At 45.7% G+C, this 60,948-nt stretch overlaps 4 protein-coding genes across 6 annotated transcripts in view; all 4 read left to right on the top strand.

Annotated features, from left to right (window-relative positions):
* LOC120896190 overlaps positions 1–2,773 on the top strand; it is a 2,973-nt gene extending 200 nt beyond the window's left edge. Inside the window, exons 1-4 of one of the 2 annotated variants that reach the window (XR_005738405.1) lie at positions 1–81; positions 168–1,073; positions 1,137–2,036; positions 2,108–2,773. The exon at positions 1–81 is cut by the window's left edge and continues 200 nt beyond it. Coding sequence is in view for 1 of the 2 variants with exons in the window: in XM_040300153.1 (XP_040156087.1) it covers positions 1–81; positions 168–1,073; positions 1,137–1,392 (1,243 nt within the window). In the remaining variant the exon portion in view is untranslated. Of the gene's footprint in view, positions 82–167; positions 1,074–1,136 lie in introns of both variants that reach the window. The other variant, XM_040300153.1, reaches the window with a different exon arrangement.
* Positions 2,774–38,932: 36,159 nt separating this feature from the next.
* Positions 38,933–53,329, top strand: LOC120893485 (dynein heavy chain 3, axonemal). 2 transcript variants are annotated; one of them, XM_040295407.1, is made up of 17 exons: positions 38,933–39,147; positions 39,206–39,756; positions 39,829–39,926; positions 39,986–40,709; positions 40,769–41,730; positions 41,800–41,984; positions 42,072–42,337; positions 42,406–43,626; positions 43,695–44,984; positions 45,052–45,605; positions 45,666–45,870; positions 45,936–48,669; positions 48,734–48,863; positions 48,930–51,461; positions 51,525–51,864; positions 51,937–52,560; positions 52,879–53,181. In XM_040295407.1, exons 1-17 carry the CDS (start codon positions 39,018–39,020, stop codon positions 53,179–53,181), a joined length of 12,849 nt encoding a protein of 4,282 aa, XP_040151341.1. In that variant the 5' UTR covers positions 38,933–39,017. The 2 variants fall into 2 exon arrangements, with proteins under 2 accessions (XP_040151341.1, XP_040151340.1); XM_040295406.1 differs by having other exon boundaries at positions 41,800–42,337; positions 52,879–53,329.
* Positions 53,330–53,512: 183 nt separating this feature from the next.
* On the top strand, positions 53,513–54,866 carry LOC120893487. Its single transcript, XM_040295409.1, has 3 exons — positions 53,513–53,768; positions 54,348–54,431; positions 54,507–54,866. Exons 1-3 carry the CDS (start codon positions 53,723–53,725, stop codon positions 54,668–54,670), a joined length of 294 nt encoding a protein of 97 aa, XP_040151343.1. The 5' UTR covers positions 53,513–53,722; the 3' UTR covers positions 54,671–54,866.
* A 1,352-nt stretch (positions 54,867–56,218) lies between these two features.
* Positions 56,219–58,982, top strand: LOC120893486 (ammonium transporter Rh type A). The gene is made up of 5 exons (XM_040295408.1): positions 56,219–56,399; positions 56,478–57,265; positions 57,830–58,048; positions 58,115–58,208; positions 58,742–58,982. Exons 1-5 carry the CDS (start codon positions 56,219–56,221, stop codon positions 58,870–58,872), a joined length of 1,413 nt encoding a protein of 470 aa, XP_040151342.1. The 3' UTR covers positions 58,873–58,982.
* Positions 58,983–60,948: the final 1,966 nt, after the last annotated feature.

Here is a 60,948-nt window from a genome sequence, read left to right on the forward strand (position 1 = left end):
ACTTACCACACCCCAAGGTTTGGATGGGTTTATGTCGGTCATACACCGGTTGACGTTAAAACTCACCCACCAACGCAGCGGGTAAGCATCGCACAGTGTGATAAGCAGCGGCCAGATTCACACTGGTATCAACTGTTATATCTACCATTTTACAATCCCACCGCCAGTGCTACGAAATATCTGACCGTGATGGTGAAGGTAATGAAAGGTGATGATAACTTTCGCCAGAAATCGCTCGGACTCGTACTCTTCCCGAACGAGATCAACGTTTACTCGGCTGTAATTCCGGCGTTCGAGCAGCTGGTGCGTGAAGCTGGCGCTACGCTCGATCTTCGCACGCTCGCACCCCGGATCTATCTGGCCGAGGCGGGCGTTCGCTATCCCGCCTACAGCGACCAGGAGGAAACGTTTCTCGTAATGGAAGATGTGTCAGTGGCGGGCTTTGTCCCAGGGCCCCGGTTGAACCTTGATCAAACCCATCTAGAGCTTATGGCACGCAAGATAGCCCAGTTCCACGCCTGCTCCTACGCTCTGCGTGTTGGTGGACAGTCGGAAACACTGCGCCGGCTGGTCAAACAGATCATTCCCCTTAACTTCCTGCAGGATGGTAAAATCTTCTTCGAAAGCTACGATATCGTGTTCAAGGTCGTTTTTGAGCGACTCTTCCGTTACTTCGACGAGAAGCCGGCACTGCTTGAGCAGGCCAATATAGGGGACCGTGTCAAGGCGTTGCGGAGCAAGTATGATACAACTCCCTCCGAACTGATGCAACGTTGTCTCGAGCGGGACGAGCAGTACTCGGTGATTCTCCACGGAGACTACAACCGGAACAATGTGCTGTTTCGCTACGAGGGGAAAGTGCCTCAGGATGTAATGCTGATCGATTTCCAGGAGAATCGGTGCGGCTCCCCGGCCCTTGATCTGTCGTTCTTCATGTACATGAACATGCCACCGGAAGCGTGGGCAAACGGGGGCTGGGATCAGCTGCTCGCCGTGTACCATCGGGAGTTGATGCGATGTCTTTGTGACATCGTCAAACTGCAGCCAGACGATGAGGCACTACAACCGTACAGGTATGGGATAATGTGTGTTTACCAAACATGGATCGGATTTAAATTGTTCCTGTTTCTTCATAGGTTCGACGCAATGAAGGAGCATTTGCAGAAGCACTTTATTTACGGTGCGATCATAGCGATCAAGTTTCTACCCTGCATGTTGGCCAACGAGCAGGAGGTACAGGAGATTGTGCATCACTTCCACACGGACGTTACGGCGGATGCTTTCCGTCAGATCTATCTCATTGCGGGAGGAGAAATCGTGAACGAACGAATCTCCAAAGTGATGGTACATGCCGCTCAGCAAGGTTATCTGGATATGGTGGAGAAGGAATAACGAATCTCTTACTACTATTCAGAGGATGAGATGGATTTGAGCAACCTATTATCTAGAGGTCTAGCATTATTCTTTTAAACCAAAACAATCATAAACTACCTAAAACATAGAAAAACATACTTTTAGCCGAAGACATCAAGGGTATGAAAACAGATACACGATAGAAAGCACCATGCAATCTCACCATGATAAATACGCTTCCGTGTCGCATCGGATTTAGTGTAACAAATTTTGTCCGAATTGCAAGCATCCCGGAACATCCAGCGGCAGTTCTGCTAGGCGACTCGAAAGAATAGTTTTATCACACATTTGCTGCTCCCAAAAATACGTGCTCCCTTGCTAACGCTTCTGGTTGTGTATTGGATACCTATTGGGCACGGCATCGGTAACCGAGGCAATGCCCGCAATGCTATGACCATAAGCAATGGCCACCCATAATCATGTTTATCTCCCTGACCAAACCGTGCGAAGGGACCATTTGTCTGGATGGAAAATCTGCGCTCAGCAGCATCGAATCTTTCACGGTACTACGGAAGCAACCAATGAAATCCAACGCCGGTGCTGACGCCGTTCTGCGTGACTGTCTTGCGTGTTTGGAGATATGGTGCAACAGTGATAAACCTGCACTGTACATTCGATTAGCGGTAAGACAAACAGTGGAAGCAAACTATTTTATAAAACCCGCTTAAAGCTATTTCTTAACCATAAACTTTAGCATGTTTTATCATTTCCTGGGGAATTCTATGGCTGTCTTTCTACGCCTTGACTTGCACTGCGCCAGCGCAACCATCCTATCAATGCAACCGAGAGCTAAGTCTAAAAGTTTGGCCCGTGCTCTATATTTCACGCCACATTCTTCGTCACATTCTTTGTGCCGTTTTGTGCGGCACTTAAACAAATGTGCGCTATAAAACGATTATAAAGTCAGACACAGGACCGCAACCAGTACACAGCTGCACCATTCAAAGGCCGGCGTGGAAGTTTTGCCCACCCCACCGTGGAGGGGATCGGGAAATGGAAAATAGCTGCACAGTTGTTGGACATTTATGTTTCCCATCGTGAGTCGGACCACGGCCCCCGAGCCGTCTCTCCGGGATCGATGCCGGACTCCAGTGAACGGTCCCACAAAGGAAGAGTGATAATTTGTCACAATCAAACCCACCATCACCAACCCGATCTGTTTGAAGGCAAAAAACAACAACGCGCACCAACCGACATAATGTATAATGTTCACAGCAGCGGCAGCGAACGAAAGAGACAGATTATTTATGCACATTGAAAGGTCCTTTCCGTTTCGGTGTGTTTGATTTTCTTGCTCATGGCACACACAATAAAAACGCTCCTACCCCTGACGACGCTTCTTGAACGGGGGAATTTCCAACCGGTACGAGAACGTAAATGTGTGACAAAAAACACACACACACAAATGAGACATTCAAGTGCACCGAGTGCAACTGTAGCGTATGAAGGTGGAATGGAAAGGAACACTCCGGTACGCCTAGCTCGATGATGACGATGAAACACACTCACCCAATTTTCGAATGAATTACAGCAATGATGTTTCCGGTGCCAGTGGGATAATATGCATTCGGGCTGCATAATGGGAACGTTTTCCGTGGACATTTTTCTCCCTGGATGGCTGAATCAAACACACACAAAGGCATGCCCGGGTACGACACACAGAGCGACACGTACAGGCTGAAATCTCGAATGGCTTTAACTGAATTAAAATCTCCATACTTATGGTATGGTAGGGGTGTTGGGTGGATTTTCGTGCCTCTTTTTTTGCTCTTTCTGTCCCCACCCTCTTCACGATGCAAGTGGCGGTTGACCGAAAAAAGCTCTCCATAATCGACCAAATGGTGGAGGCCACAAAAGTGTGGTGACATTTTTTATTCGACCGCTTATGTTTCACCCGTTTTTGCCCACGACTTCAATTTGTGCCTGTTGCCTACTTATTTCATCGCTGTTAAGCGATTCATGTTTTGACTCTTGGTACTGAGCAGCAACGTGGCCATCTGCCAGATGTTGGCCGTGGTGGAAGAAAAAAAAAACACAGTGCAACACCGAAACACAGTATTGCTGGAAAACAGCTTCGGAAGATTAAAACTGAATGCAAAAAAATAGGGGTTCGTAACGATATAGCAAGAGAAAATTGTATAAATCACTGTGAGTGCTTCCTTTTCGCCACCTCAAGAGTGCAGCATCAAAAGGGTGGATGGTTGAAAATTGCTCAAAGTCAGAGATAAATTAACCATTAATATAATTCAGCATCAAAGCCATACCAATGACGATTGCTTCACTAATAGACTTGCCCGGATTGTGGAGCATGGAAGTGCGCGCGTTCGCATTTACCTTTACAGGGAATTATTGATTCACGGGAATTGTAAAGGCAATCTGTATTTTCATAGAAACGAGCAAGAGTTTTGACGTAAAGTGGTATTGAAAAGCATTCTTTCCCTCCCACATTGTGACTTCTTTTAACTGATAAAGCACCGGTATGAGCTACGAGGGTGGGGAATGGTTTGCAAAACAACAGTTTAATCTTGACGGACTAGAAAAATTGCCACTTTGAACAGAGCCACAAGCGCGGAAACTTGATCTGCATTTATCCAACGTCAATTTTCTCGCCTCGTTCTGTCACTAGCTGCGGGGAATGATTTCCTCCGTACTCAATCATAATCACGGTGGTCTTGTGACCAAGAGCGGTCAATTACGATGACGTTCGTAGAATGGCACAATGGCTGATAGAAGAATGAAATTAAAAGAGAGAGATAGAGAAAATAACCACCAACGCCACCACTTAGCCACTTCATCCGTTCACCATGGCCGGGTACGAAGTGCATTGAGCAAAACTTAATTCCACCGTCATCGATCGTAGCCCGCGGGCAAGTCAGCTGGTCGTGTTAAAAATGATCCATTTCTGCTCAAACTTGCCAAACGATTGAATGATTGAACTAATATTGTGTTAGACCGACTCTGATAGTGCCCGCCGGCGAAGCTTTCATTACGGAGACGGCGAAATTGGCGAAAGAAAAGGAATCAATCAAGCTAATCGGTTTAAAATATTTTCACCCTTGCTCGCGCTGCGATAGCGATTGGCCTGGAGGGGGGTTTATTGCCGTGTGGAACAAAGGGTCGACCCTGCCCCGCGGTAGAGCGAACGGCAAAGATCAACAATTAACAATTTAAAATTGATTATGCAAAATCTTTACTCCAACAACAGCCAGCACCGAACCATCTTGAGCGGTTTGGTTGATGAGTTTGGATCAGAACTGCTGATGATGGAATTGTTCTGCTGGATGGAGAAATAATGGAGCTATTTTCAGAGTATTTTACAATTCATTTAATAGTTTAATTTTTATTTGGAGCTTTGCTTTTCTTCTTTTACCATATTTATCTGATATTATCACATTTGTTTTGGTATTTTATTATTCATTTAAATTAAAGTATATCTCCCTACCATCTTTGAGTCAAAATATTTATTCTACGTACGTGATGGCACTATTTGGGACAAATTTACGCTCGAAAACAGTCCCCCCGAGAAAAGGTCAACCGGATAGTTTTCTCCGCAAAACAAACTGTCTCTCCTTTCTTGGCCCCATGATAGATGTGAAAGCAAAATCGTTTCCCAGTTTCCAAGTCACGCTTCTTTGGCTGCTTACCTTTGTTTCAGCTGTGGGGAGCTACGTTCAAGGCGTTATCTCCACAATCCACTAGCAAAGCGAAGGTGTTTAAATGAAGCCAAGCGAACGAAATCACAAAACTGTCCCCATTGAGAAGGGTTTTCCGTGCCAAAAGTTATGGGCAAAAGTTGTTTTCTGCGTTGCTCACGATGGTGAAAAGCAGAACGGAACTCGTTGGTTAAATGTGACATCGGTAAATTGACATTAAAATGTTGCGTACCAAGCTGATCCGCCGGTACCGGTCGGAGAACGAGAATCGGTGGGCTATTAGCGAAATAGGCCGAGTTTAATTTTTAATCACTTCATTAGGGGATTGCGATAACCCCTTTCGTGTATGCATGGGCTAAGGAATAAGATCAGATGGTGTAAGTTTGATAAGGTTTGAAATTTGTTACGTTGAATAATGTTTTGCTGTTATTTGCCATGTATTTTATATGCCAGCAATAAACATTTTCATAGCAATAAATTGATTTTTTAGATATTTTTATATGTTCATTTATTTTCTGATTTACCTTTTTGTCTTACCATTTTGAAACTAGGATTGTCTTATCTCATTTTTCTTTTGCTTTATCAATGTCAATTGATATTAAAGCATTGTCTGTTATTAGAGTTCAAATATTCTTGTTGAACTTAAATTTTACTTTAGTAATGTGTAATAGCTATTTCTGCTTCAAATTTAACCAAAATAAACACAGCGCACAGCGAACTAATTTATGTTCAAAATAGGTTTGTAATTTTAAAAATTATGTTTTTTCTCAATATTAAACTGTCCCTTTTTATTGAGATTTTTAGCTTATTGTAATTCATCTTTTTTCCACACAAACAGTAAATAACTATTTTTATCAATCATATTGCATACCTTCAGGCGCCATACTAGGCGCCACTCATCATTTATCCAGACAAGCAACGAATAACAATTTTTACAATACATGTTGCTTACATTCAGACGCCATACTAGGACGAGAGAATCTTACCAAAATGTTTTATATTATACTCCTAACAATACTTTTTGCAATCCCACGTAAAACTTTCGAAACATGTAATTCATTTTCCCGTCCACTGCAGTGCAACATTAGTTTTAGCCCGCTCGACACACACCAGACGACAAGAGGCAATGCACCGGACGTGTTGATTTGATAATTTCCTGTAACCTGTTACTGTTAAACAAAATGAGCATTTGTGCGACGTCACACAACCCCACTCGCACCCGCGCTCTACCTTCGCTCCCATCTTTCCATCCCAAACTCCCCCCATAACTCGCACTACCCGCAACGTAATGGTGCTAATTTGCATACGGAAAAGGCGACCGAACGACAAATTGCAAAAGTTAAACCATCTCAAAGCTCTGTACGTGCGCGCGAGTGTGTATGTGTGTTTTTGTGTGAGCCAGTTTTTTCCTCCTGCTTCCTTCATTACGCTTAAACACCCCCACGCTTCCGTCATTCGCATTCATTTCGAATGCGATAAATTCAAAGCGTATTCATTCGAGTGTGGTTCACTTCAGCATTCGACCGCACCGGGAGCGTGTGCTGCCCGTTCCGGACGTTTGCGAGCAGGTTCCGACCGGCGGTGGTTCATTGGGTGGAAAATTTCCCTTAATTACCTACCCGCCATTGCACCCGCCCTGTTACCAGCAAAACCGAGCCCTGGGAGCGTGTGCTTGTATGTTTGCCTCCCCCCTTTTTTCCCCCCATTCAAAGGATCCCAGTCAGAAGTGGAGTTGTTTTTGTTTTTTTTTCTTCTGCTTCCATCCCGTTCAACTCGGTTCTCAACTCTGCCCCTCTGCCACATCGGCTACATCGTGCGTCCACTACGAAATTGATGCTTGGAGTTTCATAGAAAACACACTGTTTGCAAACAAAACAAATTAAGCCAGCGCAACACACACACACACACATATGGCGCCAATTTCATTTCGTGCCACGTGCAGCCCGCTCCGCATCGCTTTTCCCCATCTTTCCCAGCGATCAATCGTTTCCTGGTCCACCGGGCACCGGGGTTGAGGTGCCTTGCGGTGCCAGAATCAAATGCAGGCGGAATTACACCGCCTGGATACCTAATGAGTGCCTTTTTGTTTCTGCCCTGTTTTTTCCCAACTCCTTTTCAGCTTGGAGGTACTTTTTTCATTGCAATTCTTTTCCCAATCGTATCACTAACTCCTGTGCTAAAAGGGCTTAAGCCACGTGGGGAGTTTTTATTGCCTTTCGGCCCACTCTCTCCAACCTACCGCAGCTCAATGTCATTTGCAGCGACGGAGTACTAATGGGCAGCGAACTGCACTGCAGCGCGTAAGAAAGCAGCATGTGCGAATAGCGGTGGGAACCATAGGGGGCACAAAACAGACATCTCGAAAACGAAATGGCCAGTAAATGGAGCGGGGCGTATGTGGTTGCACTTTACGCCGCACCCGAACCCCTCGGCACACGGTAATTGCCCCTTTGGTGAGTTCCCGGTACACACGTAAATTGGGAAGGGAAGCGTGAATGCACATCGCACAGCACATCGTTGGAGTGCTTTAGAGTGGGATGGAAATGGAAAGAATATGGGATTTAAAAAAAAAGCCACCCCCTTTTCGAACCGGATTTTACATACACGCAATTTGCATGCGGCATATGTTATTAAGTATTATACCTGTGTCAGCTTTGTAGCGTAATGAGAGTGGAACCTTTCATCCAATTGCATGCCAAATGAGTTAATTTCGCAATGAAATATGTCAAACATTAACGATAGAAATTGCTTGCTTGGCATTTAGAAGAAGTCTTCTGAGTATTAAGCTACGCGCGTTAAAAACGCCTAGAAGTATGCAATACCCATAACAAAGCCATACCAGTAAGAACAATTGTTTGTCGATTAAGCAATTATTTCAATACCATCAGTACGGAAAAGGCTTAGTATTTGTATATCTTTCCATACTAACAACAGCTAATAAAAGAATAAAAATCCCATTTTGGTTTGCTTATGTTAGCATGCTTTTATCACAACCTGAACCCCGCTCAGCGGTATGCATACAGCACTTCTCCCCGAAGCTCTTCAACGACCCAAACAAAAATGCTCTAACCATGCCCGATACACCAGCAAACTCATCCTGACAGAAAGGTTTTTTTCCCGGCAGGCAGTTGCAATCCATTTGCCAGCACGCTTCGCACGCTTGTTTATGCTGCAAAATAAACACACCATACATCATCGTAATGTGGAAAATCATTCACCACTCGTCCCGGCCCAGCTAAGCTGGCGGAACCAGCCTGCTCGTTCCACTGTCGAGAAACGGCACCGCACAAAACACGAGCAAAACAACAACTACAAATAAAAATCACCCCAGCACATCCAGCGGAAAAGCACTCACAGATTTCGCCCCGAAAGCTCGATACAAGGGAAACCCATCGAGTGCTGCGTAAATGGATCTAAACGATAGCATCGAACTGAACATGTGGACGCATTTCCTGTCCAGCGCCCGGTGGCAGCGCCCTCCCTGTTGCGAACGTATCAATAAAAGCGATGGAAATGGAACTCCCGCACCAAGCGCGCCAACCGGATGCGGGAAAACCGGATGGTTTCGTTTTCACTAAATTAATAACGCACTCTCTCCAGCACCAGCACCGGGTGGACGACTGCCAATGGTGAGCTAAATCACTGCACGATCGGTGCGAGGTTGTTGTTCACTCCGATCGTTCCGAATCTGCACCTGGAAGCCACTCAGAACGGGGCGGGACAGGAAACCATCTGCACCCTTGGGTTTTTCCCGTTCGGTTCCATCCCTACAAAACCCATGTCGTGGGCATGATTTACAGACCCATAAAGCGATATATTTCTTGCTACTTTTATGGAGTTTATTATGTTGATATGATGAGCTTTTTATGACACTTTCTATCACCCTACCACGGAGTGGAAGCTGATAGAGCACTCGGCATGCCGGGGCGTCATTTTCACAGGTGGCGAACCTTGTCGACATCGGGCCGGCACGTACACGCTTGCATTCGCTCAGCTCACTGTTCTCGCACGACCTTCATGGCTAGCTGAGCAGCCGCAACCACCACCACCAGCGCAGAAAAGGGGTTAAATCCTTCACTTTCCGTTCAGCTTTCCGTTGACGGGTGGGTGAACAGACAAAAGCAGACAAATAGATCACGCTTCACCGTCTCAACCATCTCGGGCTGCAATGCTCGGTGGGTAACCTACCCGTTGGGTAGGTCGCACCGGGTCACCATGTAAGGTTGTATTGGTTCAACGTTTTGAAAAAAACCCTCCTCCATGGCTGTTGTTTTGCTGCTGCTGCTGCTGCTACTGCTACTGCTGATGGTCGTAAAATTGGGTGACCATAAAAATCGTGTCTACGGTTTCGATTTTCCACCCACCGAGCAGCGCTTTGCCCGGGTACTTTCGGGTGAGTGGAAGCGATGCAGCGATATGTTTGGGTCTGAAAAATGGCCTCACAAACAGCACATCATAGCGTTTCGAATTCGTCCTTTCCTCTGTCAAGCTTTCGGGTGGTGAACGAGGTGAATACCAGGACAGTGTGCCCCTTGCTTGTTCCTCTTACTTGTGTCACATTTCACCAGCCAAGTTACTTCATACATGACACAGAAGTATCTAGGTCAGGGGTTGTTAAGCTGGTTGCGTAGAGAATGTTTCGGTGCGAATTTTACTCCTAGAAAAAGACGAAGAAAATGGTTGATGGTAATATACAAATCATGTTTCCAAATCGATTGTAATTTAACACTTTCATCCTCTTATGAAAATTCCGTAGGATATAGTACGCCTAAATGTATTGAAAAACACTTTTGCTTAGTTGGTATAAAAGTCTTATTTTCTAAAATTCGTCAACTGCTGCCACTTCCAAGACTTTCATTTAACTACAAACAGTGAGTCCAAAAATTAAAAGTCTAGCTGATTATTTTGCAGAAAAAAACGAATTAAGGCCGCTATAGGCATGGGTCGGCAATATAAATGAAGAAGTCCAAAGAGAGGAAGAATTAATCGAAATCTTTAAATCTTTAATCTTTAAATCTTTAAAACAATTATGATGAAACTAGTATAGTAGGAAATGGTAATCAGCGAAACAACAAAGCCTTTTTAGAAACAAACCAAACTAGATCGTTCTAAAAACGATGTTTTTCGGAAGTATTAATGAAAAGTCTAAAACAATCCCTCACTTTTTCAATAACGACAACAGTAGTGAACTACACCTATCTTCCCGATACTAATAATGAAAACTGTTTTCGTCAATGCCCTTTCCATCAGCACTGATTAGCGGTTCTGAAACCGATGATTTCACTTTTCATACAATTCCTCCCGCATAACGAGTTTTTCCTATAACGAGTGAGTCACTGGAACGGATTAAACTCGTTATGAGGGGCTCCACTGTTTAGCTTTGAACAAATACAGACATTGCATACATTTAGGCGCTTAGGAAAATCCTTCAAAAGGGAACAATACAAATGATTCTACAAAATAAAACATCCACTACAACCGGCGAACCGCAAGTTGCTAGGCTCTGCCTTTTCCCTCTTTTCTAGCTTTTCCAACTTCCTCCGAAGCTCAGCAGCCCATGCAGCATGGACAAACACACCATGTGAGGACCTTCGCCTGCCAACACGCGAGCAAAAACGCGACTCAAAAGGTGTGCTTGTGGACGCCTTCACCTACTTTTACGGGCGGGAGCCGCCCTCGATGTCCTATGCTGTCCTTCCGTCCTTTGCCGAGCTTCTATTTCCTTTCCCACCCTCTAAGCGGACACACATTGCCTCAAAACAAACCCAAGACACCAAAAAGCTTAGTCGAGAGGGCGGGGCTGGCAGCAACGTACCGTGGGGGAGAACAGTGGTGTTCATGTTTTATTTGCCGCCCTGCATGCCGTCACCCGCTGCCCCGCTTGTTGTCGGGATGAATGACAAACTGGCCTCCTTTATGGAATCATATTTTATTCACTAGCAACGCCCTCCACCCCTATTCCCCACTCCCCACTCGCTGCTTCTTTCTTCCGGCACAAATGGGGAAGACTATTTGTGGGTCTGCGCTGAAAACATTGAAAGCATGGGAACATAACTTTGCATCGTTAAATTGATGAAACTTTATTAGGCTCCTTCAGGTACGGGGTGGAAACAGTGGTGCAGCTCCCGCCCATTCCCTTTCATTTGCTTTGGACATTCTTCCAAACCCGCCTCCCCTTCTCTCCACCTACATTCAAAACGATCGAGAAAGAAGAGAACGGGTTGCTACTGCTTTTTCTGTGCTGTTCCGTGTTTGTTCGCGGAGCCGAGGGGATGCCGCGGTAATGGGCACGGTGGCGGGGCGCAAACTTCCCGTTTACCGGTTCGGGCTCGTTGTGGTGTGCAATAAAGCAACTACACACCCTAATGGAGCCATGTGCAACGTTTCGACAACTGTGTGCAACCTGTCACTCAACTGGCGGACTGGCACGAACGTACGTTCACACGAGGGTGCGCTATCGAAGGGTCGAGATACCTCTGCACCAGACAGGTCACCGGCACCAGGGGGAGGAAGGTTTATTTGCCAGCCCAATAATGTCAACAAGCGTGCAGGGGCCACTCGTAAAAGTATTTATAAGATGAGATTCTTATCGTTCGTTTGTGGGGAGCTTTTCGACTGCCAAAACAGGTAGACGCGCTCTCTTTCAGGGCAGGTAATTCTAGGGCGTTTGTGCCCGAAAACTAGTACCACCGATGGATGGCATACAGAGCACGTCAACAAATTGTGCTGGCATTTTGGAGGAAGTAAGGTAATCATCAACTTTTTTGCTTTTCTTTATTAGACAGCAGTAGTAGTAGCAGTAGTGAGCAAACACAGTATAAAGTCATTCCGGCAGTTTGGTTTTACGAGATGGAAGAACACATTCATATATTCTCATAAAAAATAAACTCACAATGCGCTGGTCCTGGAAAAATCTCACTTAAAAATGCATCTATAAAGAGCTCAGCAAGAACAACCATTTCAAAACCTACTCTCGAGTGAATAAAGTCTACCAGAAATGGAAAATTCTCGTTCTCGTCGAAATTATGTCGTTCTGTGACGGTTCATTAAATTATTTTATGTATTGTTGGCATGCTCATCATGATCAGCACATATGCTATTCGTTTTTCAAGGTTTCAGGTTAAAGGTTTTTTTTCCTGGTGCAAATCTTGCCTAAAGCAAAAAATCAAACAAACACTTTTATGCTTCCTTCAGTTTGAAAATATTCATAAAACATGTTCCTTCCACTGCGCTTCTTATGGTAAGCAATAAACTATGATTACGTACTTTTTACACACGAAACACGATCGCTTTGATCTGTGGCCGTGGCTCCCGCATCCGTCCCAATATTGCACCCGAGCCAAAACGTCAAAAACTTCAAACAGCCGAACGGATTCATCAAACAGGCTTGGTCGGTTGATAAAACTTTCAACCCCCTCAGCGCCTTCAGCTGCAGCTGCAAAACTTTCGATCAAAAACGTTTGCTGGAAAACAAAACAGCGGCCAAACACCAAAGCTCCAAGAAATGCCACAAACAAAGCCTACAACACACCCGAAAATGAAACCCGGTACGGCGAAAAGGTAAACTCTTCCTCACCGAAAGATGGCGCCAGCTACCCGGGTAGCCAAGCCTGCGTGCAATTTTAATAAAACTTCCAACTTCCAGCGGCGCAGCAGACCGTAATTAATTTGCCAACCGAAAACCTACCCAGCCCGGCACAGCATAGCAGCGGCTCCCGGTGTGGAGCGCTCGTTCCAGAACCCTGGAGGGCAGCTCTGGCTACCAGGGAGTGTACCATGGGGAGGGAAGGGTGGGAAAGTTTTCCACTGTGCGCTCTGTGTGTGCAACTGTAGCCAAAATGCCAAGAAAGTCAGCGGGCGCGCGTGAAGAAAGTGCGAATACTGGGTAGAAACTTTGCACGAGCCCGAGTGTTGGCCGCGCGCAAAACTATAAAGACCAAGTCCGGTAAATGCTAGCCATGGGTTCTGTGAGCAAGAACGGACTGGAGTTGTTTTGCATGTAGCAGGAGGAGGGAGCTATAACAGAACTGCAGAAGCCGTACCTTCTTGCTGCCCGCTAATGGTCACTTTCCGATACGCCTACCGAATCGCGTATAATCCCTTAAGGTTTTGTTTTAATTTATCGTCTTTTTTGTTGCCGTTCAGCAAGATTAAGCCAGGTGAGGTTTGCAAATAAGTTGCTCTTTTTAGAGCTAGTTTTTTGCAGAGCCTTGCCGCATTCTGCCATTTTCTTCTCTGAGAACTATTTTCTTGCTAATCATTACGACTATCATCGCTTGTTATTTCATATTACACGCTTGTTTCCTGCTTTCAAACACAGTAATTGCCTTTTTTTCTTCTTTATATCACTTATTCATTTCGTATACATCTTCAAAACCTCTGAAAACAATCTTTCTATTTGGTAAATATATCATTTAAAATATTAAATAACCATAATGTTTTTTTTTTTATTCACATTTATAGGAAAATAGCGATAAACGCCGAAAAGTATGCAAACTGGTAAGCAAACACCCTTTCAACAGCAATCGTACAGAATAGTTCATTTTGTTGCTATGTTTTAAAGCTCAGTTATTCTCGCCTTTTGACCGAAAAACTTACCAACAAACCTTATACTATTCGAACGGTTTCCATTTCCGCCCGGAAACCGAAGCCGGAGATTATGCGCACCGTACCCGTACCGTACGATCGCCATTTTGCGGTTGCCAAGCCAAATTGCGACCAAACTAAATCTGTAAACAAATTTAGATAGCGACTAATGCAATTTTAACCGGGATTAAATTAGCGCTCGTCTCGGTATGCCAGTACAAATTCCAGATGCCGATATTTTTTGTTTTGTTTTTGGCATCGATTCGAACAGCGAACATGTTAGCATTCTTCTGACTACTTTTTTTCGAAGCCAATTTTTGCTTTCTTTGGCCAGTGAACATTCATTAAAAAATATCTTAACCGGCATTTGTTTCCCTCACAACAGCAAACCACTAGCCACCAAACCTTTGCCAATCGTTTCACAATCCCTGTACCTGTACCGTGTCGGCCCTAAACACACGAAGCCAACAAGGCAATGGTGTGAAAACCGACACCGATTTTTATTTACAGCCCAACACGTTGTCATCCAGGGGCAACAGCAAAAACACACAGCAAAAAAAAACAAAAACCCTTACATCCCACTACCTGTTGGACGATTACGACGGCCAAAAGGGGCATTGCAATAGAAAGTAACAATAAAAGGAAGAAGAAAAAAATTGCCACAAACAAACCAAACGGGGGAAAATCCCATCTCACCTTTATCGACCCCGCACGCTGCTTGGGCGGATTTGCGTTACGGGATTTTGAAAATTAATTGAACCGTGCGATTTAAACTAACCACTCATCCATGGTTCTATGCCACTTTTTCTAGCGACACGGTACAGTGGCCTTTTTACTGTTACTACCGATAGCAGCGGCCCGGTACAGGGCTCTGCCTCTGCAGAGAACGATTCCGAATCCGGTAGGGCCGGCCGGTAGTTTACGGCCCAGCGGCGCAATTGCAGTTTCATTTCATTAGCTAGCTCACTGAACCTCGAATGCTCGGGTTGTCACATGGACATGGAGGCTGGAGCATACTCTAGCCCGTGAATGCTGGGAAAATTGTGGCCCAGCAACTAATTACTGCTGCCGGAGGGTTAGCGTTGGTGGGTATTTTTATCTTTTACTTAATTACAACGCTGGCTGGCTGTAGCTGCAGGGTCCTCAACTGGGACGTGATTGATCTGGTAATAGAAACGTATTTACATTTCTGGCGAGGGAAATAGAGACCATTTTCAGTAAATATAATTAGTAGGAGATGGTTTACGAATGTGCGCTTCCTAGGTCTGTGTTAATTATACTGGACATATTTCGCCAAATTATGTTCACACATTTAAAATAGCCCATCATCATCATCGACTCGTAGAAAATCTTTAGTTTGTTTCAAAATTGTTGGTCTTTTGTAGAACATTTGTTCCTGTTTTAGGACATGTATGTCTCTAGCCTTAACGTATTGCTTCCCTATTAAATTGTCCCCTTTTCTACGATCTAAACAGACTCATCTAGCGATGGAAAAAACTCTTTGAGGTCAAACCTCAACCAACACTCAACGATTCCTTTCGCGTTCCTCTTCCGAAATAATCACGCCGCGTAATTGCGTGCTCCGGTGCATCAACTTCAAAGAAACCCAGCATTTGCATAAACTATTCTACGGTCAAGAACAGCATTACCATTTACCCGTTTATCATTGACCAGCCCTTCCTTCTACTCTCTCTCCTAAGTGTCTGTTTACGCGATTTGCATAATTTCCAACCCACGGCAATCCATCAACCCGTCGTTCATTTCTTACTACTGCCTAGACACCGCCGAAAAAGTCAATCATGCCGCAGTGCCGCCGGGAAGTGACCTCCGAAATTGGCGACACATATTAGTTCCCCCGGTTTTACCGCTTCGCTCTCTCCACACTCCACCATGCCGCATGCATTAAAGGGTAGAAAAAAGTAGGCGTGCCGATTAAATTTGCAATTCAGCAGGCTACAAATGGGCGTGGAACCGTGTCCGGCCCTGCCGACGCAATCGATGTGTCGAACATCGCATCATGATTGAATCAAACGCCCGTTTGATCACCCTCTGGCGGGCAGAATTATTGCATCTCCGGATTCGGTCGCCCAACGCCCGGAGCTCGTTTCCGACACCCGGGGAACCGAAGAGTCGCGGGCCGAAGGTGCCGGCTTCCGGCGTTTGATTAGTGCGGCATCGTACGCAACAAAAACCCCACGAACATTGCAGACATTGCGTTCCGGCGCGAATCGGTGTAGCCGTTAGTTGAGGTTATTTTGGCTCTGTTTCGTTGCTCTCCCGCGTGTTTAGCGTGTTTGCTGCTGCTGCTGGGTTTTCGTTCGGTGAGACTGTCTGGCCGTGAGGCACCATGACAGGACAGCGGCGTGTAGAAGTGAAACGACAGCGGAAGTTGATTTTGTCCTTCCTTTACATTCCTTGCAGTCCGTCGACGAGCTCGCGACGCTTTTGGCAGGAATGGCGGAGTTTACAACGCTGTGCAGTACGCAAATCAACGCTGAATTGGCGCCATTACGGAGAAGAAGCTCTGGCCTGATTGGAATCGGCGCGAATGGCGCTAGATGATGAATTGTATCAGGGTGGCCATTTTTTTTGTCCCCGGTCTGGCATGGTACAGTGCAGTGAGCAAGAAAATACATCCACATACCTTCATCCGTCGCATTTTTTGTCTAGCAAACTATGGCGTTGAAGGAGATTTATGATGTTAGAAATTGAGTTTTTTGTTGGCACCGATCACAGCATTGAGTCAAAATGTGTCATGATGACAATTACAAAACAACAACAGGATAAATGGGCAGATAATGATCCATGTCCAGTAAGGCTCAACTAACACAGAGCTTAATCATTGTCTCCGTTGCATTGGCAAAGCGTTGTAGCCGTTACGTTGTTGTAAAGTTAAAATCTTAAAATTTAATAACCGTAGAAAAAATTATTTAAAATTCTTTTGCAACACACCTTGCATACTATTAGGCGTATTTTTCATGGGTCTTCTTCACTGCTTCAAGACAAACCGTAGCTGTTACAGCGTACTGCAGAGTTTTATTTTTGGTACCTTGTCATTGTATTTATCGCACCTGTCGCGCGCAGAGAGTCAAAGGCGAACTTTCCCTTACAAAGTCTATTTTTATTTCCACTGACGTGTCCCTATTTTCAATTTGTTTCGCAGCGTGTGAAGATAACGCAGCGGAAATGTCTACGTGACAAAGGAAGGCAACAACATGCGTTACGTCTGCGAGGAGTAACGAAACGTTCCAATATTATGTATGCAATCTTTTCTCTTCATCTTCATTTTGAAAGCAAAAAAATACTTTTACTTCTGAGCTGTTAGCACAGATAAGGCTGAACGTCAAACGATTCAAGTTTTAACACACACACACATAGAGAGAGAGAAATTGCTTGTATACGAATGGCAAACCGTAAGCATCGCTCTGGGAATCGACCGAAAAGGGGATGTTGTTAACCATTCGATGTATGATATGTGTGATAATATAGTTAAACTTCTTCTGCAGCAACCATGCTTTAAACCTTTTTAGAAATCAACTTTTCGCAACAAGCGAATTTTCAGCCATTTTCAGCAGAAAACTTACCGAATCGTAACTATCACCCTAAGCCAAGTAGATTTGAGTGTGAAAATTCAATTCCAAAACACAGCACACGCCGTAAACTTGTGGAAAAAATCTCTCCCATTCCCGTGCTTCGCCTCCTTCCCGGACGACAAGTTTATTGTTTAAACCGAGCAACACTCGATTTACAAAACCCTTCCCTAGTTGCAGGAAATTGACTAAAGCACCACTCAAAACGTGTCGTGTCTTTGCAAGCGGCGTGCCAACTATTTTACACGACTGCTTAAAACGGTTGCCAGAGTCACTCAAGACGCTCAAGAGGTGGACCGGGCCCCGAAAGTTGCAATACCCCGGGCACGGAGCATGAACAAGTTTTTGATCAGGGCTACAAAATCAAAACCGAGTTTCGTGCTGCTTTCCACCCTTTCACAACCACCGCCACTGCCGCACTCACCATCTCCAAGCCGTCTCCATCAGGGACAATACTCGAATGAAGAGTGAACCCCATTAGCGCAAGCTTTTCTTTGTTAGCGAGATTCGCTATCTATTGTTTATGGGCACGGGCGCGATAAGCGAACGCTTAAATTGAAACCACCCCTTCTGGGGTTGGTCAGGGACAGACAGGGAGAGGCTCTCAGATTCCCCTCCCAAAAAGGACACGCTAAAAAGGCACTTCACGTTTCACCGGTCGATAAATGGCTACCGCCGATGGGCATCGCCCGGGCCGGGCAGAGCGGAGCAAGGGAAAGTGTTTGGGTTTAAATGATTATGCTGTCATTGTTTAACTTGGCTTCGATCATCCAGAGACCATGAATAGTGTCGGCGACCGGAGCTGTTTGAATAGGTTTTGCTTTTTTCCATCCTTTGTGCCCCACAGCCCACGACCGTTTTGTGGTGCAGATTAATGTACCGGCAACATAATCCACATCCCACTACGGCGCCCGCTTCGGAGGTGTTTTGATCGACAGTGCGCTAAGTGGATTGCTTTGTATTCAAGTGTTTCTTTTTGTGTGCTTCTTTTAAGCGTGGTGAAAGTATGTCAGCGAGAAATTAATTAGAGTATTCAAGTATTAATCAACAAAAAGTATTTCTTGTTTGTTTAAATTTTATTGTTTTCATATACTTATTTTTCTATTACTACAATTCAAACGAAGTAAGTCAACCACCTGAGAGGGTTCCTTCATTAATGATGTGCCAATTTTCTTCCGAAGCAATCAACGAGGATCTGGTTAGCTGTTAAGGTCATTCGTATGGTACCAGATGATTTAAAAAAAAATCCTCTAAATCGTGTCCTTGTCAGGTAAAGGCAAATCGGGTAGGGCTTAAGCTAGAGTAAGAAAGATTGCACGCGTATCCGCGTACCAGGATAATGAATTCTCCGGTGATCAGGAGACTGCAAATTTTTCTAGAAAAGAGCCAGTTTGAAAGAATAGCAGAATCTTCTTTTCTGAAAATTTTAATGTTGTAATAGCCTTTTAATACTTCCCACCTGTACCCTTCCAGTTCCACCAGTGATTCCTTCACAAATGACAGTATGACAGAAAAAGGCATACCTTTAGGCGCAAAAAATATACTGAAACTATGCAGGATGCAATGATGTTCGGAATTATGAACGGGTGAGTTTTCCAAAACAATACATCTTGTAGTAATTTTTCAACTAAGAAAATCATATTTTTCCTCTTTCTTAAAATTGCTTGCAATGCTATTTAGGAGGAATAAAACTATTTTTGTTCTCACATTCAAGCAATGATTAACCGTTCTTTGCCCGCACAACAGTAAAAGAAAAACATCTTTACCGGGGGCGAAGTAGTTACGAACAACACGCTGGATAATGCAACAGCACTTACTTTATCTATTTATGGCATTCTAAGGTGCTCAAAGGCGCTTAAGGAGATTTTGTATGCAAACACAGCTTCATAGCAACCCTGTTCCACAGCTTCATAGCAGGGAGCGTTGCAAGACCGTATAATCGAACAGATTATATCATTCCCAGCACTGCTATTTGTAGCTTTTGCTGTCATTTGACATTAAAACGATACCTTACCCTCTTCCAGCAACACACTCCGAAAGGCCAAAAGAAAGCAAAGTTTCCGAGCCGTAAGATCACACTACATCTCTCCGATCACTATCTCCGTAATCCCCATCAACTGAGGCCCGACGTTCGTACCACCGGCAGCAAATATTCCAGCACGATTTTCAAGGCAGCCATCTCCTGGAAAGCTTTTAGCAGCCAGTGCTTCAAAATCCGAACAGCTACAGCAGATTTGTTCCGGATTTCGGACGAATTTTTCATCCCGTTCATACCGTTCTTGGCAGTTCTAAACTTCTGCTACAGCCTCGAACAGCCTTGGCGGGCTTTCCGGCTGCCGACGGCCTCACCTTTCGATTCGACTTTCTGCCGATACATCGAATATGCAAATTAGCTGCCGCCTGATTATTGATGAGATTTGCAAACTTTTTTCCCCTAGCCTTCCCAGTCAACGTCAAGTGACTCGCCTTTCTCCCTTCCCGCATGGCTTACATGGAATAACCAAACCTCGGCAAAACTCGGCACCAGAAGCAACACAGACGCTGATCATCACGGATGGCCGGAAGTTGTATGTGAAAAGTTAATGTGCAAGTAAAATTATGCAAACTTCTGTACCATATACCACCCTGTTTCCCACTCGCTGGCTCCGCTGGTCGAACGTCGGTTTCTGGGAAAAAGTCGGGAACACAAACTCGGGAAACGAATAAAAGCGAATCGCGTACGCCCGTATAAAGTGCTGAATGTTTCGGCGTTGTGTGAGCCTTTTGCCCTTACTCCTTCGAACCCAGCAATCATCGATTGTGTCGAGCTATCGATTTTTCACCTTTCCACTATCACGATTAACTGCCCGTTTATGGTGAGGATGAAATATTTTCACGACCCTGCTACTTGAAGACTTTCCTTCCATCAAATGTTCGATTGCTTCATTTATCAGATGTCGCTAGCGTGAAAAGTATATTTCCCCGTCAAAAAAAACCCTCCTCCCAATCGCTCGAACTTCACAAGACAAACTTTTGACCCGAAAAATTATAAGATCGATCGAAATTTGTTCAGCCAAACACTTTTGCGCCGCACTGATCATGCTTATCGGGCAAATTATGCCCGACAAATTTTGGCTACCATCGAGCGAAACGATACCGGCGGTGGTCGGGAACCTGGTTGCTGCGAGGAGGTCTCCTGTGCATGGTTTTGGTATTTTTGGTTTTTGTTCTTTTCTATCTAGCAAACGTTGCCAGAAAACTTTCGGCTTGCATTCGGGGAGGTGGTGGCGGTGGAAATGGAAATTTTTCCCGTGAAAAACCCGGGGCAGCCCATGGTGGAATTCATTTTCTTCGGCCGTATTTTTAGTTTCCACAATCGGAAACGGGCAACCAGGAATGGTGTACGTGTGTGTGTGTTTTTCCTTTGCTCCTTTCTTACGGCGACCAACCGGTACGGAAAGAGGGCGCCAAATTTCCGAAACCCTGCTCCATCAGCAAATCATCGAAATTCAATTCCGTGCACGGGCGCACCAGTTTATGTTGCTTCGTTGTGAGGCTGCTCGCTGGGTTGCGCGAAGGATGTGCTTTTTTATTTCTTGCGGCATAAAAAAACCCGACGCCATACCCGGAGCCGTGCTGTAATTCAATTGTCTCGTGATTTCCTACGATTGGTGCAATTGCAAAATTGTCCGCAACGTTCGGCCGGAAATGAAGCAGGCGCTTGTTTGGCGTAGAGCAAAAAAAAAAAACAAAACTGTTGGGAGCGAACAAAACAAAATCACAATACTCTTGCTTGTTTGGAAGCGACGATTTTTTTTACATATTTTTGTGCAAACCTTAGCGTATGCAATGGACATGGCTTTTATGCTTTATAAATCTATTTTGTTTGGAAAATTATAGTATGTCTTTGCATTAATTTGTAAACTGTAGCTGTCAATGTAAATTTAATGCAACAGTTATTAAAAAAATGTATAAAAGTAGTTGATCTTTATTACATACTATACAGTGCTCCTCATTGCCCCTATACAAAGAATTATGCATAAATATTTAATATATATTAAAGACATTTAACAAATCCTTCGTTTCTTTTTTCCAAATTGTAAGAAATTATTTTAAAAGTAGAATTTTATTCCTGCATTACACATTCTTCAAGCAAAGTATGTTACTAATTGTTCTCCAAAATTAATGAAGCTGATCTTGTACTTCACATTGCATATCTTTAGGCGCATCTGTTGCACTGTGGGCGAGCAACGTTATTAAACTGTGCCGAATATTATTTACGTTACAATCTTTTCCAGCCCTGCTTTTTCCCATTCCGTCCCAAAATACAGACACATCCCTTTACCACAGAACACAATTTTACGATTTCAATAATTGAAAAATAGCAGTGAATTATCCATCTCCGCGCATGTGCCCAAAATCTAGAAACTAGGCAAAGAGCAGCACGAATAAATAAAAGGTTTCAACGCTCCAAATTCATTTCCCAGCAATTGCTCTAAATATTTTATCAATCAAGCCTTTAGCCGCTGCGCTACAGCAAAAAAAAACTATCCACAGCCACCGCCACGTGGTGACGTTGTTTGGCCTGCTCAATCACGATCGCTTCAAGTGCTTTGTATTTTAGTTTATCGCCTTAATCCCTTTCATCATTCATCGTTTCGCTACTTTTTTTTGGTTTGTTTGGAAAAGTGTCCATGGAATTTCAGCACACAAACAGTTCCCACCACCACCACACAAACACGAACCAGTGCAATCTAAACCAGTGCTCGGTGCCTGTGACTGTGTGCGTCCGCTCTATCGCCTTTCCATTGCTGTCGGGGCGTTAAATATTCAAAGGATCGTAAAACCTGAACCTTCCCCTCCCACACGAAAGCGCTCGCGGGACCGTGTGCGGTGTGCAGCGCTGGAGTGAACGCTTCACTTTAAATATTCTGTCACCCAAAACCACTCAAATCCCACTGCAGCAATCGATCGTGAAAGCGCCCGGAGCAAAGATTGCCTCGTTCGTGCAATCACGGAGACCCTGGCTGTCGCCGTGCGGACCGAACACGCTGCGTTTCACCGACATCTTCAGAGCATCATCTTCAGCGTCTTCATCATCATCATCATCATCTTCGTCGTCATCATCACCATCACCATCGTCATCATCTTCATCAACGTCATTGTCGGTGGCGGGATCTCGAAAGCTTCGCCTGCTCGGAGCCCGTTCGGAGGCTTGCTCGGAAACGATGAGCATAATGAAATATTTAGCAGACAATTTTCTTCTTTCGCTGCCCGGAGCCTGGCCCCGGAAAATATTAAATTAAAATACACACGCATCGCATCGGAAATTGTCATCAATAATTTATGTGCCGCTCGGTCCCGAGCGACCCGGCGCCCTCACGCCCGCGCGTCCCAGAGGAGAAACGCGACATTCAATGTATCGGTGCACGACACTAACACAGTACGGGACGGATGAGATGAGTTTGATTGTGCCTGAGTGTATGTGTGTATGTGTGTGCCTGTGTATCTGTGGACGCTCGCTCAAACTGACAAAGCTCATTCCATCTAGACCTCATCTCCAGAAGCTACGACTGTCGGAAACCTACATTCTGCCTGCAAAAGGATGTACAAATTTCGCAACATCAGCCAGCAAAGTTGTAGCTTGCATCGCATAAGCGCAAAGACGCTATCGCCATGCAACCAGCCAGGATGTGGCGGTATGTGCATCGAACGAATCGGGAGAATCAATATTAAATTGCCACTTTATGCGACTCAGCCCGGCACAGGCCCGGAGTTGGCCCAGTGCCGTTGCAGCGTTGCAGAAATAATATAAGCACGCCGGTTGGCACGGTGAAGAAATCTCCTCCGGGGAGCTGGCGCAACATCGACAATAACAATTCCTCGTTAGTCGGATTTCAAAAACCTCTTCTGCACAAGCTTCCGATACAGCGCCGATACGCGGGCAGCCGGAATCTACGCGAACGAGTAGGATTAATGAAAACAACAGCGAACGCCGCACTGCAGCTCACTCCTTGCGGGTGATAAGGATTTCCAATTTCCCGTGCGCTTTTGTGAACAAAACAAACGTTCCTTAAGGCGGGGAGGGCGGGAGGAAAATTTGCAAAAGAATATCAACATAACAATAATATGCACACGCTTGCTCAGGATGTTGGAGTCTGGCGATCGAAATTATAATAACCAAACCATGCTGCCAAAGCAAACAGGATCAATACCTTCCCAAGATGTACGACGAATATTGCAACTAGAAATGGATTATGTTCTCCGAGCCGATGGGATGGCGCTTGTTTATTTTCGCTAACTCCTTTTCAATGCATAACGCTGTTATTTTGCAGAAAAATCAACACCATCAATCGCTAGAACAAGGAGCGCGGAACCGTATTCCAAACAATCCTCTTAATAATTAATTCATTCATTGTGTTGTGCTATAGTGCGAACGTGCCGTAATTGCTGTTTGGTGTAATTTTATAGCACAGCTACGCTATTGTATTCGTGGAACTATTAGCGCGAATGACCGTCCCCGTGTAGGACCATTTCCGTTAAATCATAAACATTGTTCCAACCATTTCTGACAACTGCACCGAAGCCTGAAGGTTGTTGATGTTCACCAGGTATTAACCAGGATGTTCACCAGGTAATCAAATGCATGGAACAGCTAGTAATAAACGTTTTCATCACAGTTTCAATGGAGATTTATTGATTTGATATCGCCTATATTTTTCTCTAGGTTTGGAATACAGTATTCCAAATCTATTAAATTAACCTAAACATTTTATCAGACAAACGAATCCAATAAAATGCTAGCGTTTTCGTTGTGATGTACTTGACCGATAAATATAAAATGATAAAACCAATTTTGCTACACAAATCGCATACATGTAGTCGGTTTTGTTTCCTCTACCGACCCTGAAAGAATCCTGTTTTGTAGAAACCAGGGCAACACATCATAGGTAAAAGGTTCAGTTATGAAACATATCGAATTTAATTCCAATCAATAACATTTTAATCTAGTTAACATTGTCTTTGCTGAGCATATCAACCTATCTTTTCGAAGCAAAACACAGGAATTAGTGTATACGGTACGTTTCTTTACATGTGCATTTAGCGCGATAGAAACAACTTTGCCAAACATGTTGCATAGCTGTGTTGCCTACCGTTTGCTGTGATCTATATTTACTCATCTTACACCAAATTGACGAATGACATGTGACTGGGGAGCCATCTACGGAAACATTTTGAGCTTTTGTGCCTGAACGACATCACCAGTTCTGTCACGTGAGGGCACATCCCAATGGGCAGGTGGAATGGAACGCTAATTCCTTGCCCATTCCTTCTCTTCTTTTTTATATCTTTTCTATTTCCCCCCTTTCCATCAATTCACAACGTAATTACATTAGCGCACGGTACGATCCCAGGTCATTTGTCGTGCCTTTCCTTCTTCTAAAGAAAAGCTCACCGCCGCCTTTACTGCACCTCCATAAACGAATTGCATTTTGTTACGTTTTGGTTGATTTCTTCATTCCCTCATAAGCACACTCACCGAAATCCAGACAAATACAGAATTCAATGTTTCGTTTTATCGTAGAAATTCCCCCCCCACTCGACAATGGTCCCACGGAAAAGATTCTTTTGTTTTATTATCTATCCCCACACACTCCAGTCTTTCCCGGTCGGGCCTTTCGCCTTTGTACCGACCGGTTCCCCGCATCAACAGGTTCGGCGGCGTACCGCTTGGTACGCTCCCATCGCATCACGGTAGCGGAAGCGAACGATCTCATCTCCCGACTGGGGCACACATCTGCAAATATAGATGCAAAAAAAAACGAACGCAACAACCCACCAACCCATATTGTACGACAACCCGCGCGCTCGGTTGATTGAATGGCAGCGCGACTTGATGCGGGACGGATGAGCGTGCTGCCGGCTAGAAGAATAGAAGGAAAACAGCCAGCTATCTTGCCCAAAAACCAAACGCCAACGGTACGGCTCATCAACGTCTTACGTATTTCCTCCTGCACTGCCTCTCTCCGCTCTCTCTCCCCCTTCCGCGCACGTACGCATTGTATTATTGCGATGATATTGTCAGCGTGCGGCAGGTTCATAAATAATAGAACGTAAAATGAAATGAAATCGACGCCCAAGCCACCGCATATGCTTTTCCGACCACGCTCGCGAGCTCGGTGTGTGTGTGTGTCGGCATGGAGCCGGTGGCCGGAAAAGTACCGGCGCACGGGGTAGGCAAAGGCGGTCGGAGGAAAAGGGTGGTATTGTCAACATTTGTTCTACCCATAGATTCCCGCTCATCCGTTACGGAGTGGCTTCAAGTGGAGACGAAAGCGACAGAACAGAAAGGAAGTACAAAAAAAAAACAAGACGCCCCCACCCGTCTCTCTCTCCATAGTGGAAAGTCACGACCACTCGGGAAGAAGGAAAGCGATCCTTGACGATAAGTCGTCCTGTGATAACCATCTGGCATGGAGCTGAGCTTCCGCCGAGCGAGCGGGCGAAAACGTACCGAACAGAAAAGAGGTTCGGTCTCGGGGGGAGCTGGAGGCAAAGAGGCAGGGACACATTTTCCCTGACGGAATCAAATCGCTTTCGTTCGTTCGTGCTGTTTATTTGCGGTCCCTTTTTCACGTACCTCCCACGAGTGGGGAGCGAAAGCATTTGCCAATCCGTAGCAGCAGACGGTAGCATGGTTGAGGTGAATTTTCAATGCTACACGTGTTTTTCGGAATTTTGCGTGTCTCTAACCCATTCTCTCTTTTTTCCCTGGTCATGTTTGTGCTTCTGTTCTAATCTTTCTTTCTTTTTTACACCCTTCCCTCCCATCTCATACACACACACAAAGACACACTTTCGTACAATAGTATTTTATTTTCTTGTGGATAACCTGAACCGACCGGTTGATTCTCACCAAAGATGCCGTCTGCCCACCTAGTGACCAGGGCAGGAAGAAAAAAAGGAAACTTAAATAAAACATTGTCCTCCCGCTGCTGCCGCGCTCGAGGTACGCTTCTTTTTCCCTTCGACAAAGAAACCCCCTTAGGACAGGCCTGGCATAGTATGGGCGTGTGAAGGGCAGAATTTACTTGTTACGTTTTTATATTTCGTAAAAGATGCACGGGAGTGTTGGTTTCCTTTCTGGCGGTGCAATTGAAAGCAACAACACACACACACAGCACAAACGCAATTTTGTAGCAATGGAAAAGGAATCATGCAGCAATGAGCACGTCACCGTCCTGCTGCTCCAAAACAGGAGAAACCGTAAGGAAGCCGGCCGTGTCCATGGGTGTTTTGAAGCGCGGTAGATTGGACCAACGGCCTTCTTGCTACGTGGTATCAATTTACCCGCACAGTAAAGCACAAATAGAAGCAGAAAGCAGTTGAAAGGAGAACTAACTAACCCAGCGTGAATAATTTAGTTCCGTGTTTTTGCCGTTCGGTTTCTGCCGCAAACACTCACTCGGTAGTAAACGCACAAGCGCAACCGAAAGGCAAGCAACTTCGTGTGTGGAACAAATTTTATAATTTGGAACACTATCGAAAAAAGTTTGACCAATAGCGATACAATGGCAAATATCATTCGCTATATTATCGCAATACTCTCCTCAAGCGCCTGAAAGTATGCACTATTATTATCAAACAATGTTGTCCAACAAACCGATGACGTGTTGGTAACATTAATCTACAACAAATTATTGGATCATTCGCATCCATAAATAACATTATTCTTGATCTTGTATCCTGAAGCTATTCTGGTATTTGATGAAGGGGAGTACATTAAAATACCTATGCCTCTATTGAGAAGGCGTTAAACTCATTGCTGTACCAGCAACAATTATTTATAAACCGATATATAAAAATAAAACTCATGCCCCGATGCTCTCCGACCGGCAATGCCGGACTCCATTTCCCCTCCCAATTCGAACATGACTATCTATTTCTTCAGCTGTCGATTAGGATGGTTATAAACTAATAATATCCCGTTGATGAGCTGCTTGTGTGCTCGGGTCAATAAAAATAAACATAATGTCTTTTTCACTCCCCCCTGCAGAAAACAAGTTTCGCATTAGAGTCATCCACTTACAATCATGAGTCATCCGATGGATACCTTTCAATTACGCATCTGCAAATAACCAAACGACAAAAAAGAAAGAACAGACAGAACGGAAACAGCTAACGATACCAAAATAGCGCTAGACAGTCTCATTCTCACTCACTCATCCCGAATTCAATTTCCCAAGCCCACCCGAGAGCCATTTATGCTACGGGCATCAAACACCGCAAAAAGGGAGGCAAGAATTTGGCTCATTTTATGCTGTCAATGTGTACGTGTGTATGTGTATTCTTGAGGCGGGTTTTTTTTTACAACCCACCACTCGTTTTTACTGTTGCTGCCTCGTTTTCGCAACAAACAGCAGACGGTAAACGCTTGCGCTTGCCAGCCCGCCTAATAAATTGCTAAATAACTTCAGCGCCGTCCCGTTTCCCGTCGTCCCTGAAACTTCATCCCCTCTCTTCATGCTGGCGCAAAGCGATGAGACTGACGACAGCGGCGGCGGCAGCGACTACAGCTGAAATTGCAGCCCACGTGCCATCGTACCCCGTCGGTGCGTCACGAAATTGATATTATCCACTGCGCAAAACAAAAGCCAAAAAAAGGCTGCGTAAAATTGAGCAGATCCCGCGAAGAAATGAGACGAGTTTAAAGCAAGGCAGGAGGGATAAGAGCGATGAAACCGAGAGGAACTGTCGCTCACACAATAATCTCGCTGGCGCAACAGTGGATGCGAAACTGGCGACCTACTCCAACCGATCCACTGCCTCATCATCCACTGGCAAGGATCTACACCGCTATGGCACGTCCTGTGTCCATGGTTGTGTGTCTGTGGGTGTTTGTGGTGGAGCAGGGACGCGTTAGACGCATCTCGTGACACTCCGGGTACCACACTTCAAAGTGATTTAATTTAACGAGAAACCGAGCGCCGTGTTCGGGGAAACGAACAAAAAAACACATAAAAAAAAACCCCAACGAAAGCACTGCGTACCGCTGCGTTTCCTGCTTCGTGCTATCCACCGCTAGAGGGCGCACTGGGAGACTTCGAAGAGTGGGAAACGAAGACGCACACATTTTTTTTTTTTTTCATTTTTTTTTCCATCCGTTTCGTTCATCCAAACGAACCGGAACCGAGCAAGACTACGGCCTCCTGCTGCCTGCCTGCCGGGGACGCACAAAATCGAACCAAGACCGATGGACACCTTAGCCCCGTTAGCACCCGCCCGGCAAAGGCGCAAGAGCCAACGAGGGGCACGCGCGGGTAGATATTGTCGCGTCTTCTTCATTATGCAAATTTATTCACCCTCGTCGAGCGATCGACAAATGGGGCACGTTTTTTCCCCGTTGCCGACTTCGGTGATCCGTGGAAAAGTGTTTGTTTCTGGTATGCCTATTATTACAATAAGCCTTCTTCTGCTTCCTCCTCCTGTTGCCTGGGTTCGTCCTGCCGCCCAACGGGTTTTCGGGAATGGAACGTTTCCTGCCAGCCGTTGCCGAGTGGAATCATTTATAATGCTGACGCTAGTTCTCCTACTATCTCTCTTTCTCTTTCTCTCTCTCTCTCTCTCTCTCTCTGCCTCTTTTTCTCTCTCTCTCTATCGCTCTTTCTCTGTTTAGCACAACAATCAAAAAGGTCCTCAAACTTGGTTCCCTTCCTACTTCTTCTACTTGTACCCATAGTTCACACCGTTATCGTTCGAGTGGGTCTACGGCCTGACCTCGAAGGACAACTTAATGTGCCACAATTTGCACAATAATGGTGTTGGCGCGGTGCTGCGGCACAAGCCTTACGGCAGGAGACACTCAGCAATGGGGAGCGCGGTGCCGATTCACTGATTGGTGTAAAAGTGACAGTTGGCTGCCAGTGACACGGAAAACTCTAAGGCGATGTTAACATTTACTAGCTATTTGATTTGTTCTGCTGCAATCGCGGATGGTCTGATTGCAATTAATTAAGAAAAAATACATTAAAAAGGAGAGAAAAATGGCTACAAAAGATTTTTCCAGACATTTTTTGTGCATTTTCTAACTTTTTATATAGTAATACAATAAATCGAGAAATAAACAAATTGTAGAATGTTAAGACAATTTCTAACGGAGCTAATAAAAACGCATAATAACATGCAATTGTACACATTAAACCAGCTCAACATTAACGAAAACAGAAGGTAAAATGATAAAAATAAAAATAAAATATTCAAATGACTCTTTCAAACCTGGTAACACAAATAATTACACTAGATAACCAGCAACCTAAACGAAACCTCTGCTCTACATTTGTTATGCAACTCGAGAGAGCTCCCCCTCCCCTCTAAACGTACGTCAAAACTTGTGGAATCTCCCATTTAAAGCTTTTAAATTATTTGCAACCATTTGCTGAAGGCAAAGTACTATCCTCCGTTCTGCGTCCTTTAGCCGCCCATGCCGTCGCATTGAGTGGAAAAATCCTTTACCCCACATCCCATCGACAGCCGGGGTGAGTTTCTGCCGTCGTGACGAAACGAAATAATCAAGCCAGCGCGTTATAATCCACCAGCGTAATCAAAAATTTACTTATACACTTCATCTCCGCGTACACGAAACCGTGTTTATCTGCCATTCGCTAAGTAATGCAACTGCTCCGGCTGCTTCAGGCTGCTGCGTACACTTTTCACCATCGTCACCGTTGTCATTATTTTCCGCACCCGCGCATAGATGCTGTCCATTAAATTATAATGAGACGCGCGCACTTACGTCACGCTGCAACAGTCACAGCGCGTAGCGCTTTGATCTGGCGGAGGGGTGCGCGAGACCGATCTCTTTGCCGTAGCCAACAACTTACAGATTTTATTCTCAACTGAGACGACAGGGGTTTTCGGGAAGCAACCAAATGGATGACGGGTAAGTGCTGCAGATTTGTCGTTCCGGGCTGTCGTTCCTCCGATTGCGCGTCTAATGCTTTGTTTGTTTTTCCCATCTCCATTTTACTACTTGTGAAGGTACTTCATTTATTTTTACTTCTTCAAGTTTTGTTCGTACCATCATACCTCAGCCCGGTAAGTGTACGCTTTCATAAAACTTTCCCCAACGACCCAATGCCCGCACCGTTCCGAAGGTGATAGGATGGTATGTCCGCAAATCTTGACCAAACGAAATTGTTTGCATCCGGTGGTGCAGTAAGTGCACAACTGGCCAGCTCTTTCCCAACCGGCAAAGTGCTCACTGCACTGCGGTGTGTTGCGGTATGAGTGCGCGGTGATTTGAATTAGATGAGTGGCCCCCGGCGGAACCATTATCCTTGTGGGCTCCCCCCCAGTCAGCCGGCAGTGTGAAGTGCATCCACTTCGACCACCCTACTGTGGGCTAATTCTTGCCCCTTTCCGTGCTGTGTGTCTGTGTGTACTTGCAGAAGGTTGAGCTTAACCCGTTGCCGTTTTCCCCACTACCAGGGGTACCATCATCGACGAGAGTGTTCGCACACGAACAATGTTGGTCCTCCGGCCCTCCGGACCACCCTCTTTACACCGGTAAGATGGTTCGGCCCCGGCTTTTCCTTACTATCCGAAGTGTTAATGCGGATGCGGAAGTGGCACATTTAAAATTCATAGTGTCGCAAAAATTGACACCATTTGGGTCGGTTGTTTGGCTCCTGTTGGTTGATAAGATGGGTCCAGCTGGGTGGTAGCCGTACAAACAAGCTTTCTTTCAGGAGCTTTTTGAACAGGGCCTTCTTACGGGGCATGCCATAAAAAGGCTAGGGTGATTTTCTTGAGAGGGTAAAGTTAAACAGATTCTGAATTAAATTAACTGCTGTAGAAGGAACAGCACGTACATATTGCAGTTTTTCAAGTTAAAGCAGTTAAAATAATTTAAAAGAGCATCAAGAAACATTAGATCCTATGATATTTATGTATTGTTTTTTTACATTCACAAATAACTCGTAAAATATCCAATAATCTTCGACGACTAATAAAAGTCTAAAGTTATGCAATAAGCATTGCACCATTGTCTTAAAATTCCTATCTTGTCACTTTTATTGCAATTTTTAAACATAACTTCTAATCCCCTAATGCAAATAAAAAGATTCATTAATAATTAATGTTGAAAAGAAAAATGTCTCCATGTCTCATTTTTTAGCAGTTTTCCCGCTGTAACATACTGTAAACCGTACGAAGCGCTCAAGATGGGCGTCTAGGAACGACAGTCATGCTCCAAGGAAATTGGTCGGAAGTTGGCTGCATACAGGCAACCATCCGTCAAAGCATGGCCGGATTAATGATTCCTTCCCCGTGCCTTCCTGCACCGGGAGCGCCAACCCAGCGCCCTCTCCCAAACCCACATCATCATGTACGAACCAGCGCCGTGGGTAACTTGCACCAACAAGTGGTATTTACATTAATTGTTGGATAATTAATTTGCATTTAATAGCAGACGAGGGACACTTTGCCCCAGCACGGAAGCACGCGAAAGCAGGAGGTGTCGCTAAGATACCAAGCCCGTGTGCCGCATTAGCAGGATCTCAGCCAGCAACCGTCCGCCCAGCACACGGCATGATTGATGAAGACACTCCACCCGAAGGAAAGGACTTCACACCCGGAAGCCCCTTAAGGTTCGCTCTTAAGTGGATGAAGGAACGGGAACACGGTTCAAGTGGGCACTAGCACAACGTAAGTGTATGTGTGTATGTGTGTGTTTGTATGTGAGTATGTTTGCCGGGAGTGTAGGCTCCAGCACGACGGTTGCACGAAAGACACCGCTCACGTTAGCATACCCAGCCGAATGCTTCAGCACACAGGCCAAGGATGGTAATTCACATCGTCCTTGGTAGCGACAATTTCTTCCTGCCCTCCTGTGTGCTTAAGGAGCGACCCCGTTTGATGCTGATTTCGCCTCCTGTCTGCTTCGCAAAGAGCTTGGTCACGAAATTGCAAACAACAACAGGATTGCTGCCACCAACGGACATCCGCTTTATCCCCGGGAACGTCTTTACAAGCTATTTTTGTACCCCTGTTCTGCCACACTGCTTACGTCCTCTCCACCCTTTGGGCGAACGTTTGATGAGTCCCGTCTCTTTTACAACCTGCTGCCAACCATTCGCGCGTGTATTGTGTTGCTTTTGCTTCAGCTGCATTGCTCGTTTTTAAGTATAGCAGCACTCCATTCACACCGCCTGAGATTGTAATAAAAGTGAGTTCTTTTCGTTTGTCTTTCGTTTCAAGCCTTTAATGTACACAAACAAGATGGAGCTTTATGTCAAGCATAAACCACCGACTGTTAATTGCTTATGTTTGGCTACAGTGCATAGGGTTGTTTTTCGTTGGTAAATCGTTTGATAAAACGCTAAAGAAATGAACAGCAAGCATCACGACCGTAATTTACAGCTTGTTTCCATGTTTTTACTCATCTTTTTAAATCGTATCTTTCAAAGCTTCGCTCGTACATATGTCAAACAGCGTATAATGCTTACAGCTATGCATTTGCTGCACATATTGTTTGTTTGCTACATTGAACATGATGGAATATATGGTCGAAAGGAACGGAATTGAAAATTAATATCATTAACATGATCCTCTACATTCCACAAACATGAGCGCGTACTGGGAAAGTGATGTAATAATACACATATTCTTGTTTTGTGCGTCACTTAACTCATAGTACTGTGAATGGTATGTTTAAACGCTCCAGGAAATACGCATTCACTGATGATTTCCATAACCATAGAGGGTTTGAAACCATCACCATATCAATACCATTATCAATTGAAATCAATGCCAAACACTTGAAACTACGGAATTGCATCACAAAAAGTATGGTAAATTGTGTCAATAATCCATTGTTCCTCATAACGTTCAGGTCTACTTTCGATTTTTTTTTAATTCCTCTTCAGTAGGAATGGAGTACAGCTGTTGCATTATGTTTGTTCAGAAAAACTCGAATGGACACAGCTGATGAATGTTAGCCTGGTTCGTGGACGAAGGTATCATATCGAAATTCCTTCAACCAGGCTTATCATATCGTAATTCCAGCATCGAGTTTTGGCGCCATTGGGGTTTATACTTCCTGATATGTTTATTGTGGTGCTTCTTATCGCTCAGGGACGTCGACCATTCGAAGCTCGGCTTTCTCTCGATGGTCTGATTGTTGTCCAATAATGCCAAGATGTTGTAGATGCCGAAACAGGCTTATACGACCTCCACAAACTGCCACACGGAGTCCGTTCTAGGATCGCGCACGCTCCTTTAGCTCCCCTTTTTTGGCCATCACGGTTAGATTTCGACTCATGGGATACTATTATAGAAAGTGCAATTAAAATTTCGTTGGTGTGGTTTAAAAAATACCCGTCAAATCAACAGTGTTTGTCCATTTTATTCAATTCAAACGTTATATAACATATATCTCATCAAAATCATTTTATATTTGCACTACTTACCTATGTGTACTACACGCACCATGACAACTGCGGTAGGTACATGTTTTAATTAAAGTTAAAACAATTACATCCAACAGCAAACATTGAAATAAGCACACATGCTAAAGAAAGCAAACAAAACCCCTCTACAACAACAGCACATTTCATTTCACGAATAAATCTTTGCATAATTCCTGGCCATGGCGAGACTGATTTTTAATGCCCGGCCACTGCCACCCGTCCGTAAAAAACAATGCTCACCGAGGCGTACCAAAATTGAAACCATTCATTATTGATTATTATCGGATTGTTGCCTTGTTGTTGTGTTTACTGTTTGCATTCCTGTCCCCTTTTTTGAGCTCGTGCGCTTATACGTGTACTTTTATTCCATTCCCGTCCGTTCCCGGAGATTTGCTGCGACATAATCTCTCTGGAGTGGCGCCCTGGTGATGTGGGAGCAGTGCCATCGTTTCAGCTTTCAATTGATAAATACTGGAACCAAACAAAAAAGGCACTATATGCAAAAGTTTTAATTATACCTTCAACCACTATGGATTCTACACGTATACAGGCTCTAGCTTCTATATTCGTTTTGAGCGCATTGCATTATTTGCTAGTTCTAAAGAACTTAAATATTGTGGGAATAGTTCAACTTTTATTTATTAGTCAAACATGAATATTAGTGTAAATTTTTTTAAATATTTTGATCGTCTAGGTGTATTACAGATTTTCTGTTTTTTCACATTCATATTTATATTTGCATTTTACATTTTGCGTTTGCATATTTTGTTAGACAATCAAAAGTAAAACAGAGTTTTGGACCGTTCGTCCTGATTTTAAAAAACAGAGAATAATTTCCCTACGCTACTGCATGTTTTCCATATCAACCTCTAAGTGTATTTTAGCCTTTCAAAAATCCTTTTTCTATTGATAATTGCATAATTTTAAGCGGTTTATCAAGAGGCTTGTTCGCAAGAGACTTAAATACGCCTAAAAGTATGCCACTTAATTTACAAAATATTCATAAAAGTTCTTGTGAAATATTTTATCTCTACGTCAAGGCAATATTTAAAGCATTCCAACCCAAAACAAAGTTAGCACATTCAACAACTTTCAAATTTAACTTTTCAAATCTTCAAACGCAACCTTCCGAATGCAGCTCACTGTAAATGCATTCCCGAACAAACACTGTCACATCGCCCTTATCAACCCGATTCGTATCGCTTTGGTCGACAAAATATGTTGACGATTTCCGTGCGTGCCATCCATTTCCTACGTTCTTGCTGCGCTCGTTGCAACACAGGTACGGGTAGGATACATGAACCAGTTGTTTATTATTTTATCTCACTCAGCACGCGACATCATCCCGAACCTACCCATGGTGCCATTGCGATGCACCGTCGCACCAAATGCACCACATCGAACCCATTATCGCACACACTTTTACACAATAAATAAATGGCAATGTGTAAATTGCTCATTTAATTAATTCTTTCGCCAAACGGTGCCCGTGTCCCGTCGGGGACTGCATTTCCGCCAGATGGCAATGCGGGCTTGACATTATTCGCGCAATCGAGCAGATTTTTCCACCGCACACATTTCGGCTACGGCACGGGTTGATAGGCGGCATACAGGCACACGCACACGCTCCAGATTGCATCGAACGCGGCAATATACGCTATTTTCGACTCCACACTCCTGTTTTGTGCACTTGCCGTGGATTAGAGGGCTGCGGCTATCGCACGGCCAGCATTTATAAGCCCCGTGCTTGGCCAGACTCATTATGCTGTGCTTCCGTTCGTCCACGATTTGGTGGTCGAATAAAGCGATCGTCTAATTGTTGTGAGCCCATTTTCAGCTGAACAAATTGCCACCATTGACTCTTAACGGTAGACGAAGCAATTATGCTCACCCGTCACCCGGGTCGTGCACGCTTCCGCTCTCTAAAAAATGGTAATTTTTTATTCAATGTACACGAGCGAAGGGCTGTATTGTCGAGCCTCGACATAGTGCCAATCAAATAGATTCTTTCATCCGCCATAGCTAGACTGGCGTGCAAATATTAGCCCGCGACTGCTGATATTGAACTGATGTGCTCGAATGCAAACGGTGCCCCCCACCGAGGTCAATGCCAACAGAATCAATACAAAGGGGAGTACGTGCGATGTGAGCGTATATGAACGAATTAGGATAAAACGGACACTTTTATTTAGCACAAGCAAACAGAGCACGGCGAGATGAGCCTGAATGAACTCGAGCGATGGCTCAAATTTGAATGGTTAGTTTTTGGTTTTAGCGAGGTTTCATTTTTCTAGATTGCGCAATATTCGATTGAATCCGGTATACTGTGTACTCAATATCACTTTGTTGCCTTTTTAGCCTGTGAAAGAGTACACTGTGATGCATTTTATGCAGTGCCAATTGCATACTTTGAGGCGTTTTGCAACGCAAAAAGGAAAACAATATTTATCCGACCAAACAAAGTTGATTTGGTGTGGCGGCAATTGAATTTTTCTTCTCTATCAGAAGCTCTGAGGATCCCATTTGATGAACACTGTAACATTTTGTCAGTAAATTCTAGAAATTCGGCATTTTTATATTTCTCGCTAGCGATTATACGTTCTTCATGGAATATTGTAATGATTCCAGTTCCATGTACACCCTGATCAGTATGTAGACGTCCCTACGTTTTCCAAATATTTAAGCAGAATTGCTACTAAAACGAACAATCACGACGAACGCGAAGGCACCTGACGTGCAACCAACCTGTTGGGTTTGAGCATGAATCATCCCGTCACATCGTACCCATACCTTTACCCGTACGCCACTACAAATCGCTCCTTTCCCCCCGGGTTCCGAATAATGTCATTGTAATTTCAAACGAACCATCAGAGGGTCGCCCTTTTCGCGACCCATAACGTACCAGGAAACCTCCAAAACGTTCTACTCCGGGCCGGTGTGTTCCAAACCAGTGTTCCAGTCCTCGCGATCTAATCCAATGACATGAACCCCTGCGCTCGTTCGTTTAATTATAGCTTCGGGCACGAAAATTGCTTCCGACATTATTCAGCTTTCTGTTATTCGAGAGGGCGAGTGTGTGTGTGTGTGTGTGTGTGTGTATACGAGACAGTGCATCGTAGTTCCCCGGGAGTGAGACTCCTAAATCCCCTTTATAAAACAGGGAAAGTTCCCGCTGCTACAGCCAGTCGGACGGACAATTGTGCCGGTCCCAGGAGATACGTAAATGACTGCTAATAGCTCCAGAAGGATACGTGGGGCACTGCGCACACTGCGCTTCAGTGATTCTATGCTCCAGGGGTTGTACCTCCGGACAGCTGGGTTCCCACTTCCCAGCACGGCCACTACAAGTCCCGGAGAGATAACGAACTCCAACTCCAACAGGAAGGGCAGCACCTCCAGCACCTAGTGAGCATTGCAATCGCAAGGGCCCTCGGTCTTGGTCTGCCCAATGTTGATTAGTTGCACGAAATACTCTCGCACTAATTGATACTTACGCGGGCACTGAGCGGCCACCGGCAGGCGGTAAGAACGCTTCCTAGTCCCGCTTCGGCTGAAGGGTGGATTACGCGCGTAAGTTATAGCCCTACCCATTGGCTCTCGTCCGCCCATTGCTGGCCCATCGTTGTACAAACTCGCGCGGGGCGATAAAAATGCTGACCCTTAAGCCGCGGGCTGCATTCATTGACTTTGGAAGTTAATTTTCGGACCGATCAAGGTGCTGGCTGGCAAACGCGACCGTTTAGTGATGATACTGGAAGACGAGAGGAGGGGGAGGGAATACAGCACGCCTGCCTTACGAGGGGATTTAAAATACAAATTCATTTACGGGTGGGCAGGACAACGTTGACGGTGGAATGGATACGCTTCTGGCAGGGGATGAGTGGCTAAGTTCATAAATTCTCTATTTTGACAGCATAAGCGATTTCCCTGAATGAAGTATTATTAAAGCCACAAGCCACTTTCAGCGGGAGAGCTGGGAAATAAATCGTTTCAACAAACTTAACAAATACCCATTTCCTTTCGCTACAAATGTGCAACCATTCTTCGTACTAGTGCAAGCATGATTTTAATGATTGTTAGCAATTGTTATTTAAGTATAGCAATAATGTGTTTCCGAAAATGGTTTATGTTTTTTGTGTCTTTAACTATTGCAAATGAGCTGGCATCAATTATACCCAACACAATCAATAATTTAGTATTTAAGTAATAAAAATGGTAAACATCCAAACATTTTTTTGAGATCAATTTATTCTAAACAAAAAGGCCACATCCCCTTTCTTGGATGGTCTGCAACTCGAACTTTTATCAAACTTACACTAATAGCCCATAGATGGCGCTTTTATAATGTGCTAGCAAACTTGCGTTCAAGTTTGCATGCTGTTGCATCACAATGGGAAACGATCGTGTGTTTACCGGGACCATTTCTTCTTCTTTTTATTTTCTTATACACTATTTCTTCTTCTTCTTCTTCTTCTTCTTCTTGAATTGGCACAACAACAATTGTCGGTCTATGCCTCTGTAAGCCACTAATGTATTGAGCTTGGCTATCTGTATCTTATTAACGTATTCAAAGCAAAATATTCAATTATGCGTAAGGGGTGCTCAGTCCATACGAGACTTGAACCCATGGCGGGCATGTTGTTAGTTCATGCTAGGTGATGATTATAGCACCAACCCAAATATTATATACATTTATCGAATAGTATTCTATTTTAACTATTCCAAAACAAATACATGCAAGTGTCTTTAACTGATATATAATTTTGTTCAATCATTCGGAGTATGAAGCATAAAGCAAATTTTATGTCTAAATTTAATTCCCTAACTTAAATAAGAAGTTTCACAAAAACACCTGTAAAACTGAGTTAAAAAAAAACGGGTCATGCTGTTGCACATCACAAAAGCTCTATATTAAACAAAACTTTCACCTTGAAAGGCCACCCTCATGATTGTTCGATTGACCTAATTCCAACGTTCAACAATATTTTGATCCACTTTTATTTTATTGTTTTTTAACACTTGTTGATATTTGTTTACCTTCAACAAGAAACCGATAATAACAAATACTCAACAGGTTTCGGTTGCGTTACTAAAATTTCAACAAACCACGTGTTGCATGTGTAGCACGTGCTTAACCTACCAGCCGGTTGCCATTGGAGATGATTGCTTCGCTACATTCGCTTCGTTTACCGGTAGTAAACAATGCAAACAATTTTTCATTCAAGTAGGCTGCAGTTAATAGTGAAGGTGGTTTTAACGCTAGTTTTTTTTAACTAAACTAATTGAAAGATTTTACTGATTAAAAGAATAAGAGCAACTTTTAAAAAATGAGACGTGCAAAAAAACCGAAACCCAAACTTAAACGGCACATTGAGGATGTTCCGTTTTATAAGTTCTCTCATGGACCGGACGAGCTTCCCCTGGATCCGGCCCGCTCCTTCATAGAAGAACAAATCGGTAGGCTGTTAGTCAAACAATGCCTTCACCTTTTATCTACTGGTTTTTCTCTTTGCAGGAAAAATTCATTCGACCAAGTCCAGCTGCTTTACCAAGGACTACAGTCTGCATCTTTCACCGCGCGGAGATGGTACGCTGGATCCGGAACTATTGCCACCGGAAACTGTCAACCTGTTTCATCACCCGGAAGCTACACCACGGCCCTCGACCTCAAAGGTTTACTGTCGAGGTGAACCGGCTCGTGACGGTGGCGGTTCACTGTCTGCAAAAGTTAAAGATGCTACCGATCGTATGATCGATGTGTACAAACGGTTTCGATTGAAAATATTTCACGATCTAGCACTCACCAAACCGATGCTCCGCGGTAATGAGTTCTTCCGGCGGTATGGCCGTACAGATGAGACCGGTCGTCGAAAGTTGCCATCACTGTGGAGGAAAAAGCGCCCCCAAAAGTTTCAATTCGATGAGTTTGCCTATCGCACGCCGGAAGAAAACGAGGAAGCGTTGCGAAAAATTCAGAAACATCTGGATCGCATGATTGCCAAGAGCATACGGGAGGCAGAGAAGCGTCGTCGGGAGAAGGAAGAACAGGAGAGAAGGCCACAGTTTGTAGGTTTCGTCATGTTGAGGTCTAACTGGTGACTAATTCTCTATGATATGTTTGCCTTCTTTTCTCCCAAGTGTACATCCAAGAGCAAGAATGTCTACGAAGTTAAGGTGAAAAAGAAACGTCTTAGCAATGAGCAATACATCAAGAAACTCAAACAATCGGAGAGCATGTAAGTATTTAAGTATTGCACGAATATTCCCCAATAATTGTATTAAATGCTTTCATCAGGAAGCTCAAATATCTGCAAGCACTGCTGCCCGTCCATCCCGACGATCAAAAGCATAAAATATTGCAACGGTACGAGCATAACTTCCGGCACGCGATGTGCTTCTTTGACGATGCGATGAAGCAGCGTACGCTGAACGTGCTCGATCAGCTGGACGTACGCAAAATAGAGCACTTCCCGTCGCATCTTATCAAAAAAATTCTGCCCCGCATAGATCAACGTCTAAATCATCTCAAACAAGCACACAAATTTATTTCCGAAGAAGAACAGCTGTGGCCCAACATATATCCAGAGGTGATACTGATGGATTACCTCTTCGATGCCGATCATGGTGTGTCACGTGATCAGGCTGTATTTTTCATCATCCTGCTGATGGACCTGCAGGAAGACTATCGGTACTACGTGAAGCGTTCGTTTCTACGCTACATACTGCGCTCCGAGGCAGAAAGATCGCGGCTACAGCTTGCCATTGAGCCACCCGAATTTCCCATGGCCACCATGGTGGCTCCAGTGCCGTGGAAGTGCTCGATCCAGCTCGCCAAGAACAGGCTCGAGGAAGTGCTCATGATAAATCATCCCGTGCTGCAAGCGATCAACATGCTATGGCACAAGCTGTACAGCAATCTGCTGGTAGTAGATTCGGTCAAGTTCTACAGTACCGACATACCGATGCATGCCGATAAAATCACGGAGATGATACATAACAGCTGCCGAATAACGAGAGATGTAAGCGCGGACATAATTTGTAATGGGGAGGTTCTAACGTTCGGTGTATTTTGTTCTAGATTTTAATCAACGACTGGATGCCCCGAGTGGCCGATCTGGTGGACGTGATGCGCAAATATTGGAAAGATCTGGTGCCTCGCAACTCTACACACGGTGGACGAGGGACAATCTTCTTCAACTGCATACACGCACTCACCTCCTACCATCTGCAGGAGCTGATCAAGAAGAGTCTTGACCACCTGGTCGAGGCGCTGGAAGTGTACCGGGATGGTGATGTGGCAGGAGAGGAGCCGAAAGTACGAAAGAAGCCCTTTATGACACTCACCGTCTCAGTGGTTGGCCAACACCACACAGATATTGAGAAAACGACCGAGAAAAGTGATCTTTCCCTATACCAGGTAGATGATGATGATCCCGATATACTGGCCTCGGAGTCGGACGATTTCGCGCTAACGAACGGTGATGAACGGAGAACGTCCTTCATTGTTGAAAGCAGTGGTAAAATCATCATCTATCCGTACATGGAGGAGCTCCCCGATCTCTTCAAAAGCTACTTCGTGAAGATCTTGAAGGTGGGCTACAAGATACCGCGACTCGAGTACTACTTAACGCAGGATGAGAAGCAGCTCGGCTACCTGCACTTCATACGAACCGACAACGACGATATGGAGAAGTTGTACGAGCGTGTGAAGAAGATTGTCATCGCCAACCAGACTGGACCGACGGTTTATCTTTACCCAATGTACGAGTACTATTTTCCGGTTCTGGCAAACAAGATGAAGCTTATAACGGAAGGCATTTTCTCGCAAGTGGAACTACCGCCACTGGATATCTTTAAAGAGCTGGTCCAAAAGTTTACCGATCTGCTCAACGGGATCTACTATCTGCGAGACTTTATACCGCTGAATCTATTCATGCTTGATAACAGCAGGCTGAATAAGGTACTGGAAAAGTTGGTTAATGATCTGAAGAACTTTGTTATCAACTATTTCATTACACTAAATCAAGTGGATAATAGGAGGTAAATATTGACGTGATTAGACATGACTTTCAAGATCAAGTTTTACTGGGTCATCTTTGTTATTTACAGAATTTGTGATGAGTTTGAAGATATGTCGCTGCATGCTGGCGAGAGACCTAAGGAAACTCCCGAAGTGGTGGCTCTGCAGAACTATCTTACCCAATGCAGGGAGGAACGCATGTACCAGCTGACGTCTGAGATCAAGCAGGTTGCACAGCGTGTTATCTTCCTGTTAACACATGCTATTCTTGACCGTAGGTTTTATCGAAACACTCAGGCACTCAACAGGTCCAATGACTATGAAGTACATTTAACGTTCCTTCCTCTTTGGCTCTTTCCAGAGGAAGATATCAATCTCAACTCTCGTCTGTTCCTGTGGCCAAAGGAGTTGGAAAAGGTGCTCGATCTTAGCGGTGCTCGATTATCCGTTGTGCGTGATAATCTCGAAACATCTCTACGCGAACGGCGGGTCAAGTTTGAGCAGTACCTCATGACGGAGAAGAAAAAAATGGATCACTTCCGTACGAGAGAGATACGCGAAATGCTTTCACTCGACGATCTGCGCGATAAAGTGGATACAGTGGATGGACTAATGAAGATCTTAGAAGTATCTACCTCTATGTTACACTTTCAACCTTTAGACGTACCTTCTAACCCCTATTCTGTGTTCCTCAGGATTGTAGCAGAGAGGCAAAGGAGATCAACACGAACGAAAACCTGCTGCAGATCGATCTGTCGTTCTTCCCGTCGCTCAACGAGATGATCGAAAAGATGGGACCGATCGAGAAGCTGTGGCACACGGCGTACAAGTTCGACACCTGTCACGAGGTGTGGTACTTCGGTCCGTTCAAAGATCTGGATGCGGACATCATACGGAATGCAGTCGAGGAAATGTATCTCGCAATATCGGTGCTGCTGAAGGAGCTTACCGGTAGCCCGCAGGCAAAGCGGGTCGCGGAACAGATACGCATGAAGGTGGAAAAGTTTAAGGTGTACCTACCAATTCTGGAGTCGATCTGTCGCCAGGGACTGTGCGATCGCCACTGGAAGCAGATCTCGGAAGAGCTCGGCCAGGAAGTGAACCCGGACGTGCACAATTCGCTCAGCCAGATGGTGGAGATCGATATCGTCAAGATACAGGACCGGCTCGAGGAGATCTCGAATGCGGCCGGCAAAGAGTACGAGCTCAACATTCAGCTCGTCAACATGCAGGAAGAGTGGACCGATGTGCTGTTCGTTTGCGTACCGTACCGGGACAGCGATATGTACATTCTATCCTCCGTCGACGAGATCCAAACACTGCTGGACGACCACATTCTGAAGGCACAGGCGATGCGAGGATCGCCCTATATCGCTGCGCTCGGCACGAAAGCAAACAACTGGGAGGATAAGCTCATCTCCATGCAGGACATTATCGATACCTGGCTGCAGGTGCAGGCGACCTGGATGTATCTCGAGCCGATTTTCAGCTCCGAGGACATCCTGCGCCAGATGCCAACCGAGGGCCGTCACTTCAAGGCTGTCGATCGCGTATTCCGCAAGATCATGAAACACACCACGGCCGATGCACACGTCATTCAGGCGACAGATTACCCGGAACTGCTAAACACCTTGCGGAAGGCGTACACCGATCTAGAGGAGATACAGAAGGGTCTCAACATGTATCTCGAGAAGAAGCGGCTGTTCTTTGCGCGTTTCTTTTTCCTCTCGAACGACGAGTTGTTGGAAATTTTGTCCGAAACCAAGGATCCGCTCCGTGTGCAGCCTCATCTGAAGAAGTGCTTCGAGGGCATTCACGCGCTGCAGTTCGATCCACAGATGGAAATTGTTGCGATCACATCGGCAGAACAGGAAGTGATACCGTGTGTTCGAAAGGTTAACCCGAATCTTGCTAATGTAAGTATGCATCAATCGATCAAACTATTTTACCTTGCCAGCTCATCACTCGTAACTCCATTTGGTAGGGTTTGGTAGAGAAATGGCTTAAGGAGGTCGAAACAGTAATGCTGGAGAGTGTTAAGGAGCAGATCTGGCAATCGTACGAGCGCTACCCGAACGATCCGCGAAAGGTGTGGGTGCTGAACTGGCCCGGACAAGCGGTACAGGTTGTATCCTGCCTCAAGTGGACCGAAGAGGCCGAAGAAGCCATCCAGCTGGGTCAGCTCCCGCAGTTCGCTATAACCTGCAGCAATCAGATCGCCGAGCTGGTGGATCTAGTGCGAGGAAATCTGAGCACTGGTGCAACGATTACGATCGAAGCGCTGATCGTCGTCGATGTGCACGCACGCGACATTGTCAAATTGCTCGTTGACAAGCAGATCAGCGATGTGGGCGATTTTAACTGGTTTTCACAGCTACGGTACTACTGGCGCATAGACGACGATGACAAGCAGAGTTACGTCGGTGTTAGCATGGTTACTACCGACCTCAAGTACGGCATGGAGTATCTCGGCAATACGGGACGTCTCGTTACGACCCCCCTCACCGATCGATGCTTCCGCACGCTGATGGGTGCCTTCAAGCTTAACCTTGGTGGTGCACCGGAAGGTCCTGCCGGTACCGGTAAGACGGAAACGTGCAAAGATCTTGCCAAAGCCGTCGCCAAAAAGTGTGTCGTGTTCAACTGTTCCGACGGGCTGGACTACAAGGCGCTCGGCAAGTTCTTCAAGGGTCTCGCTCAGTCCGGCTCGTGGGCGTGCTTCGATGAGTTCAACCGTATCGAGCTGGAAGTGCTTTCTGTCGTGGCGCAACAGATACTCACCATTCAGCATGCCATCGCGCAGAAGATTGTCAAGTTTACCTTTGAAGATACGCACCTGAAGCTCGATCCTTCGTGTAACATTTTCATCACGATGAATCCTGGCTATGCCGGGCGAACGGAGCTGCCGGACAATCTGAAGGTGCTGTTCCGTACGGTTGCCATGATGGTGCCCGATTATGCGATGATCGGCGAGATCACGCTATATTCCAATGGGTTCGATAATGCACGCGTACTGGCACAAAAGATTGTACATACGTACAAGCTCTGCTCGGAGCAGCTGTCCTCGCAGTTCCATTACGACTACGGCATGCGAGCGGTAAAATCAGTCCTTATGGCGGCTGGTTCATTGCGCCGCGCTCAACCCCACCTGCCGGAGGATCAAATCGTACTGCGAGCTATTATCGATGTGAACCTTCCCAAGTTTCTGCAACAAGATATTCCACTGTTCGAAGGCATCTACAAGGATCTGTTTCCTGGGGTTGATCTTCCTCCGGTATGTACCTTTTTCGATGTCTTCTTTGCTCTACCACGTGTTAATCTCCTCATTATCTCACAATCAGCCTGCCCGAGACGATATTGTGCGTATTCTGCTGGTGAGGTTGGTGAAGCGGAAGCTACAACCAACAGCGTGGTACATCGACAAAATCATGCAGATCTACGAGATGATGCTCGTACGGCACGGTTTAATGATCGTTGGCGATTCGATGGGAGGCAAAACAACGGCCTATCAGGTTTTGGCCGAAACGCTACGCGAGCTACGCCTCGAGAAGGGACCGAAGTGTGAAGAGCAGGGCGTACAGTACCGTATCATCAATCCCAAGTCCATCTCGATGGGCCAACTGTACGGTAGCTTTGATCCGGCTTCACACGAATGGTCCGACGGTGTGTTGGCGAACACTTTCCGCGAAATGGTCAACACAACGAGCCTGGAGCGCCAATGGATTCTCTTCGATGGGCCGGTTGATGCGGTGTGGATTGAGAACCTGAACACGGTGCTCGACGACAACAAAAAGCTCTGCCTGATGTCGGGCGAGATCATTCAGATGACTAAGCTGATGAACCTCGTGTTTGAGCCGGTTGATCTGGAGCAAGCTTCTCCCGCTACTGTGTCCCGGTGAGTGTATGAGGACAATGCCAAGGTTTCTTCTATGAATTGTTGTGAATTTTGTTCTAGATGCGGCATGATCTATATGGAGCCACATCAGCTCGGCTGGATAGCTCTGCACAAATCGTTCTTGCTGGTGTTAGAAGAGAAAGGAGTGTCTGAGATCAGCATCGGTGTTTTCGAGCAGCTTGTTGAGTGGTTGATTCCACCTTCGCTCAAGTTTCTTAAAATGGTTAAAACCGTCTTACCGATCTCAGAGATGCAGTGCTATTCGGTAATACCAAGTAGTCCAATCAAGAAACTCGATACTTCATTCACATCACTTCCTCTTCTTTTCAGATGTTTTCCAAGTTTTTCTCCATTTTTTGCACACGCATGCAAAATTACACTCAAATACAGTTTCAACAGACGTTCCTGTTCTGCTACGCCTGGGGCTACTTCTCATCTGTTACCAACGAGGGGCGCAAGATGATCGATCCCTTGCTGCGCAAAATACTTTACGGTGGCAATGAAGATCATCCGAAACCGAAGCACTTCTCCCTGAACCGTGGCCAAATGTATCCGGAAAAGATGAACTTTATGGACTATCGCTTTGATGAGCATGAAAATTGGTGGCCCTGGCAAACAACGGAGGAAGTGGTCCTGCCCGAATCATGCATAGTGTCCGAGCTTATGATACCGACCAAAGAAACTGGCTATATACTTTATTGGACCAATCTGTGCGTTCGCAACGGTATCCCAATTATGCTGGCCGGTCCGACCGGTACAGGCAAAAGTGCTACCATCTCCAACTATATCCGCGAGCTGCCGAAAGCGAAATTCATCTCGAACATTATTAACTGTTCGGCACGCAGCACGGCCGCTCAGGTGCAAGACACTATCATGGGCAAGCTGGATCGACGGCGCAAAGGTGTCTATGGGCCACCGGTCGGAAAAGAGTGTGTCAACTTCATCGACGATCTTGCCATGCCGGCACGTGATGATTATGGCTCGCAGCCACCGCTAGAGCTCGTACGTACCTGGCTCGACCATCGCATATGGTCGGATTTGCGCGATACGTCCAAGATCGAGCTTATTGACCTGCTACTGATTGCTGCTATGGGACCGATCGGGGGTAGTAACTTTATTCCACAGCGACTGTATCGCCACATGTTCGTCATATCAGTGGACTCCTTCGAGGATACTACACTGATGCGCATCTTCTCCTCGATCGGCGATTGGCACTTTGCGAAGGGCTTCCCGGAGCCCGTGGCACGCCTTAGCAAGCTGCTCAGCCAAGCGGCCATTGCGGTGTATCGTGGAGCGATTGAAAGTTTCCTTCCAACACCGGCAAAGTCACACTATCTGTTCTCACTGCGCGATGTGTCCCGGGTGTATCAGGGGATTGTGCTGCTGCCTTCGAAAAAGCTGCCCGATCCGGAGAAACTTGTGCGGCTTTGGGTGCACGAATCGTATCGCGTGTTTTGCGACCGGCTAGTGGATGATGACGACAAGCTGAAACTTCTCCGCCTAGTCGACGATGCTTGCGTGACGCATCTACGCCTGAAGATGGAGCAAGCCTTTGGCGATCGGCTCGAGCCGGGCCAGAAGGTGTCGGACAAGCATATACGCGATCTGCTGTTCGGTAACTACATGGAGCCCGCGGCGGTAACACGCATCTACGACGAGGTGGACAATTGGGAACAGTTGGAGAAAAACATCAACTATTATCTGTCCGAGTACAACGAACGATCGAAATCGCCCATGAACCTGGTGCTGTTCCGGTTTGCGATTGAGCACATCTCACGCGTCTCGCGCGTGCTGCAGATGCCTCGGGGACATTTGCTGATGGTGGGACTCGGCGGATCCGGACGGCGCAGCGCCGTCAAGCTGGCATCCTTTATGGGCGATTCGCTCGTATTTCAGGTGGAGGTGACACGCAGCTACACACTCAACGAATGGCGCGAGGATATGAAAAAGCTGCTCATGTATGCGGGCTGCGAAGGCAAGCGTACCGTGTTTCTCTTTAACGACTCGCAGGCGAAGGAGGAAGCATTCGTGGAAGACATCAACTCACTGCTCAATACGGCCGACCTGCCCAATCTGTTCCAGGCGGAGGAAAAGGCGGTGATCCTCGAACAAATGCAAATCATCGTCCAGGCCACGAACAAGCCAATCGATCTGACAGCACTGTCGCTGTACACCTTCTTCGTGGAGCGTGTGCGCGAGAACCTGCACATAGCGCTGGCCTTCTCCCCGATCGGGGACTCGTTCAAAAAGCGGCTGCGTATCTATCCCTCTCTTATCAACTGCTGCACAATCGATTGGTTTACGGCTTGGCCCGATGATGCGCTGCAGAAGGTGGCGGAATATTTCATTCGCTCGATGGATCTCGTCAGCAGCCAGGAACGGTTGTCCTCCCGCGAGTCGTCTAGCGTCGAGGTTGTTGAACCAGTCGACGAGAAGGACCAGAAGGTGCGCAAACTGACCGAGCTGGAGTGTAAGTTGATCGACTGTGTGCTTGTGTTTAACGAAAGCGTTGTGGAGAATTCGAACCGGTTCTTCCTCGAGCTGGGCCGCCGTAACTACGTCACGCCCACGTCCTATCTAGAGATGCTACGATCATTCAAAGACCTGTACCACAAAAAGTACTCGGAAACCATTACACAACGGGACCGGTACACTACCGGTCTGGAGAAGCTGGACTTTGCCGCCGGGCAGGTGTCGGTCATGCAGGACCAGCTGAAAGATTTGCAACCGATGCTGAAGCAAACATCCGACGAGACGGAGAAAATTATGGTCAACATCGAACGTGAGACGGCCGAAGCCGAAAAGAAGAAAGAAATTGTTGGTGCGGACGAGACGGCAGCGAACGAGGCGGCCGCATCTGCTCAAGCGATCAAGGATGATTGTGAGAGCGACCTGCAGGAAGCAGTGCCGGCGCTGGAAGCCGCTCTTTCTGCCCTTGACACGCTCAAGCCGGCTGACATTACCGTGGTAAAATCGATGAAGAACCCACCATCCGGTGTGAAGCTTGTGCTGGAAGCCGTTTGTGTCATTCGTGGCATCAAACCGGACCGAAAGCCTGATCCGAGTGAGTGTTACTGAGGGGAAATTTTCTACATCGAAATTTGGTTCACTTATACGGTTTATTGCAGATGGACATCTGGTGGAGGACTACTGGGGACCGTCACAAAAGATGCTGGGAGATCTTAAGTTTTTGGATAGCTTAAAGACCTTCGACAAGGACAACATTCCTATACCCGTCATGAAGAAGATACGAGAAGTGTAAGATGCACCTGCAATCACTCCTTTCCTACGCTTACTCATTAATCTTTTATTTCTTCGCAACAGGTACATCGCCGATCGTGAGTTTGTGCCCGAGAAAATCAAAAGCATCTCCATGGCCTGTGAAGGTCTGTGCCGGTGGGTGCGGGCTATGGAAATCTACGACCGTGTCGCAAAGATTGTCGCCCCGAAAAAGATTGCCCTCGCCGAGGCGGAAGCAGAGTTGGCGATGCAGATGGAAAAGCTCAACTCGAAGCGTGCCGAGCTGCAGGAAATTCTCGACAAGCTGCAGAAGTTGAACGATTTCTTTGCCGAAAAGTCGCGCGAAAAGAAACGCCTGGAGGATGAGATCGATAGCTGCGAAAAGAAGCTGATACGTGCGGAGCAACTGATCGGTGGACTTGGCGGTGAAAAGCGGCGCTGGTCAGAGTGTGCCTTCAATCTGCACCAATCGCTTAGTAACGTGGTGGGTGATGTACTGCTTGCTGCCGGGTGTGTGGCGTACCTGGGCTGCTTCTCGACCGAGTTTCGCTCAACGATCGTACAGGAATGGAACGCGGAAGCCGTCACGCGACGCATACCCTGTACGGAAGCCTTCTCCCTCATCACCACCCTTGGCAATCCGTTGCAAATCCGCAGCTGGTCTAACTGGGGCCTGCCGACGGATAACTTCTCCGTTGAGAATGGTATTATCGTGAAGCATGCGCGTCGCTGGCCGCTCATGATCGATCCCGAAGGGCAGGCCAACAAGTGGGTTAAGAATATGGAGAAAGCAAACAATCTCAAGATCATCCAGCAGATGGAAGCCAACTATATGCGCATCGTGGAGAACGCCATCATCAATGGGTATCCGGTGCTGCTCGAGAACGTGGGCGAGAATATTGATTCCGGGTTTAATTCCATCCTCGAGAAAAACATCATCTACCAGAAGGGATCGTACAACATCAAGTTCGGCGACGGGATGATCGAGTACAACGACAACTTCCGGTTTTACATCACGACGAATCTGCGCAATCCTCACTATCTGCCCGAAACCGCCGTAATGGTGACGCTGATGAACTTCATGATTACGGAGCAAGGCTTACGGTCGCAGCTGCTCGGTACGGTTATCGTTCAGGAGCGTCCCGATCTGCAGGAGAAAAAGGAATCGCTCATCATCGAGTCTGCCCAAAACCAGGAAGCGCTGTACAATGCCGAGGCAAAGATTCTGCAGGTACTCTCCACTGCGGAGGGTAACATACTGGATGATGAAAATGCGATCGACATTCTCACCTCCAGCAAGCAGCTGTCGGAAGAGATACAGGCGAAACAGATCGTAGCCGTGGCGACGGAAGCGGAAATTGATGCCGCCAGACAACAGTACATCCCGGTGGCTCGCCATTCGGCTGTGATTTTCTTCTGCACCGCCGAGCTGGCAAATATTGACCCAATGTACCAGTTCAACCTCACCTGGTTCTTGAATATCTTCGTACAGGCGATCCTAAACTCGCCCAAGTCCGACGATCTTGAGCAGCGTCTGAAACATCTCACCGACTACTTCACCATGGCCATCTACAACAATGTATGTCGCTCGCTGTTCGAGAAAGATAAGCTAATGTTTTCGTTCGTGCTGTGTCTGGGTATCATGCGTGGCCGGGGTGACATTAAGGATCCAGAGCTTTCCTTCCTGCTGACTGGTGGGCTTGCGCTGGATAACCCCTACCCCAATCCAGCTCCCGAGTGGCTCACGGACAAGTGCTGGTCGGAGATAGTGCGTGCCGGAGCGCTACCTTCCCTGAAAGATCTGCCCCAATCGATCATACAAAACATTGCCCAGTGGAAAGCGTACAACGATCTCAATGAACCCGACGCCCATCCGCTGCCGGAGCCGTACGATCAGCACGAAAACATCACCAAGCTGATCGTGCTAAAGTGTCTCCGGCCCGATAAGGTTGTTCCCGGTTTGCAGCGCTTCATTGTACAGAACATTGGCAAAACGTACGTAGAGCCGCCACAATTCAACCTGGAAACATCGTACCGTGATAGTTCGCCGAGAATTCCGCTCATTTTTATGCTCTCGCCCGGTTCCGACCCGATGGACAACATCTTTACGTTCGCTAACGCTCACTACATGAGCGACGACTGTCGAGTCATCTCGCTCGGACAGGGCCAGGGACCGAAAGCGACGCGAACTATACTCGATGCGATCAAGCTGGGCTACTGGGTTGTGCTGCAAAACTGTCACGTGGCCGAATCGTACATGGACGAGCTGGAGAAAATTTGCATGGACTCGAGCCTGTACGAGTCGGTCCATCCCAAGTATCGGCTGTGGTGCACTTCGTACCCCAGTCGACGGTTTCCAGTATCGATACTGCAAAATAGCGTTAAAATGACGAACGAAGCACCGAAAGGTGTAAAGAACAACATGACACGCATCTTCACCACCGATCCACTGTCCAACAATGCGTTCTACTCGGACGCTTTCGATGGACAACTCGCCAACATATGGCTTCGGGGAGTGTTTTCTCTGGTATTTTTCCACGCCGTTGTGCAGGAGCGATGCAAATTTGGTCCACTTGGCTGGAACATCCCGTACGAGTTCAATGAATCCGATCTGAAGTAAGTATTTGAGTTTCAAAGTATCTTAAAACTGTACCGAAATGAGCGATTTTTTCTCGAAAGGATCTCCCTGATGCAACTGAAGATGTTCCTGAACCAGTATCACAAGATACCATTCGAGGGACACATTTATCTTACGGGAGAGTGTAATTACGGAGGCCGAGTTACCGACGATAAGGATCGGCGTTTGCTGATGGCTCTGTTGAACCGAATCTACAACCAGGACACGATCGATGTCGAAAACTATCCCCTGACGGAATCGGGCCGCTATAAAGTACCGGTACTGCCAACCAAGACTGAAGCACTTGCCTACATCTCCACAATGCCAATGATCGCGCACCCGGAGGTGTTTGGTTTGCACGAGAACGCTGACATCACGCGCAATATTGATGAAACCTCGTCTGTAAGTACGAATCACAAGTACCTGTGTAGTATGTGTTCTTCAATATAGGATGATTAATTTCCTTCATTGCAGCTGCTAGATCGAGTTCTGCTCACACAAACGCACCTATTTGCCGGAACGGCCTCCTCCGACACGGAACAAAAGGAGGATCCGGTGCTGCTGCTGTGCACCGAGATTGCCAAAAAGCTACCCACCCTGTACGATGTCGATGCCGTCGCCGAACTGTATCCAATCGAGTACGAAAACTCGATGAACACCGTGCTGCGCCAGGAGCTCACGCGCTTCAACCGGCTGCTAGAGTACATTCGCCTCAGCTTGATCGATGTGCAGCGAGCCATCAAGGGCCAGATTAGCATGATACCGGAGCTGGAGAACATTTACCGGGCGATGAAAATATCGCGCGTACCGAAAGCGTGGCTGTCGAAGAGCTATCCCTCGCTGAAGCCACTCGGCAGCTACGTGAACGACTTTGTGCAGCGGTTAGCCTTCTTCCAGCGCTGGATCGACGAGGGCGAACCGAACGTGTACTGGATGAGTGGGTTCTACTTTACGCAGTCGTTTCTGACCGGCATTATGCAGAACCACTCGCGCAAATTTAAGCTCCGCATCGATGACCTGGTAATGAACTTCGATGTAACGAGCTTTGAGTCGGACGAAGCGGTCAAAGATTCTACCGAGGTGGAAACGTTTGTTAAGGTAATATTTCATATTTCACTGCAAATTGTTTAACGTTGAGAATAGATAGTAAGTCATCTTGCTTCACATAAATATAGATGGTATGAGATACAAATATTACATAACATACACAATTCTAATAAAATTCTAACGACGCAAACTAACTCATTTAATGCTGCATTACAAAAGGACAAACGACTCATCAACGTTGACTACGTAATGTTCGACGTAAGTACTCGCCTAAGCATTGTATTAATGTGACACTTAACTTTCTAACAATTACTAATTCGTTTAGTAACAATGCAATTTCTAATACAACTATTTTTTTCATCTCAACAGGGCCTCTACCTGGAAGGTGCCCGTTGGAATCGGGAAAGCATGCGGCTGGATGAGCCCTTGTCGCGCATCCTCTACGACACACTGCCAATCATCTCGATGACCCCAATACTGAAGACGGAAAAAAGTGAACAGCGCGTCAATCGTTACGACTGCCCCATCTACAAAACAAGCGAACGGCGTGGCGTCCTATCCACCACTGGTCACTCGACTAACTTTGTCATGTTCCTCGAGCTGGAAACTGATATGCCGCTGGAGCATTGGGTTCTGCGGGGAACGGCCTGCCTCTGCCAACTGGACGATTAATCTAGCCAGACCCGCAAATACTCTCTCTCTCTCATACTCTTTTGCACCGTCTCTATTTCCACAAATGTTTTGATTGTTTTGGTGTGGCACATCGCATGTAACCTACGGCATGGGTTTCAATAAATTTGTAGTCGTTTTATCCACTCTATTTAGTGCAACACGTTTCTTATCTTATCTTGCCACATTCGCCGTTACTCGCGGGTAAGGTAAGCGTCCGTTAAACGGCGCGACAAGTTCGCCCCAAAATAGAGAGGACAACCCTGGTACACCGTACCGGGCGGAAAGGTGCGTTATCTTATCTGTACTCGCGTTTGCCAATCGCCCACCGATAGCACAGCGTAGCGGTAAGGGTGTAACCATCCACATTGGAACAGGTCTTATTGTGTGCCATCCATCGCTTCGTAGCAGGTTGAATCGTTTGACAAATTTAAGCGTGAAAGAAATTTTGTGCTTTTGGAAATAAAAGCAACTTAAAACAGTATTGACGTTTGTATTGTTTTGTGTGATTCTACAAAAGTGTCCAGTCCAGTGCCGTGTCAAGATGCATATCATAAAAAACAAAGCCCTTTACTTCACCCTCATGCTCGGTAATTATCGATGCGCAACAACTACACGCAGGAAGGCACAATCACCTTGAAGTGAGCGTGTGTGATTCATCGGTAGAATATTTCCAAGAACTGTGGCATTAGTTCATCGGTGTGAGGAAAAGATAAATGCAAACGGTGATCATATTGCAAATACTTGCGAAAATAAAAACTCAATGCAGTTTACGAGCTAAACGTAGTAAACTTGAGCCATAACACGTAATTTTAACGGTTGTGTTATGGGCCACTTGGAAGTAAAGTCATTTCGATGGTCGAAAGTGTAGGTCAGCGTATTATACCCCAAATTATAGTTCCTGCTGGCCTTATACATACGGCATCTTTCTTATACATACGGCATCTTTCTCTTAGTGAAGTTTTGAGCAGAATGCATAAACGATGTTACATCTCTTTTGTTCCCAATTACTTCACCGTTGCACAGTAGTCACAGACCATTTTTGCGTTTTAACTGTAACAATTAATATTTTAAACGCGTCCAAGTGTAACAGCGGAACACAGCGAGACACAGTGAAATATCTACTTCATCTAACACCTTCCATTTATCTATCTCTATATACCCCACAGTTGTCTTGAGCATGTGTTTGGATCAAACCGAGGCACGTCGCAAGATTCTCCGCGGACGCCGTACCATTAACCGAACCTTCAAACGTGAGTCATAACGAGCAACGCTTGCTTCGCGGGCTTTATACTAACCCCCAACACGCCCCGTTTCCCACGTTACAGGTGGACCAATGATTCCTGCATGGGCCATCATTACGATAGTGGCCATCGTGAATCTGCTGCTCGGCGGCATTGCTTATCTAATATTCCGCAAGGTCGTGCTCAATGCACCGATCGAAAACGTTACCTCCTACACGCCGGCCATGCAGGATGAGTACAGCTCCTGAGCTCCCAAATAAATGGCCCATCCAGCCGTACACAAACACTTAATTTACCATGCTACCCCCAACCCCACGACAGCAGCAAATTGAATCCTGCCGGTAGTTTGTAAGCATTACCCCTTGTACATCCTTACATCCCCTTGAATCGATTCACAAATCAATAAACCACCAGATCAGTTTCGAAGAAACGTAACCAAAACAACGAGCAGACCTTCGTTTTATTGGTTGTAAAACAAACGCCCCGGTGCACCATTCACCCGGAGTCAACCGAGTCAACTTTTCATCAATAATGAACCCGAACCATGTATTACCATGTCGTTCCAGAAGCCACACTTGAGATTGCGTGACGGCAGGCGTCACGTTTTCGATGGTTGTTTTTCTACCTTATTGACACAGGAAAACCTCTTTAACTTTACAGACAACCCGGATTTGAATTGCCAGTCCGTAAGCAGACATTCGTGAAAGTAATCGAATCGTTTCCATATTTGATTACTACAAAGTCGCACATCGTACGGTGGAACCAATCCAATCAATCCATCGAACGCTCATCTTCAAACCGAACCTAGCCAAAATCGGCTCGATCGATCAGAACATCCACTCGAAATTTACATTCGGAACTGCGCCGGGGGGTTTGCATAGGTCATGAGGGGATGGTTTGGTCAAAATCGTTCAAAAGCAGCATGTACCTCCGGCAAGGCGTGGGGTTATGTTCTGCACCCATTACAGCTACTCCACTAATCCACGGTCACGGTCAAACTAGAAGCTGTGCAGCAGCAGCAGCAGTAGCAAAAGGGGTTGTAGCAAAGGCGAGGGCTAACGATTTGTATAAATTTACATAATTCATTTACCCCCTTTTCTTAATTTAAATGTTCACTTTCAATCCAATTGGCGCACGGAGCGGGAATGTCGGGGGTTGGAGGGTTTCGGTGGGAAAAGTAGAGTAGGATGTATCTGGCCGTGCAAAAAAAAGGGGTATCGTTTGGACGTGCAGGTTGATATTGAGCCACTTCAGATGTTTCACAAACCATGTTGGTAGATGCGACCGGCAGCATGGAGTTGTTTGATTGACATGTGTGCACAATGGGTAAAAGGGATGGATTTATCTTTGCATAAGGATTCTAAATAAAGTTACACTCCGTGGTAAAATATGCGTTGCTTAAATTATTCCATATTCTATACAGGAACCACTATTTCATGAGTAAGCTCTACAAAAATATTGCCCCTTTCTTTATGTCCACCTTAAAGCACGCCCATTCTCCCACTGTGTTCACCATCATTATCATCCACCGCGCGCATAGCAGCCCCATTCCCGTCTAACCGTCCTACCTTTACAACCCGAATCTCAAATCCCAACCAACATCAACCTATCATCGTTTCTGACACCGAAATCAGTTCCGTTTGGACAGTGCGCGGATAAAAATGTATCACGGCTAGCGCTCCGTGGACTTGTTACGAATCCCCCCCAAAAGCAAGTGACCAAATTATTCAAACCATCAAACGGTTCAACGGTTCTAGGAAAGTGATCTTTCGGAAAGGAGAAAACAACGCCACATCATGCACACACCAGGATCCTCGACAGCCGGTTACGCACTGCTGCTGATCGTGCAGGTGGTTTTTATAATCGTGTTCGGGTTCTGCACCGATTACGCCAAGGAGCTGTTGCCCGTGAAAAATGAAACAGCCCGAGTCCACAGCCCTGCCGAGTCCGAGGGAGGAAATCTGCGCAAATATCCTCGTAATACCGAATGTTTGCAACGACGGTAATCACGTGCAGCATCTCATACGTGGATTATTCTTACCATCATTCTTTCAGACTTTCAAGACATCCACGTGATGATCTTTGCCGGGTTTGCCTTTCTGATGACGTTTTTGAAGCGGTATGGCTTTAGTGCGTCCGGGCTGAACCTGCTCGTGGCCGCCCTGGTCGTCCAGTGGGCCATCATCATGCGGGGCTGCTACGAGATGGAAGACGGCATCATACCGATCTCACTACAGAACCTGATCGGGGCGGACATTGCAGCGGCAGCCGTACTGATCAGCATGGGCGCCCTGCTCGGCCGTACGACACCGATCCAGCTGCTAATCATGGGCATTCTGGAGATTGCGATCTTCGCTGGCAACGAGTACCTGCAGCTGGAGCTGGTAAAGGCGGCCGATGTCGGTGGCTCGATTACGGTGCACGCATTCGGTGCGTACTTCGGGCTGGCCGTGAGCTTTATGCTACGACCGAAGAAGGAACTGGCGAAGGCCGGTCCGCTGGAAGGGTCATCGTACAGCTCGGACATCAGCGCCATGATCGGGACGATCTTTTTGTGGATCTTCTGGCCCAGCTTCAATTCGGCACTGGTCGATGGAGCGGACCAGGAGCGTGCCATCATCAACACGTATCTTTCGCTCGCCGGAGCGACGGTGACTACGTTCGTGCTGTCCGCGCTAGTGTCCCACGAGCACAAGCTGGACATGGTGCATGTGCAGAACTCGACGCTGGCTGGCGGTGTGGCGGTGGGATCGATCTGTAATCTGCTGATCCACCCGTTCGGTGCACTGATCGTCGGCGTTATGGCAGGCGTTATTTCCGTGCTGGGCTATCGCTTTCTTACGGTATGTATGCGTGGTGTGCTATCTAATGCGGTTTCTCATGTGATTGTTTACCCCGTCGTTATCTAACCAGCGATCACTCTCACTCTTTTAGACAGTGTTTTAGACAAACGTAGTTTAGTGGTATCATAATGGTGCGCCGTTACCATGGCAGTAGAACATTTTATCAGCAGCACAACCTGCTAAATGCTGCTAACGAAATTGTTCCACTGCTCGCCGCACTGTTAGCAACGGTTTAGATTTTAACCTGCTCTCAACACGACTGGATGTTTTCGGATCATTTTCACACCGAGCTGCTAAAAAGTGACCTCAAAGTGCTCTACTTAGCACTCAATAATGATTGGATCAATACGCAGATCGGTGAAGGCGATCGTACAAAACTGCCGCGCACGACAGCAGAGCAGCTCATTAGTATCATTGCAAAAACATGCAGATGTTGATCTTGCACACAAAAATCTATTTTTATATGTTCATTTTTTTCGTACACTTTTTAGATATTTGTAAATCATTGCAAAATATTCAAAGCTTCACTTCTCTCTTTGTTTCTTTTTATCTTTTTACATCTAGCCCGCCATACTGTCTAACCTGCGCATTGCGGATACGTGCGGTGTGCACAACCTGCACGGCATGCCCGCCGTACTGTCGGCCATCTTCTCCGCCATTTATGCATCGTTTGCAAGTGTCGAAACATACGGCACCTCATTGGCTACGATTTTCCCCGCGATGCAGAATCCGAACGCCACCAATGCCACGTCGGAAATCGAACCGCTGGAATATGTCATCGGGGTAGGCAGTGGTTTGCGGGTTGTGAGAAGAAATGCTCTATTAATCCCATTTCCCTTCACTTCACAGGGATATGGCCGGTCCGGTGCTAAGCAGGGTGCTTTCCAGCTGATGGCCATTGGCATAACGATGGTGATCGCCATTGTTGGCGGGCTGATAACCGGTAAGTGGAGCGATCAGCGATCGCTCGTTCTTCACACATTCGCTCTTCCAAAAGCTCTGTTTTCATGTTGCATTGCGCTGTTCGATAGGAGTGATCGTTAGAATGAACACTTTCGGAGGGCAGCTAACCGCATCGGAGCAGTGCAGCGATGCACTTTGGTGGAAGCTGCAAACAAACGAAAGCCCAAAGCAAGCTCCGAATGTTAACTCCGTGCCTAGCATGACGCTCAAGACGAATGTTGCGTTTAAGCGCGCGCTTAAAAGGTGGTTAGTGAAACGAAACATGGCTAGCTCGCTGTTCACTACCGTTCTTGTACCGTGCACATTGAATGTTTAATGGAAAGCTTTGTTGTTCTGTGTTTATGTAGTTCATTTAGTTTTATTTCTCCTGCAACAAAAAATATCCCCAAAATGTTATAAGATGCACAATGTTAAGCGTATTCAAACAGTTCTCCTTGTATTATTGTTCCATATTGCACTGATTATGCTCTACATTTTTTACTAACTGTCGCTTTTGTTTATTTCAATTTTAAGGATTGATACTCAAATCACCCTCAGTTCGTCAGTTGGAAGAACATGAGCTTCACAAAGACGATGCGTTCTGGGAAACGCCATCAGAAGAATCGACAAACACTACCAGCACCACCAACGAATCATCCAACTAGTAATAGAAAAAGGATTAAAAACAACGAACGAAGAATCTTTCTCTTGAACAGCGTTCAATTCTTCGTAGTGGTCGAATTAAAATACACCACAGCAAATTACTAATTGTTCTTGTAGAAGAGCTTTTTTATTTTCGTTAAGAGGAACGGCCCCTATAGGTCGTATTGCTTCAACGGAGGAGATCACTTTAATGTGTCTTAATGCATGCGGCCGTTTCATAATGTATCGAAATCAAAGAAATGCTCAAAAGATGGCTCAAAAACAACATAAAAAAAAGAAACTCATTAGGGGAAGGTAGGTAAAGACGGACACGTTAAGGGAAATGGTAAAAATCTAGGGATATATAAGTGCAACGACCATGAAAATGTGCATACATTATCTTACACTCATGTTTTATCAGAAAATGTGTTGAAACTTTTAAGTTTCCATTGATTTTTGTGTTTTTTTCATGAATGAAAAACATGATTTTTTTCGTGCGGTTTTGAAATGTTCGGGTAAGACGGACACCTGATATGGGAAAGATGGACATCATGAAGGGTAAGATGGACACCTGTAGAAAAGGTTAGAAAGTGAAGAGTTTTACAGTATTTTAACAAATTCTATCGCTTTCCACGTCCTGGTACGTTTATAAACCAATTCTTGCCCTATTGCAACGACGATTCATTCAGCCGTGGTTTTAGGAGTTGTAAGCACCGCTTTAGCCGGTCTCGTAGTACAGTCGTCAACTCGTACGACTTAACAACATGCCCGTCATGGGTTCAATCCCCAAATAGACTGCGCCGCCATACGTAGGACTGACTATCCTGCTATGGGGGGAATCAATTAGTCACTGAAAGCCTAAGCCCACAAGTGGGTACAGGCAGGCCTTGACCGACATCGGTTGTTGAGCCAAAGAAGAAGAAGAAGAAGAAGCACCGTTTGTAATATATCGTAGAATGCAGCATCTAAAATGTGTTGAAATATCGCGCACTTACAGCACACGTTGCTTCAGCTTACAGAACAACAGTCTAGAACTACCTTTAAGGAAATTACTACGCGAAAAGACCACGACCCCAGTATTTTTGAGGGACTTGTTATAGTTTAATCCATTTTACACCATGTCAAAATTCAACATTTAATATTTGTAATCCCATAGAATTTTTCATCTATTCCTAAACAATGCCGTATCAATGCCTCATATTTTTATTGCTTAACACTTTAAGCGCCGTGTCATATAAATTCGCATGACGGCTTTGTTCACCGCTCAGCTCTGTATCTGACGCTCACCAATTCTCTTGATAACGAATGAGGTAGGAAAGAGAGAACGAGAACGACATGTGCTACGCCGCTTATCGCAATGAAACAAAAGAGTGATAACAATCGCACGAGAAACTGTCGCTCTCATCGCTCTCTTGCCATGCGCTACGTGCTCACTCAAAAACTGTGACGTCAGGCTGGCGGTCAAAGTGTTAAAGTTGTACAAATCGTGACAAGATATTGGATTTCGTGAAGCGCCTCATCAGCGTCGAGCGAGTAATAGCATAACGAATGGCTACTATTTTGACCGGTGATTCATTTCTCGCTTATTTCAATACTTTCTCTAGTTGCTGATTGGTTTATAGCTTCGGAATACCCTTATTTAAGATATTTGAAGAAATCCATTTATCACCAATTGATATAAGAAGTAAAATAAATCAATAAATTCGGTGTCCATCTTTCCCTACAGCAAAGTGTCCGTCTTTCCCGCTTTGGTGTCAGGATGTTTAAACCACCAGAAAACAAGATTTTGTACTGCTTTCATTCTCGTTCTTTCGCCAGTTTTTTCATTAATGATCGCGACAACCCATTCATGAAATAAAACTTCCGGAAATATAAACAATACAAGTTGTACAGCTTAAGATCGGCAGTAGTCAAATTAGATCAACAAGGGTGCACATGATTGAAAATTTATTTTGTTCGTGGATTTAACCAATTTTACATATTTTATGCCAAAAATGTTCTCAAATGTGTTGTTTTACCTTCAGTTTGAATTCTACATTGTTGAATTGCTCGAAAATTACCTTTTTCATGCATTTATGAGAAGTGTCCATCTTACCCGC

Source organism: Anopheles arabiensis, chromosome 2 (genome assembly GCF_016920715.1).
Source record: "Anopheles arabiensis isolate DONGOLA chromosome 2, AaraD3, whole genome shotgun sequence".
NCBI lineage: Eukaryota > Metazoa > Arthropoda > Insecta > Diptera > Culicidae > Anopheles > Anopheles arabiensis.

What these genes read in the sequence shown, in the direction of transcription:
- LOC120893486 (XM_040295408.1), top strand. Translation starts at nt 56,219, where the DNA reads ATGCACACACCAGGATCCTCGACAGCCGGTTACGCACTGCTGCTGATC. An exon ending in TGGGCTATCGCTTTCTTACG is followed by an intron (nt 57,266 to 57,829) that starts GTATGTATGCGT and finishes TTTTACATCTAG; the next exon opens with CCCGCCATACTGTCTAACCT. An exon ending in TGTTGGCGGGCTGATAACCG is followed by an intron (nt 58,209 to 58,741) that starts GTAAGTGGAGCG and finishes TTCAATTTTAAG; the next exon opens with GATTGATACTCAAATCACCC.
- LOC120893487 (XM_040295409.1), top strand. Translation starts at nt 53,723, where the DNA reads ATGCATATCATAAAAAACAAAGCCCTTTACTTCACCCTCATGCTCG. An exon ending in TTACTTCACCCTCATGCTCG is followed by an intron (nt 53,769 to 54,347) that starts GTAATTATCGAT and finishes TATACCCCACAG; the next exon opens with TTGTCTTGAGCATGTGTTTG. An exon ending in CATTAACCGAACCTTCAAAC is followed by an intron (nt 54,432 to 54,506) that starts GTGAGTCATAAC and finishes CCCACGTTACAG; the next exon opens with GTGGACCAATGATTCCTGCA.
- LOC120893485 (XM_040295406.1), top strand. Translation starts at nt 39,018, where the DNA reads ATGAGACGTGCAAAAAAACCGAAACCCAAACTTAAACGGCACATTGAG. An exon ending in CTTCATAGAAGAACAAATCG is followed by an intron (nt 39,148 to 39,205) that starts GTAGGCTGTTAG and finishes TTCTCTTTGCAG; the next exon opens with GAAAAATTCATTCGACCAAG. An exon ending in ATATTGATGAAACCTCGTCT is followed by an intron (nt 51,865 to 51,936) that starts GTAAGTACGAAT and finishes CCTTCATTGCAG; the next exon opens with CTGCTAGATCGAGTTCTGCT.